The 62693-nt window shown below is 36.6% G+C and overlaps 4 protein-coding genes and 1 long non-coding RNA gene across 11 annotated transcripts; 2 read left to right on the top strand and 3 right to left on the bottom strand.

The window, feature by feature from the left end:
- Positions 1–2038: 2038 nt before the first annotated feature.
- On the bottom strand, positions 2039–5247 carry LOC113115885 (uncharacterized). Its single transcript, XR_003293953.1, has 4 exons — positions 4784–5247; positions 4578–4653; positions 4152–4370; positions 2039–2260 (listed from the first exon to the last, which is right to left on the bottom strand). It is a non-coding gene; the product is annotated as an uncharacterized LOC113115885 (long non-coding RNA).
- Positions 5248–11886: 6639 nt separating this feature from the next.
- LOC113115882 (SWI/SNF complex subunit SMARCC1-like) lies at positions 11887–27905 on the bottom strand. 2 transcript variants are annotated; one of them, XM_026283585.1, is made up of 28 exons: positions 27682–27905; positions 26608–26727; positions 25768–25853; positions 25563–25644; positions 25329–25421; positions 25158–25227; positions 24962–25031; positions 24790–24865; positions 24531–24656; positions 24123–24238; positions 22587–22714; positions 22100–22159; positions 21968–22005; positions 21655–21773; positions 21007–21078; positions 20809–20922; positions 20523–20676; positions 20328–20438; positions 20188–20247; positions 19842–20100; positions 18450–18611; positions 17240–17292; positions 16848–16986; positions 15718–15875; positions 15408–15542; positions 14428–14701; positions 13557–13700; positions 11887–13436 (listed from the first exon to the last, which is right to left on the bottom strand). In XM_026283585.1, the coding sequence occupies exons 1-28, from the start codon at positions 27865–27867 to the stop codon at positions 13339–13341; spliced, it is 3303 nt and encodes a 1100-aa protein (XP_026139370.1). In that variant the 5' UTR covers positions 27868–27905; the 3' UTR covers positions 11887–13338. The 2 variants fall into 2 exon arrangements, with proteins under 2 accessions (XP_026139370.1, XP_026139371.1); XM_026283586.1 differs by having other exon boundaries at positions 13285–13436; positions 24123–24214.
- A 2658-nt stretch (positions 27906–30563) lies between these two features.
- On the top strand, positions 30564–35289 carry LOC113115883 (fucolectin-3). Of its 3 annotated transcripts, none has more exons than XM_026283589.1 (7): positions 30564–30668; positions 30900–30976; positions 31444–31741; positions 31838–31989; positions 32174–32456; positions 32634–32808; positions 35182–35289. In XM_026283589.1, the coding sequence occupies exons 2-6, from the start codon at positions 30904–30906 to the stop codon at positions 32782–32784; spliced, it is 957 nt and encodes a 318-aa protein (XP_026139374.1). In that variant the 5' UTR covers positions 30564–30668; positions 30900–30903; the 3' UTR covers positions 32785–32808; positions 35182–35289. The 3 variants fall into 3 exon arrangements, with proteins under 3 accessions (XP_026139374.1, XP_026139375.1, XP_026139373.1); XM_026283590.1 differs by lacking the exon at positions 35182–35289 and adding an exon at positions 33304–33491; XM_026283588.1 differs by lacking the exon at positions 35182–35289 and adding an exon at positions 33301–33491.
- Positions 35290–36375: 1086 nt separating this feature from the next.
- herpud2 (HERPUD family member 2) lies at positions 36376–43269 on the top strand. Of its 3 annotated transcripts, none has more exons than XM_026283583.1 (9): positions 36376–36511; positions 37422–37779; positions 38848–38925; positions 39591–39692; positions 40111–40250; positions 40353–40478; positions 41163–41486; positions 41591–41693; positions 42669–43269. In XM_026283583.1, exons 2-9 carry the CDS (start codon positions 37633–37635, stop codon positions 42843–42845), a joined length of 1197 nt encoding a protein of 398 aa, XP_026139368.1. In that variant the 5' UTR covers positions 36376–36511; positions 37422–37632; the 3' UTR covers positions 42846–43269. The 3 variants fall into 3 exon arrangements, with proteins under 3 accessions (XP_026139368.1, XP_026139367.1, XP_026139369.1); XM_026283582.1 differs by lacking the exon at positions 36376–36511 and adding an exon at positions 36534–36663; XM_026283584.1 differs by lacking the exons at positions 36376–36511; positions 38848–38925 and adding an exon at positions 36534–36663.
- Positions 43270–48666: 5397 nt separating this feature from the next.
- Positions 48667–55799, bottom strand: tbx20 (T-box transcription factor 20). 2 transcript variants are annotated; one of them, XM_026283580.1, is made up of 8 exons: positions 55343–55799; positions 54115–54364; positions 53678–53842; positions 53209–53317; positions 52568–52726; positions 52213–52289; positions 50104–50219; positions 48667–49546 (listed from the first exon to the last, which is right to left on the bottom strand). In XM_026283580.1, the coding sequence occupies exons 1-8, from the start codon at positions 55467–55469 to the stop codon at positions 49206–49208; spliced, it is 1344 nt and encodes a 447-aa protein (XP_026139365.1). In that variant the 5' UTR covers positions 55470–55799; the 3' UTR covers positions 48667–49205. The 2 variants fall into 2 exon arrangements, with proteins under 2 accessions (XP_026139365.1, XP_026139366.1); XM_026283581.1 differs by having other exon boundaries at positions 50104–50216.
- Between the last annotated feature and the right edge of the window lie 6894 nt (positions 55800–62693).

Genomic DNA, 62693 nt, shown 5'->3' with positions numbered 1-62693 from the left:
CGTAGCATTTGTTACAATGGTGTCAGTCATCTCAGTTTAGAGAGTGAGTTCTGTTTCATACACACACAAAAGTGTAATTTAGAGGATCCACTCCTGTATTCAAATGCAGTTGTTTCTCTCTCTCTCTCAAAAAAAAAAAAAAAAACCAAGTAATTACCACCTTCAGTAAAACTGACATATGCATGAAGAATGAATACAAACCAATTCTATTTTGTTTCTAGGTTTTGCTAAACAACATTTTCACATTACAAAGCAACATTAATCTTTTCCAGGAGTCTTGTGTTTGTATATAAACCCAGACACTACTAAAATGCAGTGTATATGCAAATATATTATAATCCAGTTCCTCTGCCCCTGTGGCCAGAGTCAAACTCCTCCTACTTTTTCCCCTACACCTACTTCAGCGCTTTCCTTTGCCTTTATTCAAGTGCCATTAGCACACTGCTGCTATTCCTGGCTCTGGACAAGCTGGAGCTTGGATCATACAGGCTTATGTGCTGCCAACCAGAGCAGAACTAAACTGTTTGTGCAGCCCCCCTCCCTAGAATTAGCGGTGGCCCATCCCCCGTCTGTGCTCACTCAATGCTCTCTCTCTCCTCCATTGCTATACATGTTGTGTTTTTTACACTTGCACACTCATGTTGAATTGTGCAAGTGGTGACATACTAATGCCATATTAACAGATTACAGGAACATGATAGCTGGTTCCATGTATTTATGTCGAGCATGAATCATGGCAGCGTGGATTAGCATGAAGATCAATGATATCGCTTTGTTACATTTATGTACTGATACCCTGAGAAGAAAAATGGCAACATAGGATGTTCCTGCAGTTCAAATGGTCATGCAGTGTTAGCAAAAGGTTAGAAAATTATCATTTTTAATAAAACAAAAAAAAAGTAACTTATGCTCATCAAGGCTTTAATTATTAAATTAAATTTGCAAATGACTATTACAATAAATACCAGTTGGCATTAATTTGTGTCCTCACTAATTAAAGTATACATTTATTTCTTTAAAAAAAATTTTTTTAACACCAAGCTTTTGTGTATATGTATATAATTATATATAAATATTATAAATATAAAAGTTATTATATTATTAATATTTTAAATATTAAATATAAACAACATATATTTTTTTCTTTTTCATGCATTGCTAAAGCATTTTGGATTTTAATAAAGAAAAAAATAAAATAAATCTGATTTAGGCAAATGCACTTTTGAATTAGTGTATACAGCCATCCAAATGCATTAATTGATTAACTTTAATGATTAACATTAATTTGGCATTGTGCTGTGTGATAAAACTGCACATTTTAGTGGCCAGCCTAAGGCAGACCTGTGCAATAATCATGCCGTCTAATCAGTATCTTGTTATGCCACACCTGTGAGGAGGATGGATTATCTCAGCAAAGGAGAAGTGCTCACTAACACAGATTTAGACAGATTTGTGAACAATATTTGACAGAAATCGGCCTTTTGTGTACATAGAAAAAGTCTTAGATCTTGGACTTCAGTTCATGAAAAATGGGGGAAAAATCAAAGTGTTGCGTTTATAATTTTGTTCAGTGTTTAATAAATTTTCTGTGTATTAATTAGTTAAAAAGTTAATGGTTTTAAATGCAGTATATGCACAAGATTTTTAAATAGCATAATGCAACTGAGACTTATGTGAAGTAGTTCAGCATCACAGTGCAATGTCATAGACACGAAAATAGGTAACATTTTCCATATTTCTATCCTCTCGTTCCATGCTGACATCTACTCTTGACTGTTGTGGAAGAAAGCCTCTTGGCATCATGCTGAAACTTAGACATTACTACGGCAACCAATTTAGATATATCAGATATTGTCTACACAGAACAAATGTATTCAAATTCATCAACTGCAAAATGACATGCAGACTTTCATATCTGCAAACCAAATCAAAGCTTGGCTCAATCTGAACAAAGCATTTACAAAAAACATCAGCTAAGTGCATAAATTAAGTATAAATGACACAAATTGGACATTTTGTGAAGGTATAACACTTTAGTTAAAAAAAAAAAACAACTCTTTCTGGGAAATGTTAAAAGAGAACAAAAAGACGACAGACCAGCAATGACAACATATGGTTCATATGAATCATAACAACCTATCAGAGACCTGTCAGATCCAGATGTCAGACTAGACGGCAATGGGAATGGGCTGATACAGGCAGGCCGAGTGTGCTTGAGCTGTGGCATCAAACCAAAGATGCTGGCAGGAGAGGTGACAAACTGAATGGATATCAAATATAAGAGAGACAGCGAGAGAAAGAGACTGTTATGATGCTTCTACCGCAGACTTTGGAACAAATAAAGACACTTGAGTAGGAATAGAACACGGTACACACTGCAAGCTAATCATGGCACATGGTACACAGAGCATTTACTGGATAGACACTTGGCAGAAATTGGAAAGTGGAATCTCAAAATTGGACTGAAGGAATATTGCAGCCCAGTTTTAACAGTGCTAGTATTAAGCAGTGCTGCGTTCGGTTACCAGCTGGCAAAATGTTAAGGAATACGGGAAGAGCAAAACGTGGTTAATTGCAGCACGGAATATGTACATTAAACCAAAAATTACACAGTTGTCTCTCCATATACAAATACCACAAAACAAATCTTTTCTTCCTGGATGGTGCAGTCCGGTTGCCAGCAGTGGCCCACGCTGCTTAATAGATGCCTATATTAACTGTTACCAAGTCACAAAATGAGTGAGAGTACAATGAAGTCCATTGTTATGTAACACACTAAAGCTTCTAATGATGGGCTCAGATAATTGGAAACAAAAGGATCGAAGGTAATGAGACAATCAAAGCACAATGGCATGTTTGTCACTCTTTTATTCGGCTAAAGGGCATTCAGCCTTGCGATATGCAGGATAAAATAGTCCGAAAATGAGGATGGTCAAATAACTACACTTCACGTATTCATTCATGTTTTGGTCTGCTCTGAAACTAGCGTCTAGCTTTCGTTTCAATTAGAAAAGAAATAAATCAGTAACAAAACCTTGCTAACTGCACTTCCATACTCCATTAGGAAGCAAATGTAAATCAAACTGCTTCCTAGTGTTCACATTGTTGTAATAATGAGCTATTTAGATAGATTATAAAATGGCATTAGTCAGATGGAAAGCGCACAAGCCTTAAATTCTTTCTTATTCATATTTATTTTTACTGGGACAAATCCATGAGACCCCTCCATCAGGGACAAGGCATTAAGTGTACTTTTGTTGTAAGCTACTGCCTTCCTGCCGTGTCTTAATCATGCAGAATCTGATTAAGATTCTTTATTGGATTAAATTTTGGATATATATCAGGTATAGCAAATTTTCTAAAGGAAAAAAATCTCTCAATTAATGTTGTGGCACTACATTAATATTGAAGATTAGAATGAACTGATTTATATAGAAACACTTAAATTACACTCAGTGGATACTAAAGTGAAATACTGAAGAACGGTTAAATTATAATGAATTAGTTTTATGGCACATATATTTAGCAAAACATTGCTCTCTAGAGTTTATTTTCCTAGCTGAGTAACAAGTTTATGGTCACCCAATAGGCCTATGTTTTCTGAGGCAAATATGACGTTACATGACACATAGAAGCTGTTATATTGATGTCTTTCTGCAGTTGAAATCACAAAGTTTACTGCGATTTAATGGATGGGAGGTGCGCTACAATGTCCTGTTTATTAGCTGAAAACAGGCTAGACTAATCGATTCTTGGGATTTAAGAATCATACCGTAAAAATTAAAAGAACAGATTAAAATCAAGATATATATATATATAGCCATATAATGCTCTAGCACATTAATCTTATGTTAAAACATATAAAGAGCATATTTAATTTTTAGTGGTTTCATACATGCTTATTGCACCCAGAAAATTAATTTAAGGAGAAGGAAATGCTTTATCTGGGTGGAATTCATGCACTAAAATTTGACCTTTGGCAGACCTAGAACTAGCTTAATTCCTCAGCTTTAGAAAACTGGCTTCAATATTTGGATAATGTAGAGCAGTAATAAATAATGCAGTGGCATAATTATTCTCAAAGCACACAGTCAAGTGTATTTCTCTATAGATCTTACTCTAAACAGTGCAAGTATGAGGCAAGGACTTACATGGGAGCTTTTGCTAGATTAGTTGTAATTGGGGAAATGCAGACACCATCCTCTTCATGCAGGAAGTGGACCAGGGGAAAATGGGATAGGCTGTGGACAACTTGGAATGGCTTTCCTTTCTCTTTACCCATCCACATCAGTAAACCGCTGGCCTACTTTCACAGCTTCCATTTTTAATGAGTTCCTCCAACACCTGCACTGAGCTCACCAGTCAATAACCTGTCACATCCACAAGAAGCCCATGTAAAAGGAACACAGAGTAATTGTAATAAATATTGAAAGAGCACTGGTTTAGTGGCCTATAGACATGCCAACAGCTGGTTCCTGGCTCTGGGTTCCTAGTAAATGTATGCCGGTGACACTTGTCAAAAAATAACGTGTATCTGGATGGGAATACAGTGCATTTTATTAAAGAATAAGTCTGACCTTTAGTGCTCCAGATGTGTGGAGTAATTAAAGTCAGTCCATATTTTGTTTTCCTGACATTCCAACATGCAAGAGTCTTGAGAAATAACCAAACACAGATTTACACCAACATGCAACTGAAAGCAACAGGGTAATTGAAGATAATGAGGCCATATGAAACATGTTGAATTAACAGACCGTATTAAAATGAAAGACATCACACTTACCTTTACACACAAACACTCTGGGCATGGACTCAATCTCTCACTGGGAAGCGTGGCATTGGATCAAATTTCCTTTCTTCAGGCAGGCTGGAGGACACACCTGTGCTTCTCACGGGTCCTGCACACAACTTCAGGGTGAAGGAACCTCTCCAGGAAAACATTAAAGAATCTTCTTTAGCTCGGAGGGTGTCATATTCCTGTTCTCATCATAAATGAAAGAATTGAGGGGTTTTTCTGGGAGGAGCTTAACGTGTTCGCAGAGCATGACTCAGAGCAGTGAGTTAGGAAACTAAATTACACTGAGTCATAAACAAAAACAGACTGCCAGAAGCTTATCAGTGTCTGATGTTTTAAACCAATGGATTTTTTAGCAAAACTACAAGAGAAACACTGTGTTTTGTCTTGCCATTCACCCAACATTACAAATTTAAGTTACATTAATTTTACCTCAAATTCCAACATTTTTTTTAGTGGGTGGAGGCAGAGAGGCTAAGAAGCTGATCTGATGTTTAGTAAGACAAATAAGAGGCAGTAAAACATAAACAATTAATTAATTAAATTAATCTTCATGTAAAGAAATTATTGGTTCCCTGAGTTCTCCACAATACAATGGTGGTTGGAGGTATAGGTTACAATGGCTGCTAACTGTAAGGTCACTTGTTCAAATCTACAAAGATCGAACCATAAGACAATACAAATGCCCCCTTGAAAATAAGTAAACAAATCTCACTACTTGGTCATGTGCACAATAAAGTTCCAATGACTTTCAAAGAATTAGAATGTTCATAAATCATAACATTCTACAAAATTCTACAAATCTGTTATTTTATTCAATATTAGACTTATTTGATAATACTTTATCTACAAAAGCATACTACTCTCAGTTCTGTTTTAATGCATTGAAATATGTCCACAAATTTTCTTCAAATAGCTAAAAACAGTGCGATAACAAAAACAAATTGCAGATTTCTGTCATGTGATGCTCTAATTTTATGTACACCTTATGCCATTTACTTTACTTATACATTGATATGACAATGGTAAGCGAAAACCAAGACAAGACATTGCTTTTACACAAGTGGGATGCCAAAAGCCCATGGCGCAAACACGGAGATGGCCTAATTGAGAGCTTGTTGACAGACTGGTGGCATGATCCCAGTTTTGCTCCTTTCAAACTGAAAGTCTAAAGATCTCTGCTTGATTCTGATTCAGCGAATAAACCTACTCAAGTCTGTCAGAATGGAGCTTGAATACAGACTCGAATGAACTCGATGACCCTCAGGCTGCATATTTTAGGTCGCGCACATGGAACCCAAAATGACAAATGCTGATTAGGGTGAATAATTAATTTTGCTTTACAAACAAAGTCGTGGCTCTGTGCGACTGGTGAAGGCGGCTACCATCTCAGACATTAATGGAGTCTCCTCTGTTGAATTCACCGGAGCATTCAACATTCAATGTTTAAAGCACAAAACACCCCTCCTCTCCGACTACTCTTCATGCAGAACCATGAGACTTGTTACCATGGAAACGTTCTCAGAGATAGCGCGGCTGCACAAACATGAAATGCTTAAATGCCTCCGTCAAGCACGTATCGAACTGAAACGACGGTGCTTGGAATACAAGGGAAGTATCCTTTATATTCGATCAAGAACGCACAGGCGCCAACTGTTTCTGGCAGCCCGAGAGCTTGAGCCATCTGCACATCACACACAGGCTGTCAGTGTTTGTTGTTTTAATTCAAAGTCTTTATAGTCTGGGCTTTAGCAGTTCTGCAGGGAGTAACGCAAAGCAATCAATTTCAAATACAGAAGACGTTCAAGAACAAACCAACACATTTAGCCTTCTGTACTAGCGGTAAATGTAAACCAGGCAGGTTTGATTAAAATCTGGAGATGCACTTGGCATTTATCAAGTGCATTCAAGGTATACAACAGGGATTTAACCCTATAACCTTCCATATAATGAATATGTGACTAGCCAGGAAAAGCTGTCCTCATTCCTCCCATGCAGCCGCACAGCCTGTGGCCCCGAGCAGAGCACCCTCTTTTTTATTCACACATCTCTGGATCGGCCACCATAGTTATGGAGCTGAAGGATGAAGACTGATGGAAGAACACACAAGCAAGGAGGTGGTGAGGGACAGAGATGGGGAGGGAGAGAGAGAGAAAGAGAGAGAGGGAGGGAGAGAGAGAGAGAGAGAGAGAGAGAGAGAGGGAGAAGAAAAGAATCAGGGCGGAAAAATTGAGTATTAGTTGAAACCTGCAAAAAAACTGAAGATAAAAAAAAATGGGTTGAAATGAGGGAGATGATGATGATTGAGAAATGATGTGACAAGTTCGCTTGGGCAACCGTGGAGTGATCTCATCGTCTCATTGGTGAAGACATGGCTTCTGGAGCTCAAAGGAAATAAGTGTTAATTATGAAATATCTGCCATCTAGATATTACAACCCATAATTGTTATCAGTGGATAACCATTATGGGTTATAATATCTAGATAACAGAAGGGCTTATATAGAGAAGCTGGTCAAATAATGTAACCTGGAAAATAGGAGATATTTATTTATTAAAAGGTAATATTTTATTTATTATAGTTCACCCAAAAATGAAGATTCTGTCATTAATTACTCACCCTCATCGGGTCGTTTCAAACCCATAAGACCTCCTTTCATTTTCACACCAATTTAATTTTTGATGAATTCTGAAAGCTCTCTGACCCTCCATAGAAGGAGGGATACTACCATAAATGGTCCAGAAATCATTAAAATAATCAACGTGCCATCAGGGGTTGAAACAAAAATGACTTAATTCAACAATTCGTCTCCTCCACGTCACCCAAGCACCATTTTGGAGAGTATCCACTGAACGTAAACAACGTATGCTGTTCTGGAAACAATGCCTATGTTCAGATCAAAGCTTAAACAAAATAGGCTTCGTAAAATTATGGTTGAACCACTGATGTCACATGGATTATTTTAACAATGTCCTTGCTAGGTTTCTGGACCTTGATCGTGGCAGAATCCTTGTTGTCTATGCAGGGTCAGAGAGCAATTGGAATTTATCAAAAATATCTTAATTTGTGTTACGCAAATGAACAAAGGTCTTACAGGTTTGGAATGACATGAGGGTAAGAGTAATTAATGACAGAATTTTCATTTCTTGGTGAACTAATTCTTTGAGGTGTTTTACCACCTTTTGCCTTTAATATAGCTTCCAAATACAACTTTGGAATTGATCAGACAAAACAGAGCAGGTTACTCCTCAGCTTTTAAATTCAAACAGTAAATACCATTTTGTGTCTCTTTAAGGTGCCATGACCGATCGCTGTAGTGCCTCAGCTCAAGTGGCACGTCAACCGGTCATCTCTTCCTCTTTACTAGTTATAGCGCAAAATAAACATGAATGAACATCAGAAGGTATCTTGTTTCAACTGCAGAAAGATGACCATACTAACTCGCCATTTTTGAAGTTGAAATCCAACAGTTAATCTACGCTCCTGTCTGGTTTGTTTGTCGGACAAAAATTTTCAGAAATGTTGGAGGAGAGAATCTGCTTCATAGTCTTTTCTTCCAAACTATCCACCGTGGTTTGTTAATATTCAATTTGCAAACAAGCTATTTTGCTGTATTAGTTCAGTGTTTTTTGCAGACAATCTTTCCTGACAGTCCCTTTCGGTTCTTGCCCACTATTCTTAAAGTTATCAATATAGAGACTGTTGTTCTTAAAATTTGTAACAATTGGGCTGTTAACATTAACTAGTCCTGCTAATAGGCTCCCATTATTTTTCCTTTTTGGAAGTCAGCAGCTGCTAAACACAACTTACAACCTAAGAATACAAAGAAAATAAATCACATTGGTATTTTCACTGTAGTCTACACAAATTATATTAACCCCTATAATGATGGTTTTCAAATTACTTAATTGCCCTACCTCTGTATATGTAATACTGTAAAACTTTTTGACCAGAAAAACTATTGACCAGATTTACTGCATGAATGCAAATTGCTGGTCCAATTTTGTACAGTCACGAAAAAGAAATAATTGTAATTTCAAAAAAAGTTCATCTTAAATGATTAGCCTTTTCTGTTGAATTCACAGTTCCTTTTAAAATTCCAGTATGTAATAACCAGTTTACACAATCCAATCTACTCCTGGTGGACAATAATATATTTTTTTCATGAATTTATTGTATTTTTATTTTCATACTGAAGTGCAATGTGTAAATGAAAATGGTTGTAAAAGAAACTTAAAGGTGTTACGAAATGAAGGAATACTGAAAAAAATATCATGGTTTCCACAAAACAGTTAAGCTGCACTACTGTTTTCAACATTTATAATAAAAATGTTTCTTGAGAATTCAAATATTAAAATGATTTCTGAAGGATCATGCAACACTGAAGATTGGAGTAATGATGCTGAAGAATCAGCTTTCCATCACAGGGATAAATAACATTATAAAATGTTAAAACAGATATTCAAACCAACAAGAATTCAGGCTCCCACAGATTATGTGCCCATGTGGAACACAGATTAGTCTGACAAAATAACCATCAGTGGGCCTCAGTCTGGAGCTCTGTGCAAGATCTTGCCTCATGCGGTAAAGATGATCATGAGTAAGGTGTGGGATCAGCCCAGAACTACACGGGTGGAGCTTGTTAAAGATCTTAAAGCAGTTGGGACCACAGTCACCAAGAAAACCATTGGTAACACTACGCCACAATAGACTGAAATCCTGCAGCACCCGCAAGGTTCCCCTGCTCAAGAAGGAACATGTTCAGGCCTGTTTAAAGTTTGCCAATGAACATCTAAACGATTCTGAGAATGCTTGGAAGAAAGTGCTGTGGTCAGAATAGACCAGAATTTAGATCTTTGTTATTAACTCGATTTGCCATGTTTGGAGGGAGAGAAATGCTGACTATGACCCCAAGAACACCATCCCTACAGTCAAGCACGGAGGTGGAAAAATTGTGCTTGGGGGATGTTTTTCTGCTAAGGGTTCAGGACAACTTCACCACATTGAGGGGCAAATGGATGGGGCCATGTGCTAAAAGATCTTCGACAAGAACCTCATTCCCTCAGCCAGAAGACTGAAGATGGCTCATGGGTCTTCAAGCTGGACAACAACCCGAAACATAAGGAGTGGCTCAAGAAACATCACATTAAGGTCATGTAGTGGCCCAGTGTCTCCAGACCTCAATCCTATTATACAATCTGTGGAGGGACCTGAAACTTCAAGTTACCAAACAACAGCAAAGAGACCTTAAGGATTTAAAGAGAATCTGTAGAGGAGTGGATCAAAATCCCTCCTGAGATGTATGCAAACCTGGTGACCAACCACAAAAAAACTACAACAACAAAAAGAAAGCATCTTCCCTCTTTGCTAGACAACAAGGGTTTTGAGAGAGAGAGAGAGAGAGAGAGAGAGAGTGTGTGTTTCAATGTGTGTACATTGTATTTCTCTGACACGAAGCAGAATGTCCATTTCTCTGTTATCACGCCAGCAAGCACAATTATTAATCAGCCTATCACTAATCTGAGCGAACACATTTAATAAGCTTTAACATTCTTTTCAAAACACTATTTCCCGCCCTTTATACCATGCAGACGCCCACAGCAGAATGAAAAATGACAGCGAGTTTTAAAGTGATGGAGCCAAACCTCGTCACAACAAATAGGGCCTCGTGCTCATCTATACAAAAGCATAAATGCAGCAAGACCACCGTCTGTATTTGACTGAAGGAGGTGTTTAATATCTATTAAAATCAATGGGCGTTTAGGTATCCCTCAAGAATTATTTTATGGCCTAGGCCTCATCTGGTATCATTACACCAAACATAAATAACAGCTGTAAATGTTTCACATGGAGGAATTGGGGTGCTCACACACCAAAGTGACAAAATCTGATCTATGTATGAGGACAAAAACAAGCTTAAATCATCATCTTATTTTGAATCTACATTAAGTCGCATCTGAGAATGATCAGCCTACCATTAATTTTTGTATAATTATTATTTAAATGGGTTAACTAATAAATGGCAAACTATTCTCCATGCATGTTGTAGTAGTTGTTCAAAACTCAACATCACAGATTTAAATAATTAATTTTGCTGTTCACAGCCCAATTGACTCCACTGATCATTGATCTTAAAAAGGACTTTTTCAGACTAAGCATAATGTATTAATACATCAGAAATAACCATAATCATATTATCCTACAGTCCAAACAGAAGCTGCTGTCAATTTCAAATAGAAGCATGAGACATCACTTTCTGAATTGTACTAATTTGCTAAATATCAAACAGGCTAATTAATGAACTATTACGTGATGTTTTTTTTAACTCGAGTATTAAAGCAGTCTTTTATTTTGACCGTTTCACAGAAACTACAATCAATATAGTGCATTACAGTTTTTCCCCTCAGTTAAGAAATTTTGAAACCATGAATTTCTCTTTCCTGTAGGGTAAAACTACTAATGCGCAGCCGCTAGTTGGTAATTATTTTAAAGTGCCAATATTGAGGTGAAAAAAAAAAACAACATTGTGAAAAACAGATCTAACCCCCATTGCTTATCGGGCACAGTCTAACACGTTCCAGCACTCCACATGCTAGTGAACTCTTCCACATGCTGGATTATCCGGGTTAGAGATTACATTACATGAGGTTGTTATAATTCCTGCATGTTTTTTCCTTCTCACAGAGCAGGATTTACATTTGCCAAAGCGCAATTCAAAAAAAAAAAAAAAAAAAAAAAAAAAAAAAAGAACTGAGGAAAAAAAGTCACAATTGTGAGATATAAACTCAGAACTGTGCTGTGCAGTTCTGAGTTTATATTTCACAATTATGACTTTTTCCTCATTTCTCAAAGTCTGAGATATATATATATATATATATATATATATATATATATATATATATATATATATATATATATATATATATTAATAATACTATAATGAGATTTAATAGAAATAAATGCATCACTGCGCAAAAAAAGATCCTAAAAAGTCAAGGTGTGTGAATTTTTTTCCACTCATTCATCCACTCTTCAAATTTAATTCAAACACATAAACCAGAGGAATCTCTAGAAATGAAACAGAAAGCAGTCTTACAAAAACAAACCCATTTTATTTAGACAGTGTTCAGGTCTCAGTATCAATGTGCCGGGTAAAAACGAAAAAGAGTAAGCTACAAACTTCCAAGAACAGCGATAACTGAGTCTACACAAACTTTATTTTCTTAAAAATACATTACCATAAAATAAAAAGCAATAAAAGATATATATGGGGATTGGGGAGGGCATGGTTTCGCCCAATTTTTTGGGTGATATACAGCCTGCTAAATTTTGGAAGAGGAAATGCGTGTGTATCTGTGTGTGTGTGTGTTTGTGTGTGTGTAGTGTAGTGGGGTGGGCCGTGTTGAAGTGAGGGCTTGGTTCACCTGAGGAGGAGGAGGACAACAGCCTCCACACAGCAGTAATGCAGCAGTCACATGGGCACACACAAAGAAAAGAGAAAGAGAGAGAACAGCCATAACAGGAAGAGAGAAGGAGAGAGGAGAGGTAGTAAAGTGAGAGAGGTAGAGCGAGGCGGGGCAGCTACTCTGTCAGCACCTAAGGGAGGAGCACAAAAGGCCAGCTACACCTAAGATAAGCAAAGTTCCTCCATCACTTCAGTGTGATACCATATATACCTCCATTTGTGTTCTCGGACAGAACAAAATGGAGGTTTTTAATGTGTGTTTGTGTGTGTTCGTACATCTGAGGCAAACAAAGGTTAATGTGTGTGTGGGTACATCTCTAAAAACAGCAGTTAGGTGGGCTCTCGTTGGGCGTTACAGTACTCCGGACTCGTTTAGGACAGCGGAGCACTCGTGGTGGTGTGAGTTATGATCTCTCAGTGATCTCTGGGTCACAGCGTGGCTGACCAAGCAGAGTACCATAAAGCAAATCTGCTTCACACACTGTGCACAGATTAAGTACAACTGCACCGGCGAGGTAGATTATCAGCTAGATGTTGATGTAAATATTAAAAGGAAGCTCGAGGAAGCCACCAGGAAACCCTGCTGTAATGGATACTGCACAAGAAACACGCAAGTCAGTGGAAAGACTCCAGAGGAGACGGGACGCTGCGAACTGGCTCGTAGCTACAGTGTGATTTCGATCTTAGAGCATTTAGTTTACGTGGATTAGCACAATATACACATATGATTCCATCAGTCACATTACAGGGAAGAGCTGGACAGTGAATTTCCACAGGAGTCTAACGCTCTCGAAAACAAACACATGCGGAGGAAAACAGAACAGAAGCCAGTGCTATTACTAGTCAAGAGACGCAGGAATGGCAGCACTCTTGACTTTGTGCCCTGAGCGTGTGAATGTTTGCAGGTGAGGAGGTGAGTGCTCCGCTCGATCGAGAGGATTTAGAGATGACCCACCCATCAGCAAGGCCAAACTACAGAGGGTGACGACAGCAGGTCTGCGGGGATCCCAGATTTATCTGTGTGTGTATCTGTGTGTGAATGTATACGTGTGCGGTGATGGGGGTGGGGGGGTGGCAATTTAGTTTTCAGCAGCACGAGGAGGGGGCGCAGATACAGAAGGTCCCACTGGGCCAGGGGGAATCCCATCAGGCTGTGCGGTTGGAGGTGGACCTGGGTCTATAAGGAGACAATGATGTTGTTTTAAAAACGCAGCTGAAAAAATTATATAGAGCCCAGGACAAATGTGCCACACACAGGAACAAGAGGAGGGGAACTAGCGATTGAAGGGATACTCACACATGCCGTTGGGTGGTCCGGGGTGTCGAGGGCCCATCATGGGCAGCATGCCACCCTGTGAGGGTCCAACTGGGGGAGGTCCAGGCATCATTCGGCCTGGCATAGGCTGACCTGGCATGGGCTGGCCTGGTCCAACCATTGGTCCTGAACAAAGCAACAAAAGACACTTGAAGAGAGATGTATTGATGTGCTAAAGAATATTCGCTTTTGGAAAGGAATTGGCAGAATTTCTGCAGGTTTTTAAGACCAAGTAAAGTTCTGATCCTATTGAGAGATTTTGTTTTAAGCACAAGCTCGCTTAATTTTGTTAAGTATCTGCATTTTTCATCTCAAGTAAATGGATTTTGACTTAAGGATGTTCAGATATTTGCACTGGAAAAACAAAAATACAGAGAAAAAAAAAAATTCCAGTACATGCAGTATTTAATGTCATGACTATATAACCGTAAAACGATGCACCAATTTAAGGCCTTAATTTGTGGCAAGGCAAATTAAGACTTACAGCCTTTTTAAGACTCTTTAGGGATGTGCAATTATTCAAATTTTCGTTTCCATTTCAGCTTGCAACGATACGAAAAGTCAATAATCGAGATAAAACGATCACTGTGCCACATTCCAAACATGCGGTGCACTTGTGGCCCTCATTAAAAAAAAAAGCCCAAACTTAATGTCCAAATCAGTCAAATCATGTAAAACGACTGTCGTAAAACGCAGACAACTGCGGGACAAGCTTGATATTAAAAAGAGCTGTGTTAAGCTCCATAAAAGAGCTCAAGCTGCTCTCCAGGTGGTTTTCTGTGTGTGTGCTCTGAGAAAGCAGCAACCCAAAAGAACCTCAAACACAAAACCAGAAGATCAGGTATGTGCTGACCTGTCTGAGGGGCATGGAGGGGACCCATGGGATGGTGCATGGGGGGATATCCAGGGCCAGGGTGCCCGGGATGTCCTGGGTGTCCAGGGTGCATGCCTGGAGGTGGACCATGCGGAGGTGGGCCATGTGGAGCTGGTCCGTGATGTCCTCCTGCATTCTGCTGTGCAGCTGCCTGCTGTTCCATCTGCTGACGAGCCTTCATCTCAGCATATTTTAACTGCTCCATGTGGAACGCCTGTCGCTCTGTCAAAAGCTGCTGCCTCTGGAGCTCTAGCTATAAAGGGAAAAACTTCTGTTAAATCAACACAGCTTGGTAAGGCAAAGAGGAAAGTTTAAATTGATTACCAAGGCTTTACTAATTACTAACTTTACTAGTATTGCAGTAACAGACCTTTATTTGCCGTTTTTTTCTAAAGAAAGAGTGGGTGATGCTAGCCTATGAAGAACTCACCAACATGCTTAACTAAAATCAAAGCTGTATTTAGTACATTTATGAACAGTAGAAGGAAATAAAGTACCACTGGGCTGAGCTATATAAAGACACATCCTTCATGCACTATTTACAGCAGCTAAATTGGGTTACTATCTTCAGCTAGATTTACTAAAGCATTATATGTACAGCTCTCCAAGTCTCTTGTGGACAGCGCCTCTGGTGTGCAGATATAAGACTACAGGATATAGAAGAACAAGGCACAACACTAGCAAAGCAGATATTACAACCTCAAACTACAACTACCGGTAGTTAGTAACTATCGCAACACTGCATGGACAAGAAAAACTAATTCATTGACTTAATTTTCCTGAAAATAATGATGATTGTAGATAATTTTATTGATATAAAAAATAAATACAATACAACTTTTACTACAGAGCAAAAAACCCACAATGCAAAAAAACAAACAAACAAAAAAAACCAATATAAAATGCATTATTTTGGATTTTAGGGTGACCTATTCTTGATATCCAGACTCAGTACTTACTGCTTCTTTCTCACGGTCCATGATGGTCTCCAGCTCCTCAAAGTGTCTGAGTTTGAGCTCCAGCTTCTTCATCTGAGTCTCTACCAGGAGAGCCACAAGAGATTTGATCTTCCTCTCTTCCACTGCAGCCAGGTGCTGAGACACACAAAAACAACAGCGCAGGAAATCAAGTTAGCTGCCAGGGTGATAAAAACACTTTGATTGGAGACAGCTGCACAAAGCACACACTTACTATTGGTGCCAAAAACGCAAGTTAAAGAACTGATAAACATTGAAGCCAGTCCCTGTTGATGTCCGAGCATTGCATTACCTTTGCCTTGGTGGCAGCAGAGGCCAGAGCAGCAGCGGCAGCAGTGGAGATGTTGCCCTCTCCGATATCCAACTCAAGCTTTTTCTTTCCTTCCTCCTTTTCTTCCTCACCCTCTTTCCCTTCCTCTGTGGTCTCCATGTCCTCCTCTTTGTCTTTCTCTGGAACATGACAATAATAATAATAATAATAAAAAAAAAGCACAGACTCAAGTAATTTTAGAGCAGAATTATAAAAAACATTTCACATTATAAATCGAACATTTATTTTCATGGCAGGGAAATAAAACCAAAATCCATTACTTTATAGATTTTCTGTAAAACAGCCATAAGAATCACTATTTTCTACTGATTTGTATGGCCTCACAAATAAAAAAAACTTTGACTTGAGGTTTTTTGGAGGTGCACAGTAAGTTCAAGTCCACATTTTCAAGGTCAGCATGCACAAAACTAGCAGCTCATTTGATTTTATGTACAGTATTTTTCGGACTATAAGTCGGCATAAAAACATAAGTTGCACTGGACTATAAATTGCATTTAGAACCAAGAAAAAACATTACCGTCTACAGCCGCAAGAGGGCGCTCTATGTTTCAGTGTAGGCTACAGAAGCAATGAGCAGCAGAGAGCGCCCTCTCACGGCTGTAGACGGTAATGTTTTCTCTTAGTTCATTTCTCTCGGTTCACGTCAAATTAATTTTGATAAATAAGTCGCACCTGACTATAAGTCGCAGGACCAGACAAACTATGAAAAAAAGTGCAACTTATAGTCCGGAAAATACGGTATTTAGATTTACTGAAAAGATGTATTTAAAATATTTTAATGTACATACATTATTCAAATATATGTTATGTTACAAAACAGAAAGAAAAAAAACAGATCGGTTTGCAACATCTTGACTTTTTTCTATTTTTGGGTGAACAGCATCTTTTTAAATATTAACTTTAAAAAAAAAAATTATAACTTCTTGATAATGTGCAAACCCAAGTCCAATGTTTAGAAAAAAGAAAGGGGTGTAGCAACTCAAACAAGCATCATGCTCAATTTAACAGGCATTAAGCAGATTTCAACCAGCTTGTGTCAGATTTCAGGAAAGCCCATCAGCATTCGTCGCTGTGGCTTCCAGTGTCTGTACCTGTCTTGGGTTCTCCTCCCTCGCTCTCTTCCTCTTCCTGCGGCTCAGATTTCTCTGAGGTCTCATTCTTATCCTTCTCTGTCTCTGTCGGCTTCTCTGCAGACTCGCTGGGCTTCTCTGCTTCATCCTTTGACTCCGCCTGCAACAGATGAGATGGGGAATGGCGAGACATGAGTCAGACAGCATGAGACAACTGAAATGCAAATGAAGCGACAGTACAGATGACTGTATAGAAAGTTAACTTGGAAGAAGTAGATATGGAGAGGTGCACTGCAAGAAATCCCAATAATGCTGGGAAATCATAAATCACTTCTGATCTGATTCTAAATCGATCCATTAACATGACATAGCAACAAATATAAATGACTACTGGTGGTAGGGTCATATCTGACCTTATCAGGCTGGGAATCCGAGTCAGTGTCCATCTTCTCAGTCTCTGTGGGTTCTGAGAGTAAAGAACATTTTTATTTATTAAAATATCAAAATTCAATGTGGTAGAGTGCACTGGACAACAAGAAACCTAAAGGCAAAAAATATACACATCTCAGAAAGTACTTCAGCAGCAGTAAAACACTATTTTCGGCTCAAATTGATTTTTATGATATTGTCAATAAGTCCCTCTTAATTCTTAAAAAGAATGTGGTTTAAAAGTAACCCCTCACCAAGGCTGCACTACTCAATCAAAACCACAGTAAAAGGCAAAATTGTAAATTATTACAGAATTTACATTACCTAAAGGAATATTACATTTTGTCTTATTACAATTTGTAATAACTGTTTTCTGTTTGAATACATTTCAAAATGTAACTTTGTGATACAAATGTTGAATTTCATCAACCATTACTCCGGTCTTCAGCATCAAACGATCCTTCAGAAATAATAATGAACTGAAAAATGAAAAGAAAAAACTGACTTGACCCCAAAATTTTCAACAGCAGTGCCCACGTGAAGAGAAAGTGTGTATGAAATGTAGCCATAGTGGACAATGAAGTATCACAGTGTGAACACAAACAAATGCATGGAAATTCAAACTAAAGAGCCGGAGAGCACACAGAAGGCAGAACACACAACTAAATGGACCAGCCATTAAGGAAGAGTACAGCATGACTAAGTGAGTGAATGACCTAATGAACAGGCATTAGAGCATCAGAGCTGAACAGAGTTGTGGCGTTGGAGCCTTTAATAAGGTATGTGTGGCAAAGCCTGCACTGGCACACCATGTCACACTAGGTCACTCCACTGACCCAGTTTCAACTCCTCCCACGTCTGTGCCCCATCTGCCAGCGCTGCATAAAACCAGCGGCTACCATTGTATGCAGTCACACGCTGCCTCTGGTGCGGTGCGCTCTCAAAAAAAAAAGGTCTATAAAGGTGCATTAGGTAAGATTTTATCATATTCTTTTTTTTTAATAGTCATTTAATCACAGCAAGCCCATGCACAGCTGATCAGGGTCATCCGGTTAGTTTTTTTAGTACAGAAGTACTGATCTGATGACACCTGGTGGAAGAAGCTAGAACTACACAGGAACAATTCGCAAGACGGAAAACCCACCCATCACAGCTGTTGAGGAGTTTTCTTAATTTCACTGCATGCAAAATTACCTGTCTTCTCTGGTTCCTCAGGGGCTGTACCAGCAATGCCACTGTTCTCCAGGCCGAACGCAGGGTCTACTTTTCCTGAGCTGCGCGCGGCTTCTTGTACCTTCTTCACATGAGCCTCCACCAGCTCTGTGGGAACCTCCTCACGCACACGCGAGAACTCCTCTACAAATGTAATGCACAGAAAAACCCACTTAAAATGCAGACAATAACACACAATGTTGATTGTTATGAGCTATTAAAGTATTAAAGTGTCAATTTTCTAAAATTGAGATTTACACAATCTGAAAGCTGAATACATAAGATTTCAATTCTCTTTCAATTCAATATATATATAAAAAATGATCTGACAATATTTGGCAGAGGTACAACTATTTGAAAGTCTGGATCTGAGGTTGCAAAAAAATCTAAATATTGAGAAAAAATTGCCTTTAAAGTTGTCCAAATTAAGTTCTTAGCAATGCACAATCAAAAATTAAATTTTGATATATTTACAGTTGGAAATTTACAAAATCTTCACGGAACATGATCTTTTCTTAATATCCTAAAGATTTTTGGCACAAAAGAAAAATAGATAATTTTGACCCATACGATGTTTTTTTGGCTATTGCTAAAAAATATTCCCCTTAGCGGCTAAACTGGTTTTGTGGTCCAGGGTCACAATTATGATTACAACAAATTTCATTTATATAAATCTAGGGCTACTGATTCCACAGGTGAATTTGGGGAAAATTTAACAAAACACTTGAACAAAGCCATAGCGGTGTTACAATACTGAATGAATAAGCTTTTTTTTTTACGAACTGAGTTAACCAATGATTCAAGCCAGTCACTAGATAAGTTTCTGAATGAATCAGTGCTCTGAACGAAACTGTTAAATTAATAAACAACTCACTCATTAAGAAAGTGACTCGCTGCCACCAACTTGCAGTTTTATTTTCGTTTTTAGAGTGTCATTCTAATGAAAAAAAAAATTATATCTCACTATTTAATTTTTAAATCCTATTGATGCCCATTTAAAATCCATTAGTTTATAGTGACATGTATCAATTAATTCATGCTACCTCTGAACAATTTAGCTAAATACCTCAATGCCACTTCAAATGCAGCTTTGGAAAAGAAAGATGTGGTCACACTGTAGCCTTAAAAGTTTGTGTAATAAATTCTGCTGAATCAAAAGACGCCTAAAGCTCCTTTTTTGCAATGTCTATTCAGTGCTTTTCTTATTTAACACAATGATGACTTCATTTTTGGGGGGGTAACTTCTCACCCCAAACTGATGTGCAATTAATGACACCGGAAGCCCAGCACATTGAAATTACAAATATCTACATTCTCTCTTACATTTAAAAAAAAAAATTAAAAAGGTGGATACACCAAAACTTGACAACATACCCAAAGCCGCTTTGGCAGCAGCTGCCGCAACGCGTGGGTCGACCACAGAGGCAAGGAATGCAACAGTGCTCATGACAGGATTTCCTGATTGGCTAAAGGGGATCGGCTGGTAAGCCAAGGGGCCTAGTGAGGCTTCAGAACTCTCCAGGTATTGATCCTCTATGGGCAGACGCAGGAAGTGCAAGATGCACTCATCTTGTGTACGGCTGCCCACATGCTCCGAAACCTTATTCCAGTCATCCTTATACATCTCCAGAGCCTGGAATCATTAGTTTAAAATATATTAAAACAAACTGGTATGAAAAAAGAATCCTGAGTTTATGATGCCCACTGATTCAGATCTCACCTCCAACAGAAGCAATGTTTCTTGCTCAGTCCACTCTCTCCCACCTGCAGCCCCTTTACCCTGTAAGGCAAATTATTACATCAAAAAACTATGAAAAAAAAAAAAGCATTGACACCTAGGTCTAGTATTAGGTGACTTGCCTTGGGATTCTTCTTTGAGTAAATATCTGTACGGAGGCCAAAGTTCTGCAGGTCAGTTGGCTTGTCTTTGCCCTTCTCTGGGAAGTTCAGCATCTGCTGAGCAGGAGGAACCTGGGATGAAAAGCAAAGACTTTATTGCAACTGTTATGCAATAAATTCTACCTGGAATTAAAAGGGAAGTCATCCCAGACTCACCTGCGGGGGGCGGTGGTGCAGCGGCACCAAGCCAGAGGGAGTATCAGCCAGAACATTGAAATGTGGGGTTGGTGGAGGACCCATGGGAAGGGGTCTGCTCTCAGAATCAACCTGATAGTTCACCAGCCCCCACTGCTCCAAAAAGGCATGCGCTCTGGGGGGAAAAAGACAACACTAAAGGTAAATATATAATATCAAGAAATTAAAGAAATTGTCCTATTTGACTTTATGCAAGGCTCCCCGCATAATATTCTAATAAATCCTAAAGGTAAATGAAAATTCTGACCTCATGACCGCACACACATCTCCAGTAAGGTTTCTCCTGCAGGAGGTGGAGGTCAGGTACTCCTGAGGATTCAGCCGGTACGTGTCAATCATGAAGTTACGATAAGCCAGATAGCTAAGGAAGAGGAAATAAACAAACCATGAAAGTTGAGATAGAAAATGTGTTAAGTCGTAATGTGAATCAAATGTGCAAACTTACATCTCTGGAGTCTTAGATTTGTTTTTGCCATTGAAGAACTCTGGCAGGGCACGCCTCTCAATTTCATGTATACTGTGAAAAAAAGAAAAGAAAAATGTGAATGCGCAATGACATTCCCAACTATAAGAAAGAGGTAGAGTGGGCTTTTTCAGGATTGGACTGAAAAAAACTAGACAAACATCATACATATGATTTTTATCATCAAGTTGGAAAGACATTTTATTAAATTTATTTTTACCTTAAAAAAAAAAAATCAGGGTGCAGGGGGTCCACTTCAAGGGGATGACTTCAGTTTAATTATTTTATTTATAAGTTAAATAATTCTAATTAAAATTCATACTATTTTTGTAAAATATTTAAAAACACTTCATTATAAATTTTGTAATTATTTTATTTGAATTGTATTGATTTATAGATTTAAAAAAAAACTCTTGAAATAATTGCGTTTAATTTAATATTGACAAAAAAAAAAGTAAAAAAAAAAAAAAAATCAGCTTTCATAATTACATGGAAAAATATCACAGCATATATAAGGGAGAGTCTTCGAATATTGTGTTGGACAAGTCAAAAAGGTTGAGAACCACTGGTCTATAACAGTGCTTCCATCCAAAGACACTGAAATAGCATGTGGTGGAAGGGATTTGATACCTGTTGTAGTCAAACCAGGCAGCATAGCTGGGTATAATGATGTGATGGGTTTGTTCAGTCACATTGTCCTCAGAGTCAATCAGACGATTGACCACAATTTTGCCCTGTTCATCTTCTTCCTGTCAATTACAATTCATAAACACTTTAAGAACCATCTTACTGTATACATGACTTGGCACTAAAATCATATATTGAAAAAACAAAAAAACATTTAAAGTTAGTGCAATTATCAACCAAATGCTGTGAATCTGATATAATAATGGAGAGAAACTTTCCAAAAACATAACTGGATTACAATATGAAGAGACTCTACCTTGCCACCAGATGCTAGTGAATCATCTCCCTGGTCATCTAAGAGGGTAAACAAAATTAGTGCGACCATTTACATTTCCTCTGACGAGAGATCACATTCATACCCACAACAAATAAGCAGCAAAATACTCACCCAAATCAGCAACCGTTCCACCTTTCACTGGCGTGTTCTCACTGTCCTTTTTCTGATTGACTGCAAGCAGAAAGGCAGCAAACATTTAGGAAAGCAGACGATGTATCAGAAAGGCAATTCCAATACGATAAAATTGAAAGCTTTCAGTGTAAAGTAGGACACTGAAAGTAGGGCGCAGCTTCTAATAGCAGAATGTCTATTTCAGTCATGCACTGAATTTCAATGCATCCAGAGGGGCTTTATTAAAAAAAAAAAAAAAGGAGCTATGAACTATGAAATAAAAAGCTCAGGAAAAAAAAAAACCCAGCTCAGCCATTTAAGTCAAGCAAGTAGTTGTTAACCAGGCTTTTTCCCCCAAGGTCACTTAGTACTAAGCGTACTACTACTAACAGGGAAAAGCCACCCTTAGTAACCCAGGGTTATGATCAATGGCAGTAGAGTAAACATAGCCTGTTCAAATAAGGGACTATTAGTCAAGAAGACTGACCATTCTTTGGCAATGTAACATCCTCCATTCCTGGTACCGGGGAGGGATCTTCCAGGTCCTTTGTGAGGTCTTCATCCTGCTCGTCATCATTCTGATGTCCACGGCGTCTCCCCTGTGATCCAGGATTCCTGTACGAGGTAAATGAATGAATGAGACCAGAACATTTAAAATGATCATGACGAAGAAATGCTTCTCACATTAAAAAAAAAAAACAGTAAATTAACATATTCAAAGGATTTCTGAAGGATCATATGACTGAGGACTGGAGTAATGGTTGCTGAAAAACCATCACAAATAAATGAAAACAATTTAAACTGAAATAGAAACCAGTTATTTAAACTGTAATAATATTCCTGTTTTTACTGTCTTTTTTTAGCAAATAAAATCAACCTTGTTGAGATTAAGAGACTTCTTTAAAGGGGGGGTGAAATGCTATTTCATGCATACTGAGTTTTTTACACTGTTAAAGAGTTGGATTCCCATGCTAAACATGGACAAAGTTTCAAAAATTAAGTTGTACGTTTGAAGGAGTATTTCTGTTCCAAAAATACTCCTTCCGGTTTGTCACAAGTTTCGGAAAGTTTTTTTTGAGTATGGCTCTGTGTGACGTTAGATGGAGCGGAATTTCCTTATATGGGTCCTGAGGGCACTTCTCTCGGAAGAGTGCGCGCTCCCGTATAGCACAGCACTGAGAGCACAACAGACTTCACTGATCAGAGCGAGAGCGTCGCGAAATGTCACAAAAGAAGTGTGTTTTTGGTTGCCAGGGCAAGACAACCCTGCACAGATTACCAAAGAAAAAACAGCATTAAGGGACCAGTGGATGGAGTTTATTTTTACAGAGCATCAACGGAGTTGTGCAAGTGTTTGTGTTTGTTCCCTGCATTTCGAAGATGCTTGTTTTACAAACAAGGCCCAGCTTGACGACTGATTTGCGTATTGTTTATTTCTTAAGGATGATGCAATCCCAAGGAAAAAGGGCCACGATCGTTTGTTGGAACCGCAGGCGGTGAGTAAAACTGCTTCAAATATCTCTGCCTCCTTTTTAGTGCGTCCCCTCCCATGAGCCCTGCTCGGAGCGAGTCGTTGCTGCTGCTGCTCTCGTTCGGTTTCAGCCTCGGGATCTGCTTCTGGATCATAAATAAACGGCTGAATCTGACTTTTAGCCATGGTTTGTTTTGGATGATGTTTTTTTCCTCACGGTAAAGTCACAGCTTCCAAACACTCTCAACGGAAAAGCCCACGGGCGCTCGTGATTCTTTAGCTCCGCCCACACGTCACGCCTCCAGCCACTCGTGTTTTTCCGGGAAAAATCGGTACAGACTATCTTTCTCTTATGAATATAATAAAACTAAAGACTTTTTGGAGTTATGAAGGATGCAGTACTACTCTATAGGTACTCAAGATTAACAGGATATTGAGTGAAAACGAGCATTTCACCCCGCCTTTAAAAAACATTTGGAAAATGTTACAGAACTCAAAACACTTAAATTGTTGTGCATATATTTATTTATCAGACTCCGACAAGATAGTTACCCTTTCTTGCCCTTTTTGCGGGACTCTGCAGGGGTGCTGGGTGGGGATGGAGAGCGTCGCCTCTTCTTGCCGGCAACCAGGGACTTGCGGTCCTTGCGATCGGGTGTACGGGAAGACTGATCAGAACCATGGAGGGGTGAAGGATGAGAGAAAGAGCGAGAGAATGAGAGAATGGAACGGTCTTACACACAAGGGGTAGGGGGGTTCTGAGGGAATATCTGAGTGGGTGAGGTGAGGTACGTGAGGGTGAGGCAGCGAAGAAGAGCTTTAGAGGATGATTGACAGACACGCAGACAGTGACAGAACAAAGCCTGCCTAGACCTCAGAGAGTCTGGCTTAGCAACACAACAGAAATCTGAACGTGAACCATTTCTATTTCTTTAGCGCCCGTCTCTTTGGGTCTCTTACCACTTCCTCCCCTGGGAAGATCCGCTGGCGGAAACTCACAGGCTTCTTGTTCTCATCCACTTCATAATCTTCCTCATTCATCCACTCGTTGAAAGCATCTGTGTCGGTGACCCATTTAGCATGCACCTGAGGGGATCGTAAAACATACTGAGAAAACGCTGGAAAACTGAATCTGGCTGTAAGATTATGCTTCATGCTGAAAGGCTTTTGAAAAGTGCAAATTCGGGAAGCATATCAAAACATTTACAGATCCCCTTACCCTCCATGGTTTCTCAGAACTTGGTGGATCCTCAACATCTCCATCCACATCATTTGTTGATACCCACGTATCATAACTGCAGAGTTAAATAATATCATTTATCATTTAAAGTAGAAAGAATATTTTTGTTTCACACAAACATACAGTATGCATGTATATATACCCAACCAACCTGTCAGGGTAATAACCCCAGTGAACCAAAACTTGTTTGTCTTTGCGCATGACAGGACGTAGCCATTCCTCTGAAAGGCAGAAGCAGAATTCAAAACGTAAGTTCAAGAAAACGCCAAATATAATGTCCAGTTAAACGAAAATGATTGAGGAAATTTGGTTCACCCGTCTTTTGTTATAAAAAATCAAACACCAACCTTCTTCAACCTGGGCTGGGGAGGGGTAAATAATATGAGTGGCCTTTGACTTATCTTCAGTGATGGTGCCCTAGAAGTTTGAACGAAACAAAAACCTCAGAAGAGCAAAAAAAAAAAAAAACACAGGATGGAATTTTAACAACCTAATGAATGAATGTTTTGTTTTTTAACCTGATGTCTCTTGATGATGTCTTTGAGCTTGTTGGCTTGCTTTTGCTCCATGTCAGACACAATGTATACGATTGGTCGGCTCAAAGAGTTGTTCTGCAGGGAAGAATGAGATATGCATTATCGCATACTGAGAAAATTAGCATATTCAGGGCTGGGAGAGCCAAGGGTGACAAAAACAACAAAGTACATTCACAGTGAGTCTCATTATATATATACAGATTTATAGACCTCTACCTGAACAAGAGTCTTCTCTATAGTCATGAACATCTCTACGTTTCTATCCATTCTGGATGGGTTCTGCAGATCAAACCTCCTCCTGAAGAAATATAAGCACACGAATATTTCACATATTAGCATTAGCTTTTAAGTATTACTTCATTGAAGTTGTTGTCATTGCATGCATTATTCCAACTTTGACCCTTCCTGAGATTCTACTCACCAGCCCTGCTCGCTTTTGGACTTGTATGCAGAACCCAGAATGTGGCAAAGGGCTCCTCCGGGTTTGAAATCCAGAAAGCTCTTTGCCTAGAATGACAACATGACTTAAAATTTTCCATTGATGTTCAAATACAGATGCATAAATTTCTGCAGAATTGTACCATACGAACAAGGCACTGTACTTGTTCTGTGTCACATGTGATACAATACATTTGAGTATAGAGGGGCATGAACAAGAGAGCACATTTAAGAGATAATTCACCTAAAAATGAAAATTCTGTCAGTTACTCAACCTCATGTCGTTCCACATCCATAAGACTTTCATCTTCGGAACACAAATGAAGATATTAATGTTCAAAGATTTCACAGAGATTATAAAAGGAATCAATATTATTGGAATAGTTTAATTCAAGCTATCTGAATAGACAATCAATTTATATGAGTTTACATGATTAATTTTGCCTTTAATTTACACAACCACTGATTGACACACACAAAGACCATTATATATATAACCTATAACAAACAAACCTCATTGATTCTTATGTGTCAAACGAATTTGAATTTCTGTTCACTATATCAGATTTTTTTGTGCATTGCTCAGAGCTTCTTTTTTTGGGGGGGGGGGTGCTGATTTAAATCTGCTCACCTTAAATTGATTTTGTCTTTATATGAACTACTCCATTCACATAGATCACATTTACTTATATTTTATGAACTTTTGATGAATGGACTTTAAATGAGGAGACTATCTTCAGTTATGTTTTTGAAGATGAGTAAAAGTGTTATAGATCGGGAATGTGAAGAACAAGAAGTGTAAACACTGCAAATCCAGACTTACGGGTAATTTGGTAAGGGCAGGATTGCTGACTCTACGCCCAAATGCATCCTCCTGAAACTGCAGCAACTGCACCACCAGCGCGGCCAACGTTTTGCAAGTAGGAGAGTCATTTTGGACATACTGCAGAAAAATGAAAAGCAGCAATAAATACCAGGAAATTAATTAGAAAACTTTAAGCACTGGTTCTGTATGTCTGTGTTTTCAGTAATCACACAAAAACAAAAATACCCTCAAGTTCTGCTTCTAGCAATCATTACAATCTAATCTGAAGAAATGTTTCAGAACATGCATAACGCACAAACCTCATTCACAAAACTGCGTTATAGGAGAGACTATAACTGGACAATACGGAGTAATCCAGTGCCAACAAATATCTGTCAAAGAAAACCATCACACTTGATTTTAAACAACATACACACGTTATCTCTGCCACAAAGCTAAAGCACTAACAAAAGATTCATGTTTAAAATGAATCCGGACCGTTGTAAATACCATGGTATTCTTGACATACCTTTGGCTACGACGTAAAAACAATGATGGGTGAAAGTGTAAATCATTCAGTACCATATGTATGTACACAATATTACAGCATTACTGAATCATGGTACCACCAAAACATCTAATTAATCGACATTAGAGAACCAGTAAACAAACTTCATCACAAACAACCGAAGCATTATGGCGAGAACCACCAAGAGCCATCTGACATTAAATGCAGTGGAGTTTATTAAAAAGAGAGCATATAGCAAAAAATTTTGCGAATGAAGACGGTAATTTGGCATATTTTAAGACTCACAGCCATTCTTATGGCATCTCGGTCACTATCGTTAGCGCGCAAGCTAACTCAGCAGCGCACACAACACTGCCGCTTTAATTAAACACATGAACAAAACTTGCTGACTAAAATGCCAGTCTGGAACCCAAACAACATCTAAACCACTGCTCTGATTCGACCCTTCAATAAAATCGAATATAATAACAAATAAACTACAAACAAGCACGCGTGCCGCTTCTTGTAGCTATTGTGTGATGCGCGCGCGCCCCCATTCAACGGGTGCCTCATGAGCCGCAGACCTTCTTATAATGTTTCCCGATCCACAGCCGAACTGTTTCCAACTGGGACACCGTTTCCGAGCTCTCCCAAAATTTGGAAGACGGCCCTCCGTCTTTTTTCCGTCCGATCGAGGAACCGGCGCCCGCCTGTCCAGCCGATGGTCCTCCGGAGCCCGTTCCGCCCGCTGCAGTCGCCGCTGTCGCCATTGTTTCTTTATTAGCGATAGAGGCTAGTTCGTGGAAAATGTTTTAAAACACCACTGCGCATGCGCAACGGTCGACACAAGAGTCGTTAGTTGAAGGAACTCTCGCGAGATGTCATTGTGGAAAAAACCAAACGAGATTTTCGTACAAATAATATATTATATTTTTCTTCCCAAAATTATATTCAACTCATAAAATTTAGATTAAAATATAATTTGGAAGAATTCGTATTCCTGATACTGCATACAAAACATTTAAAATCGATGCAAATTAAAAGTATAATAAATAAAATGTAATGCACATTATGGAAGTGAAGTTAGCGCAGGACTTCCCACTAGGGGGCATCAGTGATCCCCCAGGGCAGCCGGAGTAAAAAAGGTTGAGAACCCCTGAGTTAGAGCCAGTAATCATTTTTATTTTGTAATGTCCAGTAGCACAAGACAGATTATTGGCATAATAGTGACATCTAGTGGTAACAATGGGTGTTAACTGTTCCCTTTATACTACTTCCTCTATGAGTATTGCACAATTTTTTTAAGTATCTATACAACATCGCTTCCAACCACAATATTGTTCTATTATTATTTTTATTTTACCTTGATTTATAGCCTACTTCTCTTGCACTCAGATTGACTAAAAGACATACTTTTCCAATGCCATATACATTGACCCTCAGCATCAGAAGCCCTGAGATGATTGATGGAGCACAAGAAAATGACTACTGCAACATACTGTCATAATTGAATTGAAATATGTATTTAAATTTTTATAGCTATTAACAAACTACATTCCAATCACTGTTGATTGGAGAGTCTATTTGGGGGTGGGGTGTTCACAATAATGCATCAAAGCTCCTGTAATTACATATACATTTATTGAGGCCAGTTTGCAATTCCATCAGATTTGTGTTTTCAGGCATATCATCTTTTATTTGTTTTACAAATATGACTATAAGGCAGCATTCTGTTATGAGCTAATCATATTGACTTGACAGAGCCAATATATTGTTATGTTATAATTTTATTTAAATGAATTTTCTCAGAATAATTATACTTTTATTACTCAGCATTTAAAGGATTCCCAGCATTCCATGTCATCATGGATTGTAATGTCTTTTCACTTTCAATGACACTTTTCACAATATTTGTACTCTCTTAATATGAGCATAATCAAGTCAAACGCATCGATCAAAGACCAAATTAGACCTGATTTTCAGACATTCAGTCAACCCACTCTTGACAAAATGTGTAATTACTTTGTTTTGCCTGCCATACACAGGCAAAACAAAGTAATTAAACACTTGTATAGGCATGAAATACATCACCTTTGTACCTCTCTAAACTCTGACCTCTAGTTCTGTCTGTTGACATCAAGACAAAGTCATCTACAATCTTGGCTCTTTAATGATTGAACTGTTTATATGGGCTACTCAGTTTGCACAATGAAAACCACAACATGAACACATTTTCCAAAGGAAAAAGTGTGAGAGACAAGTTTTAGAGATACAGTTTTACACAACAATTTCATAAAGCCTACATTCAGAAATTCATTTTCCTTTGAAACATTTATATATTTATTTTTGCAGAAAAAAAAGACGTTTTAGTAAAATTTTTAATGAATAAGTTATCAAGCATTTTAAATTAATGCAAAATGATATAATTTTAAACAAAAATTATGTTCATAACTATGTTCGTTCTATTTAATGTTCATTTTAGACATTGATTATTTCACATGCAGTTGTTCAAAACAGATAATGCATCAGTGCACAAACTCAAAAACAATATGTAAAAAGCCAATTTGAGAAGTGATAAGGCCAATTTTTATGAATGATTGCAAGAGAGCTCTTTAGAAATAGGCTGCAGACAAGATACAGGGATGGGGCCAGCCAAAGGCTAAAGGTTTTATTCAAAGGTAAGGTCTGTAAAACTGAATGTGGTGTAAAAGTTCTTTATGATTCATTGTCCAAACCTGCATATAGACTACAGCCTCTATTTGAAACGCAGCACAGAATTTAAAAATTCTGAAACTTTCTTCTTCTTTTCTACAATAAATGCAACAACAGCAAGAAAACCCATTACCATGCTTCAATTGCTCTCTTTGCAAGCACTTGTATTTCTTTTAAGAAATGCTATGATTTTGTTTGTCACATGTAAGTGAGGTTATGTCCTTTTAAAACTTTTATTTCATGAGTTTTGGTTCCTTGCCGCTGTCGCCTTTAGCTTGTTTAGTTGGGGAAACTTCACTTATTGCAAATGATTGCACAGATAATATTTAAACTGAACTGAGCTGCATGATGACATCACTGAATTCAATGATGAACTGCCTTTAACTGTCATTTTGCATTATTGACACACTGTTTTCCTAATGAATGTTGCTCAGCTGCTTTGACACAATCTGTGTTGTTTAAAGTGCTATATAAATAAAGGTGACATGACTATATCACATTAAGTAGATTTTATGGTTTCGGCATTGTTTGTAATTTGACATTTTGAATCCCTTTTTTGAACCTATTGTTTTGCTTTGTTTTTCATGTATTTTTACAGACTGGACCTATATGTTTTCTCCTTGGTTTCATGCACTGCAATAAAACTTTATCTTTATCAATTTATTTGAATTGATTAAAAACATGCAGATTAGTTGTGCTAAAGCACATTTATCTCAGATGACCTGTTTAGATAAAACATCCATGCTGTGTATTTATAGCTGGCCCTTTTATGTTTTGTTTGCATGAGCACTGTCTTTAGCGTGATCTTTGTCTTCTTTGAGAAAAAAAATATACATATTTTCTAAATAATAAAATACAGGTGAGTGGCTTGTTTTAATTAATGCCAGTTTTGTTTTCATGCTATCATTTTAATTCCATATTTGACTTAATTGCAAATCGAATTCAATTAGAATAAAAAAAAGTGCAGTCATTCTAATAAATATTGAAATAAACCCACAGAGTAAATCCATTATAAAATCAGGTTATGAACAAAACTGACCGTGCTTATTAGATTTTTGATAACCTTTCTTATTTTACTTCTCACGTATAGGATAATGGAAATGCAGATGTTTTTCATACTTTGGATTTTTGTAATGCCTTATTTTACAGACTCAACTGCAGCTAAAGGTAAGATTCAAAATTGCACAGATAGTTTTAATTATAAAGAAACACTCAAAATACATTCCAGACACTGGTTGTAACATTTCACTGCAATTCACTTTTTAATTAGAGAAAGTTGTCACCCATTAACTTTTATCTTTTTTTTTTTTAAAGAAAACGTTACTATTAATTTTTGTTACGTTTTATGAATTATTCATAATTTCATAAACTTTTTTCTGAAAATGCCTTAATTAGCTTATAACCGCGATATGTTGTAGAAGATGGTTTTCTATAACATTTTATATTTGAACTGTCTTGCACAGGTGTTTCTTCTTGGCAATAATGGTGGAAATGTAACTGTTGCCTTTTGTATAAACTTATCTATACAAAAAATTACTGAAAAGCAAGCAAACAGATAATTTTTAAACTTCTGAATTTTGACTTATTCATATACTTGTTTTATAATACTGACTATAATGCTTTATCAATTTCAGCCAGAAATCTTGCTTTATATGGCAAGGCCACCCAATCAGACCTGGTCGAGAACCCTTGGTCAGCAGATGGCCATGCTAGTAATGCTATTGATGGCAATCGTGACCCACATTATCACCACGGATCTTGTACTGCTACTACATTGCAAGAAGACCCTTGGTGGAGGCTAGACTTACTAGACAAGTATGTAGTGACCTCCATAACGATCACCAACCGAAAAGACTGCTGTCCTGAAAGGCTTAATGGAGCTGAGATACACATTGGGGACTCTCTGCTGAACAATGGCAACAGCAATCCACTGTAAGAAAACTACCCTACAACTATTTTAAAAGAACAATGTGATGAGGTTATATACACACGATCCTGTACTGTTCATCTGCTGTTGTTTTTATACAGGGCTGGAAAGATTTCATCCATTCCAGGTGGGAGATCCCTCACTTTCAAATGGAAGAAAGGCATTCCGGGCCGTTACATCAATGTGTTCATACATGGATCTCAAGTTCTTACCGTCTGCGAGGTCGAGGTTTACGGTTATCCAGCTCCTGATGGTGAGAAGGATTGAAACTGTGTAACTCTGATAAAAGTAATTAAGCAAAACATAGAATGCTTACTATAATCTATTTATTCAAAAAATTTCAATAAAGCAATGTTTTTTATTTAACAAAGTTGTTGTCTTGTAATCCATTTCTAGACAGTAAGACAAGCTTTTTGTTCTTCCAACTGTTGTTTTAGGTGAAAATGTGGCATTACAAGGGAGAGCTACACAGAGTTCTCTCTATGGAAACGGCTTTGCATTCAATGTTGTTGATGGGAACAAAGATGCTGTTTACGTTCATGGATCCTGTTCCCACACCGAAAAAGCTCTCAATCCCTGGTGGAGACTGGACCTGCTGAAAAGGCACAAGGTGTTTTCAGTAGTAATCACAAACACAGCAGACAGTGTTCCTGAAAGACTGAATGGGGCAGAAATCAGAATTGGAAGCAGCCTGGACCAAAATGGCAATAACAATCCCAGGTAAGTGAATTCAGCTCTAAACCTCTTTATTTCTCTTTAAATACATTTAGAATTTACTGTAGTATGCTAAAAAAAGTTACATGTAACTTGGTTACAAACGGTGTAGCTGCTGGGTTTGCTTCGGATGTGGATGGCATTTCAAAGTTTCTCAAGATGCTTACCTCACCTTTTCTTCAGGTGTGCCGTGATCTCTTCCATTCCTGCTGGTTTTTCCTCCACCTTTGAATGTGATGGGATGGAAGGACGTTACATTAATGTTGTTATCCCAGGACGGGAGGAATATCTTACACTGTGTGAGGTTGAAGTGTACGGTTCACCACTGGATTGAGAAGCACTTGCTTCTTTTTTAAATGTAAGATAAAAAAAAAAAAAAACTCATTGCAAAGCTCTCATAAAGTTTTAATGAAATTAATTATATTCCATAATACAAACATGAGGGTGTAAAGAAGAATGCTGCATAGAAATACTAAGGCCCATACTGACCCCTAGTGGAGGGTGGACCTGTAGAAAATGCCCCTTATAACCAAAACCAAGAGATGATTAATGTTCTCACCTGATAAACTGTGATGCTCGACTGATGAACTGAAACTCATATAATGCTATGGATATATTCTTTGCATTCAGTGTTTTCATCTACTATTTCACCAGACTCTCCATGTTCTGCTCTTTTTCTAAACATAAAAAAATAAAGAGTGTTTGTTTGTTAAGATATGACAAAGGGCAGCAGCTAGAATTTTGTTATTCTAGCGCTAATCATATTGACTCTAAAAGCCATTCTATTATTATGTTATTTAGCTTCATTAAAACTCTGGATTTCTCAAAACGATTATGTTTTCTTACTCAGCAGGATTCCCAGCATTCCAGGTCATCGACGACCGTAAAACGCAGTGTAGAACACTCATCATTGCCACTCAGAAAGCTTAATAAAATTAGAGTTGGACATATTTTGTTTCTCCCTTCAGTAACTATCCACAGCACACTATGAACAAATAAGTCAATTTCCTTGTGGTAATTATCTTTTCTGAGAAATAATAATGAGAATACAATAGGCAAAATAATATTGAGGTTTAGTTCATTCATCCAAAGACTACATTTCCCAAAATGCATTGTTCTGTGTACCGGAATATAAAAAAAAGTGAAAGTGACATACAGCCAAGTATGGTGACCCATACTCAGAATTTGTGCTCTGCATTTAACGCATCCAATGTAAACACACACACACACACACACACACACACACAGCAGTGGGCATACATTTATGCTGCGGCGCCCGGGAAGCATTTGGGGGTTCAGTGCCTTGCTCAAGGGCACCTCAGTCGTGTTATTGTTAGCCCGAGACTCAAACCCATTAGGAATCCAACTCTCTAACCCCTAGGCCACAACTTTCCCCGAACCCTCATTCTCGCAATCTTTTGCTTTTTCCGAACACATTTCGCTTTAAGATACGTAAGGTAAATGTTAAAGTAGGTGTAATGTAAAGTCAATAGCAGCTCATTTTACGATTCCTCATTTGTTCTTTGAAATAAATGATTTGCATTCATTTTTGTTTATTCTGACATTTGTGTTTATTAATTCAACGATCAAGCTGTAACCAAGATAATGTTTTATTGAGACTTTTCCTAAATTATCCAATTTGTCAATTCAAGCCCAAAATTTTAAGTGAATTTGTTTATATCTGGTTTTTATTCCAGTATAAGTACTTCTTAACGTGTAACTTGGCCCTAGGCGAAGCAATATAAAGCAAACCAACTGAATCTTCAGTCTCCAGATTGAAACAGGAACATGAAGACCTCGTTTTGAAAGCATGTGGAGCAAAGTCCCTGCAGATTGGTGTGAACTAAGATTCAGACTTTGTGGAGCAGTTGTGGTCAAATATTATGAGTCCACTTGGAGGGATGTGACTCTCCCTCTGTGGTTGTCAAACATGTGATGTTTCCCCAAAACCAGAAACATCCAGGGGGCTGGAACACAGACATATCTCACCAGTGCAAGGTGCAGTCCCATCAAGTAGAAAGTCACTGGTACCAAAGCCACACTACCAAAGAACGCTGCCACGCAGTCATTTGGGGATGAGCAGTTGTTTGTTTTATTTAGAAGACCTTGATATTGTAGGATTTCCAGTGAGAAAAACCTATGTTAAAAATGCTGAAATAAAGGCCTGCCTACTCTGGATTGCCAACTTTCATGTGTTTTTCCTCAGTGTCGCCCCAAAAAGACTTTGGCCAGCACATATTGGCATTTAGAAACAAGGCCCGAAAAGAAGCCATGTCAGATCAGAAACTCAAAGCAGCCGCTGCAGAGATAGACAGCATTCTCAACAACTGCTGCTTTAAGGCAATTATGCTTGGTGATACAAAACTAATTTCTGATTCTCCAAAGACGTTTTACAGGTTGCAGCTTTTGATTTTCAGTATGTTGGTGGAGGGTGTGGGATGAAAGATGTTATTTATTTGTTTGGTCAACTGTATGGACGAGAAGGAGTGTGAAAAGTAGAGTGCATAGCCTTCTGGATCACATATTCCCCCCCCCCCCCAGAGCTACAATCGATCTGAAACAGAGGAAAAAATATATGGCTTAACGTTTATAATAACAAAATACACTGGACTGTAAATGATTCTTGGGGCTGTACTGAAAAATTCTGATTATTTCAGAGCTGGCTTTTATTCTGTATGTAATTATGAGATTAAAACATATTTCTATTTTGTGTTTGTGTGTTCTGTATTAGTGATGCAAAGACCGATTCATTTCCGCGAATCGGTTCTTTTCGGACAGATCGGCTCATTGAACCGGTTCAAAAAGGCGATTCATCCGTTCCTGGTTATCAAGCAATACGTATTTATTTTCTAACAACTCAGTGCAATGTTGTATCAATGAAAAATTTGTGTAAACACATATTGGGTAAACACATATTGAAACATTCAAAAATAAAGTTATCTGTGTGAAAGCATATTGCTGACTGTAATTCACTTAAATTAATGGTGTTTGTTGTAACAGTTTTATTCGCGGATCTTTTATGTCAGATACGACTGACTGACCCATTCTGACTAGCCTGTACAACTTGGATAAAATTCCTAAAAGTTTCACAGCAGCACACAGATGAACAAACGCGGATAGCTACGTAATGGCTACGTAAAGAATGACTAAAACGTATAAACTCATTGATCTCGCTTAAGCAACTTTAAATATAATATGCATGCACAATAAACTATTGTAAAATTTATTTACAACACTCGACGAAAATGTATTTTTGGCTCAAAAGAACGATTAGTTCAAGAACCGAACACTACTGTTCTGTATTAATTAATTTGTAATATTTAGCATACCAACACACTAATCTTTCATAGTAACATTTTATGATTACAATTATAAAGGTATCATATAGGCTACCTTCTTTAGGAATTTGTCTTTATTCTGTATGTAATGTGAACACTTGTTTGGGAGATTTAAAAATACTTATTTCTATTAAATATTTATATTTATTTAGATTGTTTTAGAATCTGTTGTTTAATGTAAACATATTGTTTTTAAAAACAACACATTTAATATTTGATGTTAAAGCATTCACCCTCATCTTTCATAAAAACTAACAATTATGCTAAATTAGAAAATTAGAAAATAGAAATCTCTTCAAGGTTTTTTTTTTTTTTTTTTTTTTTTACCAAAAATGCTCTCTATATAAAAAATGCTTATATAAAAATTCAAGGCTGTTTGTATTACTCCTTTTGACTGATTGGTGAACTAATATAAAGTTATGGGAAAATATTCTGTTTTTATCTACACAAAAAAGTTATCTAGTTGTCTACATATTTTATCTAGTTTAGATGCATTTAATGTAAAATAAATAAATAAAGGAAATAAAACATTTTATTGGCCGGAGAGAACCTGTCTTCCTGCAGTTTATGGAGTTGTGTGGTACAGAATTAGAAAAGCCTTCTCTTTTCACGAACCGATGTTTGTCTTTTAAGATACCTTCGCTTTTATGCTGAACTAGTAACAGCCTTCAATACCCCATAGCTATATTCAATAAGAGAAAGAAATCGCTAAGCTGATCTCAGGTAAGTGCATTCGTGCTTCTTTTATGTCTGTGGAAACATCTCCAAATGTACGGAACTGTCTGCTCTGTTCTGCTGTGCTGACGACATTTCCGGAGTTACGCCCGACTCCATTTTACACGAAAACATTATTTGGGGAAGATATTTATACTCGGGTACATACATATATTTTTATTTTTCTTCGGGTGCCTTCAAAACACTATCTTTATTTGAATGTCAACTCATATCGAGCGTTCTTGCTGTCTGTGGGATTAACGTTGAGTCTCTAGCTCACTGGCTAGCTAGCTGGTCATTATCGTCTGATGTTTGTGTTCTGTGCATGTTACGTTACTATTAATTTATCGTTTAACATCATTTTAAAGAGACAACTTTAGCAATTCTTATGCATTTTCTGATTAAGTAGACCAACACGTAATCTGAGGTCATTAAATGTGATGTAACGTTGTTTTGATTAGTTGCCTAGTAGTGCTAACGTTCTATCTGTATACAGTTAGGTGCTTGGTGACAGAACATGATGCATTTGTTTTCGTATTAATTATTGTTTTATTGTATTGTTTTATGTTATTTAATAATTAACTTTTGTTATTTATATTTGTAATATATTGTAAATGTCACATGTTAATTAGTAAATAATTTGAGCTGTATGTTATTATATGTAGATTTGGTCCAACTGCCAGGATCATTTCGCCCAGCTAATAATTTTGTGTGACTTTTGAGCACGTCTCACACACAAATTGAAGATTTGACCCTAGGATTTGTTCTAGGTGTTAAGCATGTAATGAGCTTATCGCCTCATTTTTAACTAGCATTGCGGTGTGGTTTATCAGGCCTGTTTGCATGCAAAGCTGGTTTTCATTTACATATTTAAACATATTTCATAACATATTTCTTCTCCATCTGTTTTTCTTTAAAGGCTGGCTGAGTGTATCCACCTGCCACTGACACATTCCTCTCACTGATCTTGGGTGCTGAGACTGCCTGGAGAGCATCATGAAGGATACTTTCAAAAGTTTATCAACCATGAATCCAGTCTGAGGAAGGAAACTATCACTGCCCTTGAACAGGACAACCGGTGCAGTGTGACTTCACTGTCTCTGAGCTCAAGAGCTGCTTTTTTATGAACCATGGAACAGGGTACATTTGACAGCCCCGTTACTCTTGTCATTAAGGCACCCAACCAGAAGTATGATGACCAGACCATCAATTGTTTTTTGAATTGGACAGTAGAAAAGTTGAAAAAACACATATCCAAAGTGTATCCAAGCAAGCCGGTGAGTTTATGTTATCATCAAGATTATTATTCTATTTTAAAATAAGTCTGCTGCCAGTTATCCAAAAGCTTATGTGAACAATCATATGACTAAGTGTTAGAGTCTCTCTAATTGTTAGTGCAGTGTTTTGAAGCAATAGAATAGTTCACTCAGAAATGAGAATTGCTGATTTTTTACTCGCCATCAAGCCATGCAAAATGTAGATGGATTTGTTTCTTTATTAAAACAGATTTGAAGAAATAAAGTATTACATCCCCTGCTCACCATTGGATCCTCTGCATAGAATTGGAGCCATTAGAAGTCCAAACAACTAATAAAAAGATCACAATAATCCAATAGTAATCCACACAACTCTAGTCCATGTTTTATGAAAACCTAAAAGCTGGTAATAAGCAAATTCTTTGTTAAGGTATTTTTGAGTTTCGATTTTGTCCAGAAGTGACGGTTTAAACTCAAGTGCCATAATGATGGATTTGTTTCTTACAAACATGCAGCTTTGACTTCACATGATGTCATGATTCACATGATTCACTGGAGTCGTGTGGACTATTATGTTTTTAACATCTGTTTGGACTCTCATTCTGACGGCCCCCATTCACCGCAGAGGATCCATTGGGGAGCAAGTGATATAATGCTACATTTCTCCAAATCTGTTCAGAAACAAACTCCGCTACATCTTGGGTGGCCTGTTTTTTTTTCATACCTAAGGACCTTAAGTAAGCACTTAAGTGTCATAATTCTGTGCTGTGGGGTTCAAGAAAGGTTTGTTTATGGCTGTAAGAGAGCGCTTTCTATTTATAAATCACCGAATTAAAATTTAGCCAAGGTTATGTCTTATTCCTACATGATTCGAAACATGTTTTTATGATGATTTAAAAGTGTTTTTAGAAGAAGCCTATGAAATTGCATGCTGACTTTAGGAAATGGCAGCTAGATGCCACCTGCTCTACAGGAATGTTTGGCATTGCTGGTATTTTGCCCAAGAGAGCCCCATGCAGAGCTGTGAGATTTTATGTCTGAGATTTCTCTGAACACCGTTCTAATCAAACCCTTCCTACATTCTTTCAGTCATCTAAGGATCAGAGACTTGTCTATTCTGGACGGCTTCTTCAGGATCACTTGCAGTTGAGGGATGTGCTAAGAAAGGTTCTCTGATTTAAACCGGTTTCTCTGATTAAGAAAGGTTTCTGTTCTCTGGTTTGCTTAAACATCAAATCAGATGCAACGTACAAAAACAAATGAAGTGTTTTGAAGAGAATTTTGATTGTTGAGAAGTTGAAACTGCCGCTTAACTTTATAGTTCGTACTTTTGTACTTTATAGATCCTAAAACTTTTGTGATCCACCATCATAATCTATTTTTGGCACAGTTATTGGGCCATCCGACCACAAATAATCTTGGGGTGATTTTCATTCTTTCCTTTTATTCTTTTTTTTTGTTATTCTTTTAATTATGTTTTAAAGTTGGCATGAAATTTAATTTCACCCTATCTATTTTATAAATGTGTCTTATTGTAAACGGTTCATACCATGCAGACGTTTAATTATTTACAATTGAAAAATTCCTACTTCCTTTAAAACTAACTTGGCGTGGCATTTAAAAAAAAAAACTCTGAGAGATGACACAGTGACCAAAGACATTGGTTAAATGCATTTGTACATTGATCAACAATAACAAATGACAGAAACTTGATACAAGAACATGTATAGTGACCACCTCAAAGTGTGTATATTGTACTCTTTTAAAGTATTTGACCAGAGCTCAGGATTTTTGTATGGATTCTAATCACTGGATTTCTTCAACCCCAACAGCAAGATGAATACCACATGGTCCACCTGGTGTGTGCGTCACAAAGCCCCCCGTCATCCCCCACTTCCAGCAGCCCTGTTAGCACCACCGATTCCAGCTCTTCAGTGAGTGCATAGATTAAAAAAAGAAAAATATCATTCCATGAGGAAAAGTTCCTTTTCCTGTTAATATACGTAACACCTTACATTAAGACTTACATAATACAATTGGGTAAACTGAGAACAAAGACCGACATTCTGGCCCGGAACAACATTTTCAAAGGAGAATAACTGACAGTAGCATTGTTTTTCAGATAAACAAGTATGTTAACATGTTTCATCAATATCTGCAAACATGATGGTATTTTTATGCTTTAAACAGAGTCAAAAACTTGCATACAGCACCTTTAACAAAGGTTAATAAATGAAAAAAATATATTGCTCATTGTTAGGTCATGCGAGTTCATTTTTAAACTAATATTAACAAATAAGACCTTATTGTTAAATCTTAAGCTCGTGTCCATTATTCTTTTTTTCTTCCTAGATGTCAAACAGTACAAGTCCATCCTCCTCATCTTCTACCCCTAGTCAGGAAACTCCAGCCAACTCTGATGGTCTAAGGCACCGGGGGAACCCAACACAAACACACGGCCTCAATCCTGCCCCTACTGGTGTGATGCAGAGGTAAACACACATCACACTCCCAAATAACCCACTCAAGGCAAAACGTATGGAGTTGATTTTTGAAGCTTTTGAGTTTCATTTTGAATATTTAATTCCACTCAGGCCTGAAGGAATGCCTCTTCCCTGGCAAGGTGGTCCTGCTGCTGGCTTCCCCGCTCACCCTATGTACATGCCCATGCAAATGTTTTGGTGGCAGCAGATGTATGCCCGCCATTATTACATGCAATAGTAAGTTACTTCAGCCCAGTTGCTGTTAAATATGAGGTTAGGACTCTGAATAATGTATCTGAGCCATTTCATACTGAGATTTCAGAAAATAGCTGTGCAAATCAGTATAAATAAATACTACAGGTCAATTTTCTTTGAATAGGTAATAATAATGAATGATCAAAAGTTTATCAGAAGTGAAAGATGTTTATTAGTCATCATAGAATTTATCACTGTTTGCACAATAATATTAAGGAGCAAGAACTGTTTTCTACATTGAAGATAACGACACCATTATTATTGTTTCAGCACAAATAATAATTGATAACGAAATCAGCAAATCAGAAAGATTTCTATAGGATCATGTGACACTGAAGTCTGGAGTAATAGCGGCTGAAAATGTAGCTTTGCATCACATTAATCAATTACATTTTATAATATATTAAAATGGAAAACAAATGGATTTTGTAATAATATTTTACAAATTACCGTTTTCACTGTGGTTTTGATCAAATAAATGCAGCTTATTTCAAAAACATTAAAAAAAAAATCCGGAAATTTTCACTAGTAGCATATGGATATTTCTCTGTAAAGAATGGAATCAAAACAGACCCTATTACTTCCTTCACTCATTTATTGTAAAGTGCACCATTCACCATTCATGTGCAGTGTTTTGTTCATAATTTTTCATTCACAATCTTTCAGTCATGCAGCCATGGCAGCCTCCCGGGCGTCCAGCGTGGCCCCGTTTCCCACTCCCAGTGCTGGTCCCACCACTCAGCCAGCTCGACCTAATGAACCTGCAGCCCCTATGGGGCCCAACCCTGCCCCCGAGGACCGCCCTGCCAACCCCAACATCCAGATGAACGCTCAGGGAGGAGCCATGTTGAACGACGATGAGCTCAACCGAGACTGGCTGGACTGGATGTACACAGTGTCACGTGCTGCCATTTTGCTCAGCATCGTCTATTTCTATTCCTCTTTTGGCCGCTTTGTTGTGGTGATCGGTGCCATGCTGCTGGTTTATCTGTAGGTTGTGTACTAAATAGAAGTTTCCTGATAAGCAGAAGTTGACTTGTAGGAAGTTGAACATTTTTTTTTTGCGTTTCATTGGCTCTGTTTGTGTACTCCAGGCACCAGGCTGGCTGGTTTCCCTTTAGAGCAGACCTGCAGAATCCAGGAGCTGGAGAAGGCCCACAAGACGAGGCTGAGCAAAATCAGGATATGCAAGAGATGGTTAGTTATAGAGGTCAACTTTTGCCGATATTGTTGCAGATGTCTAGAAAGCGAGATATACTGACAGAACAGAATAGTTTGGACACATTGGACTGAATTTGTTTTCCATGATCTTAAAAATGTGTTGCCCTAGAAGATAAAATGTAAATTGTGTCCATGTATGAATTCTCTTTAAACTAAAGGTATTTTTTTATTTATTAATTTAGGTCTCAATACATAAATTGTAGTTTTTTATTTTTAAGATTTGTCAGTTCATCTTAAATGTGGAAAATAGAGATGATAATGTGTTCAGTCTGTTTAAACTTTTTAAAATCGCATATGTATATATAATACACTGATGTAATTTTCTGTTTGCATTTATTTTAGATTATTTATGGTTTAATGTTTTTCTAAATCTTAGGCATTTATTTGTGCAAAACAGTCAAAACAGTAATCTTATGAAATATTACAATTTTAACTTTTTTCAATGTTAATATATTTTAAAACTGAATTTATTCCATTGATGCAAAGCTGAAATTTCAGTGGCAGCTATTTTTTTTTTTGTTCCTTTGGAAAGTTAAATACCAGTATAACACCATTTATTTGAAATATGAAATTAGAAACATTCTAAAAATGTTTTTACTATCACTTTTGATCAATTTGATCCATCCTTGCTCAATCAAGTATTCCTTTCTTTCAGATAAATCTTAAAACTTTTGAAAAGTAGTATATATTACTGAATAAAACATTTAAAAACATTATAAAAAATAGAAAATGCTGATTATATACTGTTAGGACTGTTAGGTGACTGTTAGGGAGTTTAAAATTGACATACTTCACAATTATCAGCTGATACCAATAATCTTAAAATGGTCATACATCGTCCTAAAACTAATTCTTTAAAACTATTACACATCTTTCTCAAATGAGTGTTTTATTTGGTATTTACAATAAACAAACTTACCAATCTCTTTTTCACTCTCTCTCTCTCTGTAGGAGCGTATGATGGATGAGGGGATGGAGGATGATGAGGGGGACAGCGGAGAGGAGGGTCCTGAAGATCCCATGAACACAGACCCGCATCAGCCGGGCTTCCTGTCGGCCGCTTGGTCGTTCATCAGCACTTTCTTCACCTCCCTCATCCCTGAGGGACCTCCACAAGCTGCCAACTGAACTCGGATGTCTCCACATCATCTGTGGACAGTGGAGAGTAAAAACAAAATTATAATAAAACACAAAAAAGTACAAAATGGTCTGCCAGTCCTGGCAAGTCTGTAATGCTGCTTCAATGGTGTTCAGTTTTACCCCTATGCCATTGCCTAACGCTTTTTTTCTCACCTTTGTCAATAAGTCGGGGTGAGGTTTCATGGATGTGCTGTCCATGTTGTTATGAAAGACTTTCTTTTTTTTCTCAAGACTGGTTGATAAACACATAAGACCATAAGACTTAGTGAATCATGGCGTTACTTTAGTGCACAACTATTTTTCTCTTCCTTGTGTGTAAATAAATAGTAAATATTTACAGATATGAATATATGCATCTCATTGAAATAAGGTGTGTTTTTGAATAAAATCAGGTTTTGGTTTCTTATCGTAATAAGTGGTTTTGATTTCAGCTGATCCACTGATACACCACTAGTGGGCGCCACGATAAAAAAAAAAATGCATCTAAATTGCAGATTTCAAAGAAGCTTCTTTCCAATGATTAATACTTTTTCTTACTCCATTAAATGTTACTTTTATATACGTATATATACGTTTCTATATATATATATATATATATATATATATATATATATATATATATATATATATATATATATATATATATATATATATATTGTTAAAAAAAGATAGAAAATTAAAGTATGATATTTTCAAGAAAATTTTACAAATATTTAAGAAATCATAATGTTATCTTTAAAAATATGATGTATTCTATGTGCTTATATTATAATGTACAGTATATATATAATGATATGTGACAACATTTAAAATAGATGGAAGTAGTGATGCAGCAAGTAATTCGGCCAATATTTGTTTGTCTCTGTCTAGACAGAGAGAGTGAGATTATATATAGATTATATATAATTTTTTTATATATATATTTTTTTTTTTAATCAAGAAATAAAGGCAACCTATTTCATAATTACATATATTGCACAAACTATTTTGTACAATTATTGTTCCTTAGGGAAGAATTTCTTACTGATCTCATATTCATACTTGCATGGCATTGGTAAGAGTGTATGTATATGCCACCTGAATGCAACAAAATCCCTTTTTACATTCTGAAATAAAAGCTGTCATCTGCATTCCGCAGCTACAGCCCTCCTTCAGCTCAAATAAAGACACTGAGGTGAGATGGAGACAAAGTAGACCATCATGCACTTCAGTGCCTTCAGAAAACCTCTAATCAAATGAAGATGGATTTTGTATGGTTCATTGTAACAACACAATTAATTATGCATGACAGAGACATTTATTGGGCTCATTTCACCCGGACTCCACTAAGTAACTGGACAAATCGGATTATAGTCCCTCTTCCCAAGGTAGGACAACTCTTATCAGGAGAACAGATCTCTGTCCGACAGACCATGATTTCATCATGACTCCATCCTTTGTTGGACAGACCTAGACGAATGTAGCTGTTGAAATTATTTTGCTTGAATTAAGTGGATTTCTGCAGGAATACAAGAAAGGGATAAAAACAATGTGATTGATAACTGCACAAATTAGAGGAGACTGGGGCTAGTTGTCACAAAGACCGTTTCTGAGTAAGAAGGTTTACTTCAAATGTGGTTTTTGTATGTGGTTTTCAAATAACAAGACCAAATGATAAACAAATATTCCTAAATAAATAAATAATGGTAAATTTAAAAATATGATATCATTTTATTATATTTATTGATTGGACAAACAGAAGAAAATCACTCTTTCATTCACCAAGTCTAGGACAGGTAAATATGTGTGTGTGTGTGTGTGTGTGTATTACAGATTCAGGAATAAATAAATTATATTTTCACAAAAGGTAAAAATAAATAAAATGTGTTTATCCTGGACAATAATGCTACAAATATTAAAAACTAATGTAATGTAAATGTAAAATGCAGTTTTTGTAGCTTAAAGTTGGCTTGTAAAATAATATAAAAATTAAAGTAAAAAGAAAAATGACGAAATAGCCTAAGTCTCCACAGTTCTAGCAATTTACATATGATACTTCCATTAAATGTAAGCCTATACAAATTCTATCCGCTATTAAATGAGAAATAGCAGCGTGTGAGAAGGTGCTCAAAGTTTTCAAGAAAAAAAAAGTGTTTAGTTTGATTCAGAAATTGAATCTAGCATTTAATTATGCATGTATTCTTCAAATAAAAGTAAGTGAGGCATCTATAAAACTATGGTTGACCACTGTTTAATAGAGGCAATAAAGAACGTGGACTCTATTGACAGGGATGTGGGTTAACCTTAATTCACTGACAAAGACAGCCGACAGTTTTCCATTCCTGCCCATATCATTGAAATGTGCTCCTTTTGTCTTAGGGACAAATTAAAGAATCATGGCGGGAAGAAGAAAAAAAGCATGCAAAACTGAATGAAATTACATAGGATTTAGCTGGCAGTCCTTGCTGTGTAAATGACACTCTTATTTCTTAAAATGGACTCCCTGGTGAACTGTTCCTTTCAATTTATTTCTCCATAGCTCACGGCCTCAGACCGCCCTTCTGCTATCTCTTTAATCCAATCACCCTCTCACTGGATGTTATTTATTTGCTTATTTATTTCTTTTCAAAGGATGGAACTGATTTTTATCAGAGGGTAGAAGTGCCTTTTGTTCCTGGTGAAACGGTGACTAACGACCTGCTATCGATTTGTTGGTTTGTCCATGATAGTGATGGCTGTGTGAAAGAGAAGCCATCTTTATATTTAGAATTATGCTACAGATATACCTCAGACATTTCCTGCCCTGCAGCATCCTGCCAAACAAATAACGCACGCGGAATAATAAATGATAATTACTGTCACCTCTGTGTATGATTAGTCAGAAACAGGCAGATAATTGTTGGGGATTTAGCTAGCAAATCCATTTATTTGAACTCCATTTATGTAAATGCACTGTTTAAAATAATAAAATAAAAACATGGACCAGAGAAAGATTCAGATGTGAAAGAAAATTGGGTTTTGGTTGGTAGTACAAATTGTGATCTTTTAAAAAAAAAAAAAATAATATATGAAAAATGTATATGATATCTATATGAACTTTTTTAAACAATTCCATAGAATTAAAAAGATTGTAAAGCATAATTTTCAATTAAAATTGAATTTGTTATATAATTTTTGGAAATAATATTTAGTATTTGACTATTTATTCAATGCTGTTTCAGTATGAACTCTGGAATACAGTTCTCTATATTGTATATTTGTATGTATGTGTGTATGTATGTATGTGTGTGTGTATATATATATATATATATATATATATATATATATATATATGTATGTATACATTATATATTTTTAGACATATATTTCTTTGTAAGCATTTATGGAATTCTTAAAAAAATTCTGAATGAAAATTGTTTCAGTGCATCAACTGTTATGCATATTTTGTAGAGCTAATCACATTATGCTGAAGCGAGATGTGCAACTCTCCAAGGCTTCAAAGAGTTTATAATTATAGAAATCAATCATTCACAATTATTTTATGAATGAAAACATACATGCATAGAAATAGTTCTCTCTCTGACTCTCTGCTTGAATTAGTTTAAAATGTACACAATCTGCTCCCTGAAAAGAGAATTTAAGGTGTTTCATTAATCTATTGAAGAAAAAGATTTAATAATTTAATAATTGCATGCGTTTATATTGGTTGCACATCAGGTCCTTTAAATGCTTTCACTTTATTGTAAATAGTTAAATTAAAAAAAGTATATAAGAAAAAGAATATAAATCTTTTTCAATATATAGATATAATTTGATGCTTAAATTAATGTTCCTCACATAGACAATGCACAAGTCGAACGTTTGTTTGTTTTGTTTTTTGTTGTTTTTTACTCTTTGTCAGTTCATTGCAACTTTTTGTACTGTAAATAAAACACAAACATAGATTAATTAAAATATCCTATACTCTTTAAAATAAATGTTCCAAAAAGGTTCCCCAAAGAACCTTTCAGTCAACTGCTCCATTGTTCCAAACAACCTTCTTTTTTTTAGCATGAAGAACATTTTAATAATCTACAAAATGTCTTTAAAGAACATTTTGTGGAATGGAAAGGTTTCATGGATGTTAAATGTTCTTCATGGCGCAATACATATCAATTGGAAACTTTTTTTTTTAAGAGTGTATTATTTATATTGTAGTTATTTAATACAATAATGCAAACATAAAAATCAAACTCTCACAACATTATTTTGGGGTGATATATATTTCATTTTTGTTTACAAATAACATCTATCATTGCTTCAAATATTACATTAGCCATATCTTTTTTCATAGCTGAAATAAATATATTGCACTTAAAAAAGGCATCAAAACAAAAATGGTCAGTTGTCTCCTTATGAGTAAGATACATCTGATACAGAAATACACACAAAAAAGGAATAAAGAGAAAACATTTGCTAATATATTGCAACTACATAACTGTTTGTACAGTCTGTTCATAACAAATCAAAGGCTTGAAATGGTGGGCACATTTTTTTATCAGCTTTACTCTAGACAAAACATTTAATCTGAATAAAACACCCTCAACCCTAAAAAGCATTGTGTGACTTTGTGTTTTTACGCTTGTCTTTCCTGTTCAAATTTGAAGAATAAATAAAAACCAGCATCATTAAGTTCCTCACACTTACACACACACACACACACCAGTTCCTCTTCATCTGGCTATTACAGCAAGCGCTGTTTCTCTGTGATTTGGTTTCAGGATGTTGATGAATTGTTGTCGATGTGATTGTACAAATAGGAACGCTTCAGCCACAAATCACCCAATTTCCCTCGTTCACCTGGGGAAGACGAGACTACTATTTAAAAGTTAGCCCATTATTTAAAGGTGTAGACTTCCTGCAAGCTGGCTGTCGACAAGCCGCCTCGAGTGGCTAAAGCTCAGTTTCTGGCACTGGAAAGAAATATTAGCCAGTTACGAAACACAAACCTGTCCATTTTGCTCTGGATTTTTTGTTTGTGACTCATTTGCCTCACGTATCCACTGGTTCATATCAGTTTCAGATCACCCTTGTTGTGTCTTTTTAATTCAATTATGTTAATTTATAGTTTTTCTTGCTGTAACACTCATGTTGTTCCAATGCACATACTGAAGAATAATAACCAAACAGTTCAAGTTCCCTTTAACTTCCATTTCATGGAGAAAAAAAAAAACATAATAATAATAATAATAATAATAATATTATATATATATATATAATGGAACTCGATACTGTTTGGTTACCAACATTCTTCAAAATATAGTTTTTGAGGGTGTGTAAATGATGAGAGATTTTTTATTTCTTGGAGAACTGTCTCTTTAAATATAAAATACAATAAAATGTCTTAAACTGTTTTTAAAGAAAATAAACTTTTCTGACCAGAGAGATAAAAGTAGTCTGTCCAGCATCACACGTATACCGTTTGCATCCAGTATTGCCGTTTTGAAATAGCACAGCGCCCTCTAGTGTCCACAGTTTGAACAGGAGGGCTGACTGGAGGGTGGGCAGCTCCACAGAGAGCGTATCATATCAGTAAGAGGTGATGGATCACGGGGAATGAGAAACAACAGTAGTCCAGTGTTACGTTCAGTGACTTATGTTCTCCCTCATCTGGCTCTGGGTGTCGATAAAGGAATGAATTAATCTTTAAAGAAACAGTTTTCCTAAAAATTACATTCTGTCATCATATACACACACTATCAAACCTGTATGAATATTTATCCTTCTGTGGAAAGCCAAATATATATATATATATATATATATATATATATATATATATATATATATATATATATATATATATATATATATATTGAAGAAAGTTGGTTCCCACTGACTTCCAGAACACAAAAAAAAAAATAAACGTTTGTAACCATTTTCAGTTCCCACTGATTTTCATTATACGGCTAGAAATACAATTGAAGTCAATGGGAATCGAAATGGTTTGGTTATCAGTATTCTTCAAAGTATCTTCTATTATGTTCTTTGGAAGGAAGAAAGTCATACAGGTTTGGAACGACATGAGGGTGATTAAATAATGACAGAATTTTCATTTTTGGGTGAACTATCCCTTTAAATTGTAGCATTAACACATCTGCAGATGAAGACGGATCTTATTAACACTAAAAACTCATGCTTAAAGTTCTGTTTTACAAGAATTCCTGTCCGTTGGGCTTTTCATTCTCAGCACATCCGGGTCGTTAGTCAGTGCCGTGTCAGTCAATATTATTTACATGTGATTCTTCCTTTCGTGTAAGCATGTGTGTATGGGTGCCGTATGTCTTCTCATGCCGGTGATTGGGAAATCTTATCAGGCTGAAGTGGCAGGAATCATACGAACGGGGTCATGACTGTGGAAGAATGGCGCAGTCCCTGGATGGCGGCGTAGGGCCCCTGCTGGAAATAGTGGTGGTAGCGTGGCATGTGGAAGGAGGGGAAGGTCGGCCCGCTGGCCTGCATGGAGCCGGCCAGAGCGGATGGGGTGAGAGGCATGCCCAGTCGACTGTAAGGGGGTAGAGAGCCCTGGATGGGGTGAGGAAGAGGACTGGCCAGGGACGCTGTGCTGGTTCCGATGGCAGACAGAGACTGAGGGTGCTGAAAGCCAGAGAAGCCAGACGTGGTGGTGACCCAGGAGCTGAGGGAGAGGTTGTCCGATGCAGTGAATGCTGAACCTGTATGGAAAGAATTGAATGCATTATTTGTACCATTAAATGAGCATATTTACACCATAATGCAAACATTTTTATAAATTTTTACAGAAAACAACCTGTTAAACTGTTAACCCTAAACCAAAACCTAACCATATAGTAAGTACAGCTTCTTAAATGTATAATTACATTGTAACAAGGACACCTTAAAATAAACTGTAATCAAAAACTGTTCTAGAAAACTGTGTGACATGGCATATGATTGCATTTTATATAAATAGTTTTGTTTCTTCTTATTTTTTGTTATCTACATTGTTCTGTGCTACATTTTCTGTTATTTAGTTCATGTTTATTTCACTATTTATTCATGTGTGTTACCCTGATGGTTCTTTTTGTGTACTGTCTATGTGATGAACTCTTATTAATCTTGTGCTGTATTATTATGATGGTTATCAGTACATTTTTAGTTACAAAGCCGATTTTGGAAGGTTTGTATATTTATATTATTTAACTGCATTTAATATATGGTTGTAGGTTGTAAAAACAGTGCATGGTTTACTCTTACAGGAACATTTTCTTACCTCTACTGTGTGCCAAGTGCCCATCTTCACCCAAGGTTTCCTCATCACCAGCATAAGTCCGAATGGGCGACCGGGCGTAAGAGTGCTTGTGGATCAAGCTCTCAACACTTTCCCTACAGCAGAATCAAAAGACAATAGCCCAAAATATATCTCTATATCCACAAATATTTGATCTGGTTACATATCCTAATTAAACTAAACAAATATTTTTCAAGCCATCAAATAATATCAATCTCACTTAAAGAGAATACAAATCTCCAAAAATAAACAATTAATTTTAGTCCATGAAATTAAAGCCAGAGGGGTTGAAAACAACACTAGGCCTAAATGACTAATATTGTATGAACAGAAGACAGTCTTAAATGCTTTAAATGACATGAGGTGCCACAATTTAGATTTTTGGGTAAAAAAAACATTTAGAAAATTTTAGTTAAATTTTTTTTCGTTGTATCTTTATGTCTTTTGTTTATTTTATTTTGAAATATTTTTTTAAAATTTAATTTCAATTTTAGCTTTAGTTTTTTTTGTACATCAAAGTACAAACAATTATTTTATTTCAGTAACAATGTGAGGAACTTCATAACATTTATTTACTATTCTGACATTTTAAACCACACCTTAAGTGTGAATATGCTAATTAATAACACATCCGAAGTGTCTCTCTGCAGCTTTGTGCTCGATGAATCAGACAGTTCATGCTAGCTTAAACAACAAGCACATAAAAATATGTTAACACACAGCAAGTGCATAGAGAGAAGTGTGTCTGCTAGCCTTGCAGTAAGTGCATTAGCTCCTGTTAGATTAGACTCCTCAGACAGGCTGAGATGGTCTGCATCACAAGAGCCATGCGTCCACATTAGCCTCCCAATTAAGTTAGGAAAGTGCAATATCTGTCAGCAGCGCAATACAAATATGTGTGTTTTTATCTGCGATGCGCTCCCGAGGAGAGCGGCCTCGCAGCCCTACAACTTGGGTGGCTGTTTTCAATCAGTCACGGGGCTCAATTGAATTACGCTGTGTTTTAGTGCAGTGCCCGACTCCAGACTAATGCGATTTCTGCAGCTCCCTGAAGATCAATTGATCAGATCTAATTCACAGCCCTTCCAAAGAGAAAAAGAAATAAGAGAGATGGAGAAAGAGAGAGAGAGCAGGATGCATTTTTGTGTGGTATTTTTGGCAGTCATTGACTTTGAGTAGTTCTTTCATTGTGGTCTGAAATGGAACTTTCTGGCAAATGTTTAACTGGAATGCTAATTTGAGAGCACATTGCCAAAAATCGGTCATTTCCAGCATTTCTAGCTTTATAAAATTATTTTTGGGTTTTCCAGTGAATTTTTAGTCAGAAAAGTGAGCGATACTGACCCTTTTTCTTGTGCATTTTTTTTTTAAAATTAATTCAGCAATATTTATATATATATATATATATATATATATATATAAGATATATTCATAATATATAGAAAGATATTGACATCTTTCTAAGTGTGTTTTCTTGTATATCTACATATAATATAATATTAGAATTTATATTATATAAAAAGTCAAATGTAATACAAATATTACCTTTATAAGCTATTTCTACCTGACCAAAACAAATCATAAATCTAGTTTTGTTGGTGTATATAAATTTATGTATATATATATATATATATATATATATATATATATATATATATATATAATATCTATATATATAATATATGTATATGTATATAATATAATATATGTATGTATATATATATATATATATATATAATATCATCATAAAAAAGTAAAAAAAAAAAAAAAAAAAAAAAATATATATATATATATATATATATATATTTAGAGAGAGAGAGAGAGAGAGAGAGAGAGAGATTTTTTTATGATGATGTTATTATTATTATTAATAATAATAATTAATTGGCCACATGAACCATACTTTTTTCCAGCTTTCCTTGAACCAACCCGCCCACACACGTCTAGGTCTAATGAGACTAATGAAAAGCCACTTGTGCACTTGTTAATGAGTTTGGCTGAACGTTCCCCACCACACACGCTCCTCACTCCTCAGAGCAGCTGCTCCTCCTTCTGCAATGAACACACGGCTAGCAGCAGAATTCCTCATACCTCTCAATATCCGTAAGCCTGGAGGAGTCTCTGAAGCCTTTGGCAAAAGGGTTGCTGTCAATCTTCAGTTTGGTTATCTGCAGCAAAAATAGGAAATGACTAAATTAATCCAGCAGCTCTTTTCTTCTCCCACATGATGTCACGAGCATTAAATGAAACATAAATCCAAATGGAATAATTGAAGTCCAGTACTGTTCTACTAAAATCACATCTATTTTAAACTGCTGCCAAAATATACTAATATAAATACCCAGTGGGAGAAATATACACTCAAAACATACATTTTGACTAAATATGTAATGGCTTTTCCAGCTGCCTTACAAAGGAGTTAAGAAAGAGGTTGATTTGTACTAACCAGCTGGTTCTGGTAAGCAGTGACCGCAGTGAAAACTGTCTCAGTGAAGACAAATGTACGAAACTCCTCAGACTTTAGATTAAGAAGTGACGCTGTGTGATCTTTCTTCTTGATGATATGAACTCGTGGTTGGTACTTGTGCATGGAGTTCAGGATTATCTGTTTAAGAAAATTGGTCAGGAATATAAGAAAATTTTAATTTTTTGTGATGAAGGAAAACTATAAATAAATATATAAACCAGGCTTTTGCAGAGTATTGCATTATGCATTTCATGAATTACTGAAATATTTATTATTATAATCATTATCTCTTTTTATCTTAACACAATAAAAAAAAAAACATTAGTCTACTTTTGCTATAAATTGCTGTGTTTTATATCTAAATAGGCTGTTAAATATATCATATACTTGAATAATCATTCTCATTAAAAAAAAAACATAAACGAAAGATTTGGTCTTTACAGGCAAAATATATTTTTTGTACAGCCACTCATGTTGACAGATATCTTTACAGATAGCCTAGGCTACTATTTTTGTTTTGCATTAAATAATTAGCTATAATTAGTACACACTGACATACACAGAATAAAATGTAAAGCCGCAATATATGGCACAGATTAAAAACAAAGCTTTGTGCTTACGTGTCCGTGCTGATCAAGTTCGTTGTTTGTAAGCTTCACTTTTTCGAAAGAAACCATTTGTTTCAATAGCTGTTCTCCTGTAAATGGCGAATCTGGATGCACGTACAACCTGTAATATAATAACAGGGGAAAAAAATTATGTTGTCTATTCGTTTGAATAAAGCCTGCGTTAATTATTTAGCCTATTCGATTTTTTTTTTACGTTTAAAATTTTCTTTGGATTTGAATCTAAAAATGACTAAATATATATATAGAACGTGCGAAATTCAAATATGTTCGAATTAGCCTGCACGTAGGCTATAGGCTACATTAAAAGTGAATTACCACTACAGTTTGTAAATGTAACAATTTACTAGTACTACTACATTTTTAGTTACACTGGCTGTTCACATTTTGTTTATGATTTAGAAACTTTTTTAAGTTATCAAAAACAGCAAAACAACGCATGCAGGTATGAAAAGCTTCTTACCTAGCAGGTAAAGGTGGATCTGCCTTTCCCGCCACAAGCCACGAGGATCTATGATAGGCATATCGATATCTCTTATTGTCCACCGGAACGATGTCCATTAGTACGATATATTTGGCGTCCGGATCCACTCCGGAAAATGATACACGAATTGTCGGAAACATTCGTCTGTTGAAACAATATTATGTATGTTTCTAAGTTATATTTAAGTTGATATCGTTGATATATTGAATTGATATCGTGAGAAAACATGATTTTGAGAATATGTTGGTTCAACTGTGTAAATCAAATGAGCTGAAGTAGCCTATTTTAGATGTGGTGACATTTTTAATCCCATGGCTACTGACAACAGGCCTGTCCTGCTAAATGCGTCTATTAAATGTACAACACAAATTCGTCTAAAAATACGAAAAGTAAAATAATTAAAGTTTTTTTTTTACCTTCCAGATTTTGTGATAATCATTTCCGTGCCGAGTTCGTGGAACTTGTCCCACAGTTCTTTGGTCTCGAGGCTGCAGGAGATCTTGGCCATCTCCTCGCTGGGGACGCAGGGGCTCGTAGGGATGAGCGGCTCGGTACATAACGGAGCTCCGCCGCCGCTGCTGCTGCCGCTGCTGAAGTCACCGTGGGAGTCCATCGAAGGCAGGTCTGCGAGGTTTGGATGGCACGACGACTTCTCCACGAATTGTTCTAGAATTAAAAAAAAAGGATCACGAATTACAAAATATATGTTGCACAAATGTATTGCAGTTAGTGTTACAAAAGATGTTAAAGTCTGGGACAAGCATGCAGAATTGGGTTTGGATCTAATAAAATATACAAAAACAGCATAACATCATTTGCTTTAACATTGCATGTTTAGTTTTATAATTATTATTAATATGAGCTTATATAAAATATAAAAATAATATATAGGCTAGCTATAAACATAATTCACATTGCTATAATTAATAATGTCCTAAAATAAATAGTATTTACGCGTGCTTAAATGTTGATGAAGGATCATAAGTAGGCTATTTCTTTCTTTTTTTATTTTTATTTTTTACGTTTTTATTAATATTGCCTGAAATTTAAAAGGACAAACTGCATAGAAGCGATAGAAAAGTTTAAATGCTGTGGGCATAAAACCAAATATTGTTGTTGTTTTTAATTTAATATACTGCTAGGCAAATAGGACTTCCCTTCTATCTTAATATTGTAAATGTAAATAAACTGTTGGGCGTATGAGGTGTTTTGTCGCTTGTGGGTTTAGGCGACCTCCTAAATTAAATATATTAATTATGATTAGCCTTAGCCAGAAAAGCAAACATTATTAACAAAAGAACACAAATTAGCCAAATACAAAATCTCACTTGTTGATCTAATATTTTTCATTTCATAGCACATAGCTTAATTTAATCACTCATTTATTGACAGGTCACAATTTGACTATTTCCTTAGAATATTCGCATTTTTACGGCCTCAGAAGCGCATGCAATCGTATAACCCACTGAAAGCAGTGTCATTAGCCTACTTTAGTTGTTTTACACTAGGCTATTTTTTATATATAACTGCTGTAGTTTGACGCTGATGTCACTCTACGCCTTACATGCAAACGCATGTCACTGTTGCAAAACACGGAAACACTTTTGCTATCAAAACTCATAAAAGAGTCAGATCTGCTCTCACCCAGCGGCTTGATGGTATTTTCCTCCGCCTCCTTGTCCTTCGGTTTCCCACTTGACATGAGTGCGGCTATGGAGAAAGCATTCGCCCTAGAAGAGAGCTGAGGCTTTGGGGAAGAGGTGTACTCCATGATGCGAGTGCTGAAAACTATTCTCAACAGCACAAATGTCCAGAGTAAGTCCCGAAACGAGTTTAAATGGCAAGATGATGTTTAAGTCAGGACTAAGAAGCTTGCAGGCTACAGGCTGATGCGTTTGTTACTTCCAAATCGGTTGGGACATTATGTGTCTCGCTCAAGTCACCCTCTAGTTCTCTTGCAAAGCAAGATCTTCATTGTAAGTTTTGGACACTAGCAGTCTCCTTAATTTCACTAGCCCCTCCGTCGTACACAGCCACGACCAATCGTTGTGTTGCTTCTAGATCATTGGCTCTTCAAGATCCTGCGCTCAGTTTATTTACAAATCCTACTTCGGTGACCGCTTGGCTCATGAATATTAATTTATGCACGTGACGTTAACCTTCCTGATTTGTCGAAAGTCTGACGCTAGTGAGCGGGCGTCAGTGAGATTTTTGATAGAGGCGTGGCTTAACAATATTTACTCACTTTTGTGACAGGCCACCTCAAGCAACGTCAGAACGACATTAATAATATTCATGAGTTCACCCGTAATGATTTCGACTACTGGGCGCTGCGTAGACCTGAAAGAGCCGTCAAAATGCAAAATAAACTTCATCAGTGTTTAACACGTCACTTCTGTCTACACTAAAACGCTGGTTATGTATATAAGCTTACATCATGCATGAAAACTTAAATGTCCACATCTTGTAAAGGAATGCTACGTGACATGACAAATGTTTTATCACCTAGAATGAAACTATCCTAGCCTACTTGGATTTGTTTATATGTTTTTATGCTATGATGTAATATAATCCATTATGCAGAACACCTTTTCTCTGACAAAAAAACAGGTCCAGACGTTTTCACAATAAGAATATTGTATTAGTTTAAGTAAAATTTTATTCTAAGAATTTTAAACTAGTTAGGCTAGCCTACTGCTATAATGTTGGAAAGCAAAACATAGGCTATTTATCAATGTTCTGATTTTGTCGCTTGTTTTAAACGACATCGTTCTGTATAACCCGTAGCCTACAAATAAGCGAGAGAGAAAAAAAACAGAAAATAGACAGGCTATTTTTACGCTACTAATCTGACTTTATAGTAATTGAAAAATGAGAACAACAAAGTCACAGCAAAAGTAGGCTAAAGAAAAACACAAAAATAGGTCTTATACCATTCTAGCCTATTATAAATAATAAATATTATTATTATTTGCCTATTATTATTTGTGTTATTATTTTCTTAATTTTTATTTTCGTATTGAATAACATCCCTTATCTAATTAGTAAAAGTAGCGTTTCTCTATTTTTGAACTTTTGATAAGAACAAATCCTGTCTAGACGCCACCTCAAGCCACCGCTCTCCCTTGATGCCAAAATTGAGACACAGGCCCTTTGTCAAGTCAAACACTTAGTAAGCTTATGCCGATAAAGCTTGGTGAAATCATTACTGCAGATTTTAACTACTTTTCTTACAAATAAGCATTTATGTCGCGTTATGTCTAGGTTTAACTGGTCAGCTGTGACGTGATGAGACTTAACAGTACCACTCCTAAATGCTTATTTTTCATATATGAACGCACACAATAAAGGTAGGATATCTGTTTTTGATTATTCTCTGTTGAATCACTAATAATATTAGCTTTTATAGTAGGCTATATACACTTCCTGCGCGTGCTCGTCTGTATATAAATATAGGCTATATCCTAAAAGCGCTGACTCTGGTGCATTCTCCGCTTGAGGAATCACCTCATCCTCAATGTCACTCTCTCTGGAGAGACGCAAGAGCCCCAGATCTACAGCGTTTAAACCCATTAAGACGACACTCAAATGCAAATCCAATGCTGCAGATATATTATAAGGGACCTTGGCTGGAAAAAAATTAGATTACTGTGCAATTGCCAGCGGATAATGTGCTAAAAGCTTTCCCACTTAGCGTAACTCCTTACTGAATATTATTCACACTTTCGGGGCCGATGTGCCAGGACAGCCGGCCCATGGCGACTTTTAAAGATACGGAAAATCCCCGGAACGTGTCCGTCAGGTGCAGTGTTGTCATGTCCGCTTTGGACTACACTGTCACGACTTTGCTAGTCCTTGGCAAAAATATCACCAACCAATAATCACGATTGCTAGATCTCCACACCTGCTGTTCAAGCGCAATATATTAATGCAATTATTAATTTCCCCGTCCTCTCTGTTCTGTGCATTTATTGACTCATGATTTACTCAGTATAGCCTATGTGTGCAACACACACACATATATATACAAAACAAAACTATATATATATATATATATATATATATATATATATATATATATATATATATATATATATAGTTTTGTTTTGTTTAGAGGATATGATTATTGAAATAAAACATTGTAATGCAATTAACAAATTCGCATTGTTTAAATTATATTTTGTACAATCTTTGTGCAACCCATGCTTTTTTATTTTTTTGTTAATAGGCCTATATTAATGATGCTTCAACTCGCTTTTTTTTATTTTTTATTTTTTTTTAAACCACTTTGGTTGTTTTCTTGCGACATCTGGCAGCATTGGTCAAACGTCTGTTTCATACTGGCAAAAAGTGGGAACCAACAAACAGGAACTGTGTTTGAAACACACATCTGACGGACGCATTTCTGGGATTGCTGAATTATGCCAGAAAACAGGGGTGACATTCAACAGACGACTGTTTTATTGATTTATGTGCGTCGGACGTGAGATAATGACGTTGGTGAGGCAAACTAGTTGGAATAGCAACTAATGTGCTACCGGTAAATGTTTATCGCATAAACAATGTTTTTACGAATATGTTGATAGTCATTATAATAATAATAATAATAATAATACATCAAACTTGTATAGCGCTTTTTTGGACACTCAAAGACGCTTCACATGGGGAAACAAAATAAAACAAAACAAAACAAAACAACAAGGGTTTAGGGAAAAGCTAGTTTGAACAGGTGGGTTTTGAGTACTGATTTGAAGTTTGGCAGTGAGTCCGAGTTTCTGATGGATGTAGGGAGTGAGTTCCAGAGGGTGGGGGCAGTGATAGCGAAGGCTCGATCCCCCAAAGTCCGTCGGTTAGTGCGGACGATCGGAGCAAGGCGGTTTGTGCCAGCTGAACGGAGGTGGCGGGTGGGTTGGTGCTGTTCCAGGAGCTCAGTGAGGTAGAGTGGGGCCAGGTTATGGAGGGACTTATAGGTGAGGAGAAGGAGCTTATATTGAATGCGATAGTGAACAGGTAGCCAATGGAGCTGACGGAGAACGGGGGTGATGTGTTCTCTTGACCGGGTGTTGGAATCCATCTAAAAATGCATTAATTCCATCCCATTTATGCCATATGCAATCCAAATCATATTGCCCTCACGTTTGTTGGGTTTTGCGTAGTATGCCAGTGAGTTATGTGTTCCCAACATTATAAATCAGTACAAAGTCTTAAATATTAGATTTAAATATTTTATTTAGTAAGGCCTATATCAATGCTCTTCAATGTAAATAATGTTTTGAGCGAAAATAATGGTTTATTTGCATGATCATCAGACTCGGGAAATGGATGTTTATTGTTAAAATACTGAAATATAATTATTTTAATAATTTAATATTATTTAGTCAAGGATGCATATACAATATATTTGCATATGCATATACTCACATTTCACTGCTGGTTATGCTCTATATAGTCATGTGTGTGACGAATAAAAGTCTTGAATCTTGAAATATATAGCTAAAAAATATACCAGATACATTACTAAAAATATATTTAAATTAGTTTTGTGGATAATTGTTAAACCACTTGACCTTTCTTGCTGTCAGATTATTTCATAAATCATTTTATTGGGGTTTAAAAATTAAAGCATTGTTTATGCATAAAGAAACAAGCAGGAACAAAATAAATGTTTCCATTTATGCAGATGCACATTATCTTTATTCTTTTTATTATCTCGTGAAGTGTGAATTATATTGTCAGTATTAAAATTCTTGTTGGGCCAAAATTAAGTGGATTAATTATATTCAGGATTAATCCAGAGGCGTAAAATACAACAATCATCCTCCATTCAGAGGCCTCAACAGGAAAAGTAAAACATTCGCTCAGCTGTACTAAGTTGCCATGGTTAGTAATGACCTTAAAATTCTAGGGCAGCAAAGTAAGTCCTGTTGCATCAGGCGGGTTCAAAGAAAGCAGAGAAGCTTTTCCAGTTTTCACCCATGAGGAGTGCCCCCATATTCCCCTTTGGCTTGCAGGAAAAGGCAAGTCCTTTCCAAGCCAGCCCGGGCCGACAGGCATGCAGTGGCCGAGTCAGTGCCTTCGTTCATATGACTAATTAGACAAGCTTCACGCTGTGCTGTTCTTTTTGATGCTGAGCCCTGGTGCTAATTGCCACGTCCGTCTTGGGGCACAAGGAGGTTAAGTTCAAATGCAGTGCCGGCTTGCTGCACTCCTCCACCCCGCTGTCTAAACAGCCTTTCTCAACCTTTTTTTGCCCTGACCTGGGCCCTGACCGAAGCCTGTTGGGGACAGGCTTGGGATCAGACGGTGTGTGCAGGGAACACGGTCTGTAGAGGATAAGTGTTCAGATGAGAAGAAGGAGTCTAATAGACGTATCTCAGATTAGGCTCATTAAGGACTGAAAAACGAATGAGGTGTCTTGGCTCAAGTAGGGCTAAATCAACCCAGGAAGTCTGAGTCTGACCTTTTGCCTTCTCATCACCTCAAACCTTCTGTTGTTCTAGCTTGTGGCAGTAATTTTTACAGGGCCCATTAGAGGGGGAAGGAGGCCCCATGTAAGAGCGAAAGTGGCTTAAAGTCATTAGTGTTGACTCCTGTGTGAGTGAGTGAGAACTTGTCAGAGGGATGCTCATAGTTTGGTTACCGCTGCAATGTCACAAATAAAAAGGCTGCTAATGATGGATGTGGTTTTGACTTTTTGGGTGTGACCTTTAACACTAATTTGTTTACATGTTCAGTACTTTCTATGGTGGTTATTGTTGGTGCCCAGAATTAAACAATTTAAAAGGGCATAAATCGAATGTGTTTATTTAAAAAAAAGAAAAAAAGATTGGATTTATTTATCTTTTACTTTGTAATTTTTATTTTTTTAAAAACAGTGCTTTCTCTTAGTTTTAAACAATTGTGTGACCATTGCATTCATCCATTATAGAGATCATATTTTAATCACCATAACTCTGGATGGTGACTGGCAAGGTAATTACCTGATTTCTAAAATTAAAATATATTTCAATGAAATTAAAATATGAAATTATATAACATATTAAATATTTAAAAAGTTACGGTGAAGACATTTTTTTATTTCTATTTTAAATAAGTGTTGTTCTTTTGAACTTTCTATTCTTCAAATATTTTGGCCACAATGATAATAATAAGAATTTTTCTTGAGAAGCAAATCAGCATATTTCTGAAGGATCATATGACACTGCAGACTGTTGTAATGATGCTGAAAATGTAGCGTTGCCATCACAGAAATAAATGACATTTTAAAATATATTCAAATAGAAAGAAGTTATTTTAATATTTCACAATATTACTGTATTTTTCATATTTTTCAAATAAATGCAGCCTTGAAAAAATGAGTTTTTTTAATATGAAATAGTTTTTATATGTTTTTTTTTTTTTATTATTATCGCAAGAGGTCCTAAACCTGAAAAAGTTTCAGAAGAACCACTGGCATAACATGAACTGAATGTAGTTAATATTATGACATGAATCTTGCCTTGTCCTATATCTGCCCACGTCAGTGTCCTTCCAGAGAGTGTTTGTTTGATGCGGGACAGAGAGAGTGTATGATAAAAGCGTTGGCATGGGCCGCCCAGTCTCTCCATGGTCACACCGGTCAGCATGTGCTCCCCACACCAAGTGGCAACCTTCAAAGGTCCCCATCAGAGATGTGATTGGATCTCTCTCGCTGTCTCTGTCTTTCAGCTCTCTTTATCTCTTTTCCTCCCTCTGTCGCATTGGCAATAGCAAGCTGCAGAAAAAGGAGACGGTGTCTGTCCTTCCCCTCCCCTTGGCTCATTTTCTCTGAGATGCTCTCCTGTCCGTACATGACTATCGGACATTCTCCTGGTCAAACAAGTGTAAAATCTTTAAATGGGAATGTTTGACTTTGCCACAGCCATGAATAATAGAGAAGCCTGGTGGTTAAAAACGTTACTAATGTGGTTTAACACACTTGTGAAGGAAGAATATGAGAGGCCCGTCCCATGGGGGGAAAGGGTGTGACACAGAATGGTGCAGAGAGAGGATGTCTGTGATACTGAAAGCCTTTTTGCAGCATCACACCAATGTTGTTGGGGTTTTAGCGGCGAGCGTGATAAAAGCCACCAAGAGTCGCGGGTCTTCAGTAATACAACACTGTGAGCTGCACAGGGACCGAAGCCCGCAGACATCTCTTTAAGGAGCACTTTATTTGTGTTTCTACTCGGCCGCTTCTGTCCCTTCCCTCTTGTGCCTCTCCAGTGGTGATCACATATCCAGACAGGACTGAAAAGGTAATCTTACTTGACTCTCCAAACTATGGGCGTTGACTTTGGTGTCCTTTCTTTATTTTGACCTCTGCTTCTGATCTTCTTCATTAACTTCCAGATTTTCACTATAGTGCAATCCGAGGAACCTTTCAACATTGCCTACTGGATAAGTCTACAAACTGTATTTAAAGGTTTTGTTGACTCAATGAATATGTCATAATTTACTCATTCAAAGTGTTTGAATTTCTGTTTTCCTATGAAATGCACGAGTAACAACACTGTGCTATATTCATGTTGTGTATTATACATTTTTGCTATCTACAGTCTGAAATTCATCAACAGGCCGAAGTCATAACTGACAAAAAAAGCATTCCTTCCAAAATAGTTCTCAATGTCATTTGCGTATTCCAATATGCAACATCATTTTTTGATATTTCATCTTAATGATGTGAACACCATTGGTCCCTTCATACCAGTGTTTTATTATTTATGCATACTATTGTGTTTCTTCTTAATTTTTTGAATTAGTTTTTGTTTCTATATATTTTCAATTTTGAGATTTTTGCCATTTTTAATATTTTTATTTTTATATTACAAAGGTTTATTTTATTTCGGTTTTATTTTTACATTTTAGTTTTTATTTATTTCCAGTTATTAATTTTAGTGATTCACTTTAAATTTATTTCAGTTAGTTGCCAAGACAATATAAACATTTTTTTGATTAGTTTAAGGTTAATTCTATA

This window comes from Carassius auratus, chromosome 16 (assembly GCF_003368295.1).
Source record: "Carassius auratus strain Wakin chromosome 16, ASM336829v1, whole genome shotgun sequence".
NCBI classification, from domain to species: Eukaryota; Metazoa; Chordata; class Actinopteri; order Cypriniformes; family Cyprinidae; genus Carassius; species Carassius auratus.
The sequence above is the reverse complement of the archived record's forward strand: the minus strand, read 5'-3'. Positions and strand labels throughout refer to the sequence as shown.

Coding starts and splice junctions, on each gene's coding strand:
- LOC113115882 (XM_026283585.1), bottom strand. CDS start 27,867: ATGGCGACAGCGGCGACTGCAGCGGGCGGAACGGGCTCCGGAGGACCA. Junction 25,228..25,328: donor ACATCATCAAGAGACATCAG/GTTAAAAAACAA, acceptor TCAAACTTCTAG/GGCACCATCACTGAAGATAA. Junction 15,876..16,847: donor GGGAGGAGAACCCAAGACAG/GTACAGACACTG, acceptor GTCATGTTCCAG/AGAAAGACAAAGAGGAGGAC.
- LOC113115883 (XM_026283589.1), top strand. CDS start 30,904: ATGGAAATGCAGATGTTTTTCATACTTTGGATTTTTGTAATGCCTTAT. Junction 30,977..31,443: donor AGACTCAACTGCAGCTAAAG/GTAAGATTCAAA, acceptor TATCAATTTCAG/CCAGAAATCTTGCTTTATAT. Junction 31,990..32,173: donor CGGTTATCCAGCTCCTGATG/GTGAGAAGGATT, acceptor CTGTTGTTTTAG/GTGAAAATGTGGCATTACAA.
- herpud2 (XM_026283583.1), top strand. CDS start 37,633: ATGGAACAGGGTACATTTGACAGCCCCGTTACTCTTGTCATTAAGGCA. Junction 37,780..38,847: donor AAGTGTATCCAAGCAAGCCG/GTGAGTTTATGT, acceptor ACATTCTTTCAG/TCATCTAAGGATCAGAGACT. Junction 38,926..39,590: donor TGAGGGATGTGCTAAGAAAG/GTTCTCTGATTT, acceptor CAACCCCAACAG/CAAGATGAATACCACATGGT.
- tbx20 (XM_026283580.1), bottom strand. CDS start 55,469: ATGGAGTACACCTCTTCCCCAAAGCCTCAGCTCTCTTCTAGGGCGAAT. Junction 52,290..52,567: donor CTGCTTACCAGAACCAGCTG/GTTAGTACAAAT, acceptor TTTTTGCTGCAG/ATAACCAAACTGAAGATTGA. Junction 49,547..50,103: donor GCACTTGGCACACAGTAGAG/GTAAGAAAATGT, acceptor CTTTCCATACAG/GTTCAGCATTCACTGCATCG.